This window comes from Pinus tabuliformis, chromosome J (genome assembly GCF_031772625.1).
Source record: "Pinus tabuliformis cultivar Carrire ecotype Pingquan chromosome J, CPIR1, whole genome shotgun sequence".
NCBI lineage: Eukaryota > Viridiplantae > Streptophyta > Pinopsida > Pinales > Pinaceae > Pinus > Pinus tabuliformis.
Genome location: NC_142295.1, coordinates 1,394,377,821 through 1,394,449,909, shown reverse-complemented (window position 1 = coordinate 1,394,449,909; position 72,089 = coordinate 1,394,377,821). Strand labels below are relative to the sequence as shown.

The 72,089-nt window shown below is 34.7% G+C and overlaps 1 protein-coding gene and 1 pseudogene across 2 annotated transcripts; one reads left to right on the top strand and one right to left on the bottom strand.

Moving 5' to 3' along the window:
- Window positions 1-33,258: 33,258 nt before the first annotated feature.
- LOC149232564 (thioredoxin-like protein CXXS1) lies at window positions 33,259-34,194 on the bottom strand. 2 transcript variants are annotated; one of them, XM_089379439.1, is made up of 2 exons: window positions 33,815-34,194; window positions 33,259-33,648 (listed from the first exon to the last, which is right to left on the bottom strand). In XM_089379439.1, the coding sequence occupies exons 1-2, from the start codon at window positions 33,914-33,916 to the stop codon at window positions 33,346-33,348; spliced, it is 405 nt and encodes a 134-aa protein (XP_089235565.1). In that variant the 5' UTR covers window positions 33,917-34,194; the 3' UTR covers window positions 33,259-33,345. The 2 variants fall into 2 exon arrangements, with proteins under 2 accessions (XP_089235565.1, XP_089235566.1); XM_089379440.1 differs by having other exon boundaries at window positions 33,259-33,630; window positions 33,815-34,187.
- A 10,746-nt stretch (window positions 34,195-44,940) lies between these two features.
- LOC149232563 (pyruvate kinase, cytosolic isozyme-like) lies at window positions 44,941-49,706 on the top strand (annotated as a pseudogene).
- The last annotated feature ends 22,383 nt before the right edge of the window (window positions 49,707-72,089 follow it).

Here is a 72,089-nt window from a genome sequence, read left to right as displayed (position 1 = left end):
GAGCTTTGGATTCTAGGGTTTTGTTGCTTCAAATAGGTCATCCTGGCATTTTCACTATAGCTTTTTTCTAGGAATATTTATAAGCTGAAATTACAACCACGTGGAGTCAAAACCGTGGTGAACTTTTTGTCCAAATTTCAGATATTTTCTCGCTATATTTTCAGAGATATGATCCAAGAAAGTTAGGGTTTTTGTCGGCTCCAGAATTCCATCTCAAACATGTGACCTATGTAAAATCATCATAACTTTCTCTTTGGGCATTAGATTTGAATTTTGTAAAAAGTGACAGAAAGAGGATGGATTGTAGTTTTCTGGATATCATTTTTAGGTCAGATGGTATAAACATTCACAAGTGGTACTTCGTACAATTGAGTCTCTACTGAACAAGTCTATAATTAGGTTACCGTGGGAGATTCGGAATAACTCTTTCTTTAAGAAACCAATCTTGGTCCGACTTGTTGGGATGGAAAGAATACTCATAGGGATATTACAAGATGTAATTTCAGTGCTTTAATATTTTCAATTATAGAGATACAGCAACTAAAATATATAGCTCCTAAAAAGAAAGAGAAAGGTGTGTATTTTTTTATTTTTGCATAACATTTGTTTGAAAAATCAATTCAAAGTTATTGAAAGGGAATATTGAAGCATAGATATCATTCTTTGATTTAAAAATTCCTCGAAAAAAGAATGAACACACCTAGTAAAAAACCAAAAATATCTTCTATGACACATGAAGAAGAGGAAGAGATGCAGCATGAAATATCAAAATTGTGAGATCAAGTGGAACAAATTTTGCTCTCACAACTTGTAACAAAAATTAAAATGCAAGCTCAGATGAATGGTTTGAAGAATATTTTGAAATCAAACATGGAAGGTTTGAAGGATGGCATGAAAGCTAATATGGATGGTATAGAAGAAAAAATGAAAGACAATATGGAAGTTTTGAAGAATGATTTAAAACCAGACATGGAAGGGTTGACAAAGTTGCTACAAGAAATGCTTCCTAATGGAGAAAAGGTATTAGATGAAACTCATGATGAGAAAAAAAGAAATGTTAATCATGATTTCATAGACTCTAAGTTGGATTGAAGAACCATCATATTCCAAAGATCCATATGAGGAAGTTTGATGGCAAGAATCTAATAACATGGATACTACGAATGGAGCTATATTTTTATCTCCATAATTTGCAACGCACACAAAAGGTATGCATTGAAAATTTATATTTAGAACCCAATCAATTTGTATGATATAGATGGATTTGTTCTCTTAAACCAATTATGACTTGGTCAATTTTTACAAAGGAAATGATAGCACATTATGAGGATACAAAGAGAAACACCTTCTTTAGCCAATTGATAAATCTATAACAAAACGGTTCAATGGCGGAGCACATTGAGGACTTCCAAAAATTGAATATAAGGGTAAATGATATTCCATAGGAGCATAAGATTGATGTATTCATAGGGAATTTAAAGGAAAATATCTACTATGAAGTTCACCATTGGGAACTTGATTCATTGGAGAAGGCTTTTAGGTTGGAAAGAAAAATTGAAAGAAAAATTATGGCAAAAAGTAAGCCTACCACTCACAACTATAAAGATGGAAGTGTTGTTGCTCCTAGCCTTCGACAACCTACAAGGTTGACACGACAATAATTGGAAGAAAAAAGAGAAGAATGACTTTGCTACAATTATGATAGAAAATACAGTAAAGGTCATAAGTGTGCTGAGAATAAATTATTTTACATAGATTGTGAAGAGGAGAAAGAAAAGGAACAAGAAACTTTAAAAGAAGAGGATATACGCCAGGAACCAACCCTAGAGAAAGAAGAAATGATTTTTACCATATCTTGTAATTCATTGGAAGGAATTACCACTCCCCAAACTCTCAAGATATAAGGACATATCAAGAATAAAAAGGTGATAATGTTGATTGATTTAGGTAGTACCCATAATTCTATTTAATGTAAGATAGGAAGGGAATTGAATTGCTTCCTATACCAAGCACCAGAGTGTTATGTGATGGTTGCAAATAGAGTAACTATAAGTTTGTCTAGAAATTGGCATAATATCAATCTAACCATGGTGGGATATGTATTGAATAGTCCAACGCTCTCTGTTCCAATGGGTGGTGTTGATGTTGTACTAGGACTCCGATGGTTACAATCTTTGGGTACAATAGCTTTTAATTTTCAAGACCTTTTCTTGAATTTTTTTGGGGAAGGAAAGGAAGTTGAATTAAGGGGTATTGCATGGAAACAAGGAATGAGAACTAGCTGTAATGGCATGACAAATATTCTAAAGAAAGAAAAACGGGGCGTAATTTCATAATTATGCTCACTAGAGGTTCAAACATCAAAATGATCTATTTCTCCAAATCTCCAAAAATGATTGGACAATCATTCCAATGTATTTGGGACTCCCGAAGGCCTCCCACCTACTCATGATCATGATCATGCTATTCGTTTGATTCCAAGAAATGTTCCTCCAAACATTAGGCCCTACATATATCCCTATGCCCAAAAGAGTGAAATTGAACGTCTGGTTGCAAAAATACTAGAGGCTGGTATAATTCAACCTAGTCAAAGTTGTTTTTCAGCTTGAGTAGTATTGGTGCACAAGAATACTGAATCATGGCACATGTGTCCGATTATAGGGAGCTCAACAAGCTCACTAGTAAAGATAAATTTCCCATTCCTGTCATGGATGAATTATTGGATGAATTACATGGAGCAACTTACTTCACCAAGTTGGATCGTTGTTTAGGATATCATCAAGTTAGAATGAAGCCTGACAAAATTCCAAAAACAAAATTTGGAACTCATGAACGTCATTATGAATTTCTTGTCATGCCTTTTGGCCTTACCAATGCACCTTCTACATTTCAAGGATTGATGAATTCCATTTTCAAACCCTTCCTTAGAAAATTTGTGTCATTATTTTTTGATATACTAATATACAAAATGTCTTGGAAGGATCATGTTCAACATGTTGACAAGGTTCTAAAACTATTGGAGGAGAAACAATTACATGCAAAGACCTCAAAATGTTTCTTTGGAGTACAGGAGGTGGAATATATGGGTCATATTGTATCTGATGAGGGTGTTCAGGTAGACCCTAACAAAATTAAATCCATTCAGGAATGGAAAATCCCCACAATCATAAAGCATATGCGAGAATTTCTCTAGTATTATCGCAGGTTTGTTAATAATTAAGGGAGAATAGCAACACCTCTAACAACATTACTAAAGAAAGATGCATTTTCTTGGACTCTAGAAGAAACTATGAACTTTAAACATCTTAAAGAGTAAATGTGTGAAACAATTGTCTTAGTTATGCCATACTTCACAAAAAAATTATTGTGGAATGTGATGCCTCAAGAAATGGAATTGGGGTTTTTATAATGTAAGAAGGAAGACCTGTTTCTTTCGAAAGTCGTCTAATCAAAGGAAGTTATTTACGAAAACCTATTTATGAGAAGGAAATGTTGGAAATACTACATGCACTAAAGAAAGAGAAAACTTACCTAATGGGCAGACACTTCAAGTTAAAAAAGATCATGATAGTCTTACATACTTTTTGGAGCAAAGATTATCTTTAGAAGAGCATAAAAAATGGGAATCAAAATTTTGTTCCAGATCCACTCTTAAGAAAGGATGAGGATATGGAAGCATTCCTTTTTCCCATTTCTATTATCCAACCAGATTGGGTAACCGAAGGAAGGGATGAATGGAAGAATGAAAAAGAAGTGTGGACAGTCATTAAAAAGGTGCAGCAAGATCCCAGTACATTTGATACATTCAACTGGAAAAATGATTTATTATGGTACAAAGATCACTTATATATTTGTAATAATTCCCAATTCAAACAAAAGATTATTTTTCAATTGCACACCTCTCCCTTAAGAGGGCACTTAGGATTTTTAAAAACTTACCACAGGGTTAAGAAGGAATTTTTTTTGGGATGGCCTTAAATTTGATATTCAAAAGTTTGTGGCGCAATGTTTGGTTTTCCAACAAAATATGGTTGAGACAATTAAGACCCCAGGTCTTTTACAACCTTTATCCATTCCAAGTCAACGTTGGGAGGATGTTTCAATGGATTTTATTACAGGTTTACCCAAGTCTGAAGGAAAGAGTGTCATCATGGTTTGAGTTCATAAACTTACCAAGTACGCACACTTTTGTGCATTATCTCATCCATTTAAAGCCACTACAATTTCTATTTCATTTATGGAAACAATTCAAAAGCTATAAGGAAACCCAAATACTATTTTAGGCGATAGAGATCCCATTTTCACTGGAAATTTTTGGATGAAATTATTTCTTGCTTGGGTACTTAATTAGCTTATAGCTCATCTTATCATCCCCCATCTGATGGGAAAACTGAGATAGTGAAGAAATATTTGGAAGGATATCATTTTTTCTTTGTATCTAATAAGAAAAACACAATGGGTCTAGTGGTTACCTTTGGCTGAAAGGTGGTATAACACTTCCTTCCGTACTGCAGCAAAAATGACCCCATTTATGGCACTTTATGGATATAATCCATTGTCCATCACATCAACTTTAAGAGAAAATTCTAAGGTTCAAGTAGTGGAATATTACATTGAGCATCAACAACAAGTTATCTAACCCTTAAAGGATAGCCTCACTTTGGCACAGAATCGAATGAAACAAAAGGCATATCAACATCATAACAAAAGAAGTTTTGATGTAGGTGACTAGGTATTTTTACATCTACAACAATAGAAAAAATGTCCCTCAAGAAATCTAAGAAGGATAATAAATTATCACCAACGTATTATGGTCCTTACAAGGTGTTGGAAAAGATTGATACTATGGCATACAGATTGGAGCTTCATTCATATTCCCTAGTGCACCCAGTTTTCCATGTTTCATGCTTAAATAAGGTTATAGGTGACAAGCTCCTAGTTCAAACAATATTTCTATAACTCGAAAAGGAATGAAAAATCATATTGGAACCTGAAGCAGTCACGAAAATAAGAACTTGACAACTACGAAAACAATGAATTTCAGAGTATCTCATCAAGTGGAAGAACTTACCCGCTCAAGATTCCACGTGGGAGGATGATAATTTGTTATGAAACCAGCTCAAGAATAGATAGAAAAGATAGATCAACGCCTTAGAATTCAGCCTCTTCGAGGGGGCAACCTCCTTTACATTACATAAATGAACAATTCTTGGATGATATAAATGACAAAACCTCCTTTCTATATATAGGAGTCTAAGGAGTCACAATATAATCCAGCCGACCTAACAATAATAATATAAAGCCACAAAAATAACAATAGAGGGATTCTATGGGGCACAAAAATAACAATATGGGGGTAATAGGGGCACAACAATATAAATAAGGGGTATAACTACAATAGTAATGGGGTAATCACTAGTATTATAGGGACCCAACATGCCCCTCTCCTTCAAAAAAGTGTTGTCCTCAACGCTTGAGTAGTTCTGGATACTTCTGCATAAAATTCTCATCCTCCCATGTGGAATCTTCAGCGGATAAGTTCTTCCACTTGATAAGATACTCTGAAATTGATCGATTTCGTAGCTGTCGAGTTCTTGTTTCTGTGACTGCTTCCGGTTCCAATATAATTTTTCCTTCCTCGTCAAGTTCTGGCAATATTGTTTGAATTGGGAGCTTGTCACCTATAACCTTCTTTAAACATGAAACATGGAAAACTGGGTGCAATCGAGAAGCTGCAGGAAGCTCCAATTTGTATGCCATAGTACCAATCTTTTGCAACACCTTGTACGGACCATAATACTTTGGTGATAATTTATTATCCTTCTTAGCTTGCTTTAGGGACATTTGCTTATATGGTTGTAGCCGTAGGAATACCCAATCACCTACATCAAAACTTCTTTCACTGCGATGTTGATCTGCCTGTTGTTTCATTCTATTTTGTGCCAACACGAGGTTATCCTTTAAGAGTTGGAGGACTTGTTGTTGATGTTCGATGTGATGTTCCACTGCCTGAACCTTAGAATTTTCTCTTAAATATGATGTGATGGATGGTGGTTGATACCCATAAAGTGCCATAAATGGGGTCATTTTTGTTGCTGTATGGAAGGAAGTGTTATACCACCATTCAGCCAGAGGCAACCATTTGACCCATTGTGTCTGTTTATCAGATACAAAGCAACGAAGATATCCTTCCAAACATTTGTTTACTATCTCAGTTTGCCCATCAGATTGAGGATGATAAGATGAGCTATGAGCTAACTGAGTACCAAGACAAGAAAATAATTCTGTCCAAAAATTTCCAGTGAAAATGGGATCTCTGTCACTTACAATAATCTTTGGGTTTCCATGTAGCTTTTGAACTGTTTCCATAAATGCAGTAGAAACTGTACTGGCTTTAAATGGATGTGATAATGCACAAAAGTGTGCATACTTGGTAAGTCTGTCAACTACCACCATGATGACACTCTTTCCCTCAGACTTGGGTAAACCTGTGATAAAATCCATTGAAACCTCCTCCCAACGTTGGCTTGGAATGGATAAAGGTTGTAATAGACCCGGTGTCTTAATTGTTTCAACTTTATTTTGCTGGCAAACCAAACATTCCGCCACAAACTTTTGAATATCTGATTTAAGGCCATCCCAAAAAAATTCCTTCTTAACCCTGTGGTAAGTTTTTAAAAATCCTGAGTGCCCTCCTAAGGGAGAAGTGTGCAATTCCATAAGAATCTTTTGTTTTAGCTGGGAATTCTTACAGAGGTATAAGCGATCTTTGTACCATAACGAATCATTTTGCCAGCTAAATGTATCAGAAGTACTGGAATCTTGTTGTAGCTTTCGAATAAGTGCCCACACTTCTTCGTCATTCTTCCATTCCTCCCTTGCTTCGTTTATCCAATCTGGTTGGATAATAGAAATGGCACACAACAATGCTTCCACATCCTCATCCTTTCTTGAGAGTGCATCTGCCACCACATTTTGCTTCCCTTTTTTGTAGATGATTTCAAAGTCATAACCCAACATCTTTGTGACCCACTTTTGTTGCTCTTCAGAGGATAATCTTTGTTCTAAAAAGTATTTAAGGCTATCATGATCCGTTTTTACCTTGAAGTGTCTTCCCATTAGGTAGGGTCGCCATTTCTTAAGTGCATGGAGTATTGCCAACATTTCCTTCTCATAAATAGCTTTGCTTAAAAACTTTCCCTTGATTGGACGACTTTCAAAAGCAATGGGTCTTTCATCTTGCATTAGAACAACACCAATTCCATTTCCTGAAGCATCACATTCCACAATAAAGGTTTTTGTGAAGTCCGGTGTAGCTAAGACCGGTGCTTGGCACATTGCCTCTTTAAGATGTTCAAAGGCCTTTGTTGCTTCCGGAGTCCATGAAAATGAATCTTTCTTCAATAATGTTGTTAGAGGTGCTGCTATTCTCCCATAATTCTTAACAAACTTGCGATAATACCCTGTCAACCCAAGAAATCCTCGCAGATGCTTTATGGATGTGGGGATTTTCCATTCCTTAATGGCTTTAATTTTGCTAGGGTCTACCTTAACTCCTTCATGAGATACAATATGACCCAAATATTCCACCTCCTGGACTCCAAAGAAACATTTGGATCTTTTTGCATATAATTGTTTCTCCTCCAATAGTTGTAGCACCCTGTCAACATGTTCAACATGATCCTTCCAAGACTTGCTGTAGATTAGTATATCATCAAAAAATACTAACACAAATTTTCTAAGGAATGGTTTGAAAATTGAATTCATCAAACCTTGAAATGTTGAAGGTGCATTGGTAAGGCCAAAAGGCATGACCAAAAATTCATAATGACCCTCATGAGTTCTAAATGCCGTTTTTGGAATGTCTTCAATCTTCATTCTGATTTGATGATATCCCGAACGAAGATCCAACTTGGTGAAGTAAATTGATCCATGCAATTCATCCAGTAATTCATCAATAACAGGAATGGGGAACTTATCTTTAATAGTGAGCTTGTTGAGCTCCCTATAATCTGGACACATGCGCCATGATCCATCCTTCTTGTGCACCAATACTACTGGAGCTGAGAAAGAACTTTGACTCGGTTGAATTATACCAGCCTCTAGCATTTCTGCAACCATACGTTCAATTTCACTTTTTTGGACATAGGGATATCTGTACGGCCTGATGTTTGGAGGAACACTTCCTGGAATCAGATGAATAGCATGATCATGATCACGCATAGGTGGGAGACCTTTGGGAGTCTCAAATACCTTGGAATGATTGTCCAAGACTTTTTGGAGATCTGGAGAAATAGATGATTCCAATGTGGAAACATCTAGCGAACATAATTGTGCAATTACACCTCTTTGCTCCTTTTTTAGAAGCTTTGTCATACCATTAGAGCTGATTATCTTTCCTGGTTTCCCTGCAATACCCCTTAATTCAACTTCCTTTCCTTCCAAGAAAATTTCATGAAAAGTTCTTGAAAATTAAAAGCTATTGTACCCAAGGATTGTAGCCATTGGACTCCTAGTACAACATCAGCACCTCCCATTGGAATGGAAAGCATTGGGCTAGTCAATACATATTCTCCCATGGATAGCTTGATATTATGGCACTTTCCAGAGCAATTTATTGTTCCTCCATTTGCAATCATCACTTGACACTCTGGTGCTGGATATAGGAAGCAATTCAATTCTTTTGCTACCCTACAATGAATAAAATTGTGGGTGCTTCCTGAATCAATCAACACTATTACCTTTTTCTTCTTGATTTGTCCTTCTATCTTGATGGTTTGAGGAGTGGTAATTCCCGCCAATGCATTACAAGATATGGTCGGATTTATTTGTTCTTCATCTAGGCTTTGTTCCTGGAGTATATCTTCTTCTTTTGACCTTTCTTGCTCCTTTTCTTCTTCCTCTTCACAATCTATGTAGAATAATTTCTTCTCAGCACACTTATGACCTTTAGTGTATTTGCTATCACAACTGTAACAAAGCCCTTTTGCTCTTTTTTCTTCCAATTGTTGTGGTGTCAACCTTATAGGTTGTGGAAGACTAGGGGCAACAACACTTCCGTCTTTATAGTTGTGAGTGGTATGCTTCCTAGTTGCCATAATTTTGCTTTCCATTTTTCTTGCTAACCTGAATGCCTTCTCTAATGAATCAGGTTCCCAAAGGCGAACATCATGTTGGATATTATCCTTTAAAGACCCTATGAACACATCAATCCTATGCTCCTCTGGAATATCTTTTACCCTTATGTTCAATTTTTGGAACTCCTCAATGTGCTCCATTATTGAACCCTTTTGTTTGAGACTTATCAATTGGCTAAAAAAAGTGTTGCTTTTTGTATCTTCATAATGTGCTATCAATTCTTCCGTAAAAATTGCCCAAGTGATAAATTGTTTACGAGAGCAAAGCCATTGATACCATACAAACTGATTTGGTTCCAAATATACAGTTGCCATACGTACCTTTTGTGTGTTTTGCACATTATTGAGATCGAAGAATTGCTCCATCTGTAATATCCATGTGGCGGGATCCTTGCCATCAAACTTCCTCATATCGATTTTTGGAATATGGTGATTCTTCGATCCAACATTAGCGTCTATGGAATCATGATTAACATTTCTTTTGTTCTCATCATGAGTTTCCTTTACTACCTTTTCACCATTAGTGACCCTTTCTTGTAGCAACTTCTTCAATTCTTCCATATCTGTCTTCAAATCTATCTTCAAATCTGCCATGTATCTCTTCAAATCTGTCTTCGAATCATCCATCTTAGCTTCCATGCCCTTTATCTTAGATTCCACGCCACTTATCTTAGCTTCTGTTAGCTTTTGTGAGCGTGACATTTGTTGCACTTGTTCTTGTAATTTTGATATATCATGTAGCATTTCTTCTTCTTCTTCATGAGTCATGCTAGAGCTTTCAGGTTCCTTACTAGGTGTTTGCATTTTCTTTCCTCGGGGCATCAGTTACCGATAATAATGCTTTACTATGCCCTTTGAATTCCGTTAAACCAAGCTTACACAAAAATTTAAAAAAAAAATACACACATTTTTTCACTTTATAGAAGCCTGATATTGAATCTGATGTATCTCTGTAATTTCGGATCATCCAGTTCTGAAATTGTTACCTGTAGTAGCCTTCTGCATCCTCTTTCCAATGCCACAAGTCTGAGCCAAATTGGATTCTCCAATGAAGAGTTATGTGAAATCTCCCACAGTGACTTGCTTTTAGACTGGTTCAGTAGAGCGAACTTGTACGACGTGCCACGAGTCACTGTTTCAACCTTTGAATCTGAAACACATGTACAAGAAACTAAAGTCCGTCCTCTTTCTGTACCTTTTTACGAAATTTCAATCCGATCCTCAGAGAGAGAGTTATGACGATTTTCCCCAGGTCACCTGTTTTGAATGTAATTCAGGAGTCTGCAAAAAGGCCAACTTCCTCAGATCATATCTCCGAAACTATCGCGCGAAAAGCTCTAAAATTAGGACCCAAGGTTCAGCACCAATTCTTCTCAAATAGGTTTTTTTTGCGACTTCTGAAACATCACAGAAAAAAAGTTATAGCGAAAATTCCACGATGACCTGTTTGGAGCAGCGAAACCCTAGAATCCAAAGCTCTGATACCAAATGTTATGAAACCAGCTCAAGAAAAGATAGAAAAGATAGATCAACGCCTTAGAATTTAGCCTCTTCGAGGGGGAAACCTCCTTTACATTACATAAATGAACAATTCTTGGATGATACAAATGACAAAACCTCCTTTCTATATATAGGAGTCTAAGGAGTCACAATATAATCCAGCCGACCTAACAATAATAATATAAAGCCACAAAAATAACAATAGAGGGATTCTATGGGGCATAGAAATAACAATATGTGGGTAATAGGGGCACAACAATATAAATAAGGGGTATAAATACAATAGTAATGGGGTAATCACTAGTATTATAGGGACCCAACATAATTTTATACAGAAGCATCGAGAACAACTCAACCACTAAGGGAAACACTTTTTTGAACTAGACAGGAATGTTAGGTCCCTATAATACTAGTGTAGCCCCTTATTGTTATTTTTAGTGCGCATACTTATTGCTATTGTTGTGCCCATGTAGTCCCCATATTGTTATTATTGTGCCCCATAGAAGGACACTATTGTTATTGTTGTGCCCTAACATTATTATTGTTATGTAGGCCCTGATTATATTGTGACCTCGTAGACTCCGATATAAAGAGAGGAAGTGGTTGGAGACTATGAGAAGAGGCTTGTAACATCAAGGCATTGATGATGTAAGTGTGTTCTCCACTTTATTTAATAAAAAGAAATAGTTCTTTCCTAATTATGTATTTTCTTATATCATTTGTGAGATTCCTTTATCACTCACATAGGTTGTGATTGGTTATTGACTCTGTTTATGATATATGTTGAGTTAAGTCCAGGAAATCATATATCCAACAATCCGTAAGCCAAATATACTAGGAATTATGACTTGGAAAAAGTTGAGCCTCCATAAGGGTGGGGGAGCCTTGTTCTTGAGCCTTATTACAAAAAAAAACGAACATTATTTCGATGAGATTAAAATTATGCAAATGTATAGTCAATAGAAATGAATTAATGAGGATGAAACAGTCACAAACCTAGAATTTTGAGAATGATTGACAATTGGGTCAAAATTTCATAGGACATACTATAGGTGGTAAATAGAAATTTTTTCTTAATGGGAACTAGAAGTGCAAAATATGCCTAGGGACCTTAGTGAAGAAGAAGTGGTCAGGGCTACGAATATAAACATGGGTAATGCTAAGATGGAATGTAAAGTACATGGAGTAGATAGGCCAGAAGAAAGGGATTTGGAAGAGATGATGAGAAGCCTCATAATGGAATTTCTTAGCTACAATGTTGATAATGAGAAGTTGGTAAAGGAGAAACAAAAATTTAACCACCAATTTTTGCAAAGTAAGAATAAAATTTAGAGGGAATTGGACCAACAAAGTGAGTCTAGCAAATCATAAGATATAATGTTGGTTTCAAAGAATTGGGTGCTACAAGTTCAAAGAATTCTAGTAGTGCTACTTAGCAGAATTATCATTCAGTGAGGAGGTCAAGCAATTGGGCACACACCACCTTAAAATTAGGTAGTATCCCAAGGGCATCACCTATTAGAAAAGAAGAAAGAAGAGACGGTATGGAAAATTTTCAATGGAAGCTTACAAAAATTTAACCTCTTGCATTCATTGGGGAGCATAATAAAGGAGAATAAGTTGAGGCTTGGCTATTAGAGATGAGGAAATACTTACAACTATACAATTACTCATCAAACATTGAAGCCAAAATTCCTATTTTCCACTTGAAGGGGAAGGCTAATTTATTATGGGCGTAGCTCAAGGAAATGGACCACCTAGATGAAAGGATAATTACAATGAACAAATTCATGGAATATTTCCAAATAAAAATTTGATCAAAACACTATTATGAGCGAAAAATGCAGGAATTCTTTGAGCGCTAGTTGGGAAACATGACCATGGAGAAGTATGGTCTAAAATTCACTAAGATATTAAGGTATGTTAGCTTCATTGAAGATGAAAACGTAAAAAGAAAGAGATATATTTGTGGGTTGCCATCCTCTTTTGGAGACATGAATAAATTTGATGAGCCTAAAACCCTAGAAGTAGCCATGAGGAAACTAGAGTAGTTTTATGAGAATAGTGAGAATGAATCAGTTCTTTAGAGGAATTTGGGAAACAAATAGAATTTTAAGGAAAAAAGGAAGAAAGGGTTTAAAAAGCCACCTTCTAGGAATACTTCCCAGGTAAACTAGTAGACAATATGATACCTTAATGGCTAGAAGTGGTTAATCTCTAAGACAAGAAACTTTAGTTTCCACCCATTAAATATGGAGTTGTAAAGGAGATAAAAAATACAGGATTGTCCTCATAGAGCCGGAAATATGAGGGTTGTGCATAATATACAGGTAGTGGATAGAATGAAATATATGGGCAAGGGAATGCTCAAAACTTATGAAATACTAGATAACAAGAAATTTGAGCATCAAGCACATATGATTGAAGACAAATGTAATCTTAACAACCAACTGATTATTATTCTAATTGAGCTAAGTGATCCAAGAACTTTTGCTTACAGATGCATCAAAATTACATATAGAAAAGCTAATTAACCATGGAACTTAAAAACACATAAATAATGCAGAAATAATCATAAGAACACAAAAACAATGAAAGAATGATTTGATTATAGAGTTCATCCAATTTGGACTACGTCTTCAGGCCCTCCTCAATAGTGGGGAGGCCTTCTTTCAATTAGTGGCATAAAAAGAGATAAAATTACAAGTGACATTCAATTACAACCCTTATACCTTCAATCTGGAAGATGGACAAAGAATGGAGTACCCAACTCCAAAAACATAAAGTACTCCTGAACTCCTGGCGAAAATAGTGCAAAAATGCCTATCCAAACTCCAAATTTGGATAATCGGGCCTTTTGGACCTTCTCGAAACCTCCCTACTACTCAAGGTGAGGTCCCAACCTACTGCCAGGGTTAGAGTTTGTTGTTTCAATAGGTTCTGAGTTATTCAACTACTCCTTTCTATCCTTTCCCGACACAAATAGTCATATATATAGCATGGAGGAAATCCCTCAAAACCTAAGCAGTTTTATCATAAGAAACCAAGTTAATAAGGTGTGATCAGGCTAGAATGATACATGGAAAAAAATTACAATAATGGTGAAACCCGGTTCAAACATGGAAAACCCATTCAAATATGAATAAGGCTCAGTGGCATGTCTAATGGTGTTTCAACTTATCAGTGGTCAATCCAGAGCCAAAACAACATGCCCTTTGCAATACACGGACCCGCCGGACTTATAGAACACAACATATAACATATCTCATCTGGGGGATGCCATCACAATCTCAATCGGTGAAAGGCCCATGCTCTATGATGATCATGGACCTGTCGGGCTAATTGAATGTAGTTTATAAAATATCACATCTGGGTCCTCCCCAAAAATCACAATCGGCGCTTGAACCATCAACACTTTGACCCGTGCACTATGGTAATAGCAGACCCGATGGGGATATAAAACGGAGCATACAAAAATATCGCGTCTAACAGTCCTATTGCAAATCGCAAACAAAAACCCTTTTCTGCTATTGTGATATGCGATAAATCGCATCAACTAGGCTTTTTTAGGGCCGATTATTTAATACTTTTCCACCTCTGTTATGTGATATGCGATATCGTAAATCACAAATTGGCACTGCTGGGGGCAGATTTTTAACCTGCAACCTCTGTTTTTTCGTGATATGTGATATGCGGGACCCAAAGGAAGTTTTCCACTTGGCGCTTTCCCATTCACTGGGACCATTGCCAGTTATCTCCTCCTACTACTTAGACAAGTCAAACTTGAACTTTGTCTTTCTCTAACTTCTTCATCTGAACACAAATTTGAGTGTCATTCGCACTGTTGGAATCAGGATGACGATCAATTTGATCCGATGCTAAGTTTATCCAGATTCTTCCACTTTGACTTTTGAGCCTTTTACCATGCCACTCGTACTTTTCTAAAGATCCACCTGGATCAATCCTCCGCACTAAGAGCTTTTGGACTGCCAAAATCCTTTTCAGTCAATTAGCAGGTGAGGAAATTTCTCCCTCACTTTTTCCTTCTCCATCCATCGAGCTTTTCATGGATGCATTCCTTTGAAGCCAACACAGATGTACTCCACATCTCCCCGTCATGAAGTTCTCATTTTCCGGTCGAGTATGATATCTTCGGGAAAATTATCTATATACTCCTGTGAAAAATAATCCATAGTTGGAATCTGTGCAACTTCCTTGGTATCCATAATCAATGGAGGCTCATAGAGCTTTAGGTTTTCAACATTTACTACTAAGTATATTTTCATATAAGTAGGCAAGTCAAGAAAAAAAGCATTGTCTCCTATATTTTACAATATGGTGAAGGGACCATTTCTGATAGGTATCAAATTCTTCCCTTCTCCCTTAATTTGATCCTTGCTGATCTGGAGTGATATCTTGTCCCTAACTTGAAACTGATGGTCAACTCTGTGCTTATCCTGTCGAACAGTATACCGAGCTTGACTCTTCTCCAACTACTCGTGTACTACCTAATGAATCACCTGTATCCACTGAATAAAATTATGTTCTTTGTGCCAATCATCTCATCCATTCCCATCCTCCTCCCAAAGACCATGTCCAAGGGATCTTTTGGTAGATAGCCAAAACATATCTCAAATGGTGAGCTCTATGTAGTTGAATATGTTTCTCGATTGTATGCATGCTGCACATAAGGGATTTGTTCATCCCACAACTTTGGATGATTTCAACAATAGCCTCGTAACAAGTGTACCATGGTGTGGTTGACAACCTCTGTCTTCCCACCAGTCTGTGTATGAAATGTCGTACTTCTTTTTAGCTTAGTGTCCATCATTCTCCACATGCTAGTCCAAAAACCACCAAGAAAGCGAGAGTCTTGATCTGACACAATAGATGTGGGCAACCAAAAATGGACCCAAACATGCTAAAAGAAGAGATAAGCAGTCTTCTTAGTAGTGATATACTTTTTACAAGGAATTAAAATACATAGTTTACTAAAAGGATCCACAACGAGATAGAAATAGTCATGACCTTTCCAAGACATAGGAAAACCTCCTAGAAAGTCCATGGACACACTTTCCCATGGTCGACTCAGAATAGGGAGTGGTGTGTAGAGCCCAAGTTTTCTATTAGAGGGCTTTGAAAGATAACACAACACACAACCCTATACAAAGTGAGTCATAATGTTTTTCATATGAGGCCAAAAACAAAACCTCTGTAAATGACATAAAGTTTTCTCAATTCCAAAATGACCAGACACCAGAGGGGTATGAGACTCTCGGATTACATGAACCCTTTCGTCAATGGGTATTCACAATTTTCCAAGGTGGTAAAATAGTTTTCCCTGCAAGTAATAATCATCCACCTGTGATCCACGAGTCAGTTTTACACAGATTTCTTTAAAATCACTATCATTAGCATACTATTCAGCATAACCTTGTAATGTTAAAGAAACATTTTTTAAAACTACAGATGTAGAAATAGGAGGGCCAGAAAGAATATCTGGTACTTTGTTGTTGGTACCCTTATTTTATCTTATTACCAAATGAAATTGTTGGAGGAATCCCATCCCTCTGAAGTGGCGAGCTTGCTAAAGCTTGGTCTGCGAATGAAGGTATTGCAAGGGATAATGATCTGTATGGATGATAGTCTCCTTGCCGATCAGGTAGTGTTTCCAATTCTTCACACTTTGAACCAAAGCGTAAAACTTTATGTCGTACGTGGGATAATTCACAACAATCTCAGGGAAAGTCTCTGAATTGTAATATACCAAATTTATGTGATGCACCAATACACTGCCCATGGCATATTTGCTGACATGTGTCTCAATTTCAAAAGGCTATTGAAGTTCTGGTAAGGCTAGCACTGGTGATGTGCTGATCTTCTATTTCAATGTGTCGAAGGATTTCTATTATTTTCCTCTCCACTGAAATGCTTGCTTCACACCAGTCAAGGCGTACAAGGGGGCTGCGATAATGGAGAATTTTGCAATGAACCTTCTCCAATAATGTACCACAATCAGAAAACTTCGAACCTCTGTAACATTTGTGGGCTCATGCCAATTCATAATCACCTCCACTTTAGAGGGATTTATCCTAAATTGTCCATTACTAACAATGTGGCCTATATAAATCAGAGATGTCTTCCCAAACTCACACTTTGACAATTTCAAATATGATTTTAATTTTTTAGAACATGAAACACTTTCTTCATATAACACGTATGTTCATCCCATGTCCTACTATACACAAGAATATTGTTTAGATATAGAAGAAAAAAATGATCAAGAAAATGCCTAAATAAATCATGCATTGCCCTCATAAATATGGCTAGAGCATTGCCCAGTCCGAATAGCATCACCATCCATTCAGACAACCCCTATTTGGTTTTGAATGCAGTCTTCGAAACATCCTATTCTGCAATTCTAACCTGGTGATATACACTACGCAAATCCAACTTTGTAAAATAAACAACATTTTTCAGCTGATCTAACTTTTCATCAATGTGATGGAGAGGTTATTGATTCTTAACGTAATCTTCTTTACCGCCCTGTAATCTACACACATTCTCCATGTGCCGTATTTCTCTAGCACCATCACAATTGATGAGCCACAAGGAGAAGAACTTGGTCTGATGACTCCCTGATATAACAGTTCCTACACCTGTTCCTTGATCTCCTCCATCTCCATAGAAGCCATACTGTACATGCCAACATTCGGTAAAGGATCATCATGTTGTTAATGGATCTCATGTTGGATTTCACGTTTTTGGGTCAATCCTCTCGGCTCCTGAAACAATCCATCATAGTTAGAAATGATTTTAAACAATTATTTCTTATATAAGGATTACAACCTTTGAAAGCATCAACCATCTTCGCCTCTTTCACTCTTGCTATCATGAGCATGCACCCTTTGCTAGAATTAACCAGTAGTTTAATTTGTCTTGTGCTTACAAGGCTAGCACTAACTTTCGTATGATGAGCTCTGACTATATATTCTACCCCATCCTTCGTGAGGTGGTATTTATTTTCAGGTTGAAAGAAAAATTCCTTTCTGTCGTATAGATATGGGCTTCCTAAGATAATTCCACAGATTTCCAAAGGCACTACATCTAACTCTACCTCATCAACTGATTTAGAAGCAATAACAAATTTGGCCCTACACTGCTTGGTGACTTGCAATTTAGCCTTATCGCTTACCCAACCAAGCAATTATGAACTAGGATGAGACTTAGTTTCGAGGTCTAACTTTTTCACTAAGGACTCTGAAATTAAGTTTTCTTGGGAACCTGAATTAAATAGACTTTCCAACTTTGTGTGTTTTATGACAAATCTAATGTGTAATAACTCAATTCTCTTTCAGTCATTGCTTACAGGTTCATTCAAATAACTAGTACTTGCAATCGAATTAAAACTTTCATTAATAGAAAGAGTACCTCTTGTGCCAACGACTGCGATCAATGTCTCATCACCGGAATATGATCAAAGGTCTTGCATTGTTTCCACTATCTTCTACTTCTCTTTTCTACTGAATCTCTTCGGTCTCAGCTCCGGATGCAACTTCCAATAGTGGTCCTCGGCGTGACCATATTTCTTGCAATGATTGCAAGACAGTGTTCCTCCATCCCCTTTCTTATTTGTGATAGTCTTCTTATCCTTCCCTTTGCCTTTCTTTTGGAATTTTCCATGCTAAGGTTTGAATGGTGTCTTCTTGACTTGATGACCTCTGTCATTCTTACCTCATCTTTCGAGATGAATATCCTTTACGCTATCTGCATCAATTGTAGTAGGCTCAAACATTAATAATGAGTATCTAATGTAACTATATAGCAAATATACATACTTAGTTAAATTCTCGGTCGAATCTAATGAGATTCCCAGATTCAGTGCTTGTTTCCGAAATTCTTCAGTGAAGCTTTGCACATTCTAGCCCATACCTTGCTTTAGATATTGCCATTCCATAAGTGCCTTTTGTTTATAACCTAGAAGGTAGAATTGGTCTTTCAATGCATAAATAAAACTAGACCAAGAGGACAAAAGGTTACCTAACTTCATGTTGCCCTTATGTAACTTTCTCTCCCACCAAATGAGAGAAGTGCCATTCAGCCAAAGAAATGCTAACTAAAATTTCACCTCATCTTCTTCAATCTGTTGTATCTGATAGTAAACCTCTATCTGTCTGATCCAATTATTGAGTTTTTCTGCACCACACTCTTCATTGTACATGGGTAGGTCAAAATTTACATTAGGGGAATTTCGAGGTCTAAAATGGGCCTCTTAATGAAATTATAAAATAACAGTGGAAATAATAAAATAATATTAGATTAGATCATCAAATTTTGAGGGAAAAAAGAGAAAACTATTTTTTCAACTCGTATTTTCAACTTATCTACCTATGGGTTTCCTCAAATTTTGAGTAGAAACACTCATTGGATGCATAATTTCGTTCCTCATCAAAGGAGTACCCATGTTGCATATTTTTTATGGACCCTGCTACATGACAAAACATGATTGCAATAAAGTTTTTCATTTATTTCTCATTTTTTGAGTTGTAGGGTCCATCGAAAGTATGAAACATGGGCTCTCCTTGGATGAGGAATTAAATTTTGCATCCAACGAGTACTCCCACTTGAAATTTGAGTAAAAGCTTAGCGACATAAATTTAAAATACGAGTTGAAAAAGTAGTTTTATTATTTTATTATTTTTTAATCTTTTTACTTTTTTACTCCAAAAATAGTGAATTGTCCACCATGGTTGACATCATCATATTGAATCATATTGGTACTGATAAAGTTTATTTTGGATGTACATTTTTTCTTAGGAGACCCATTTTAGACCTCAAAATTCCCTTAATGCATCGAACTTGAAGAACGGTTTCTTAGAGGTATGCTTGGAATTTCTATGATAGAGATGAGAAATATCAATGGAAGAAGGAGAGAGAGGAGGCTCTTCTCCATGACCATCCTGATTTGTTGATTCATGAACATCAACATCCTTCTTCTCATGCGTAAGTGCCTTCTCATACTCTATAAACAACTTGTCCACTTTTCCTTCCATATTGTAGAATACCTTACGGAAATTTTGTTCCTCTTCCCGACGAGCTTTTTCATTGGCCATGTTTCTTATTTGTTGTGCACGTCCCATTTTAGGATCAAAGGAATTAAGTGTTCCTTCTTCTTTTCATAGCTTGTTCTGGGTTAGCATATACTCATGCAGTTCACATCTATAATGACCTATTCTGATAACAAACTTGATCCAAGATCTTTTTCTTACATATGCATCGGAATTACATATAACATAGATAATCAACCATGGAACTCAAAATAACATAAACAATGTGGAAATAATTAAAAGAACACGAAAACATGACGTAATTATTTCATTACTAATTTCGTCCAATTTGGACGACGTCTCTAGGCCATACTCAATAGTGGGGAGACCTTCTTTCAATTAGTGGAATAAAAAGAGATAAAAGTAGAAGCGACATTCACTTACAACACTTATAAATCCAAGATGGAATATGGACAAAGAATGGAGAGCCCAAATCCAAAAATAGATAGTACCACTGAACTCCTAGCGAAAAATAGTGCAAAAACACCTATCAAAACTCCCAATTTGGGTAATCGGGCCTTCTGTGCCTTCTCGGAACCTCCCTGTTGCTCAAGGTGAGGCCCCAGCCTACTACCAGGGTCAGGGTCTACCGTGTGCAATAGATTCTAAGTTATTCGGCCAGTCATCTATGCACTTTCCTGACACAAATAGTAATATATATAGCATGGTATAAATGCCTCAAAACCTGGGAAATTTCAACATAAGAAACCGAGTTAAGTAGGTGGGATTGGGCCGAAATGATACATGACAAGAACCTTACAATAATGGTGAAACCCCATTCAAACATGGAAAACCCATTCAACTATGCATAAGTCTTGTCGGCATGAGAGATCGACATTTCCAACTATCGACGGTCAGCCCAAAGCCAAAACAATAGGCCCTCTATGATACATGGACCCGTCAAACTTATACAATACAACATATAATATATCGCATCCGACAGACACCATTGCAATCACAATTGGCAGAAGACCCATGCTCTGGGATGATTGCTGACTCGTCAGGCTAATAGAATGCAGTTTATAAAATATCGCATCTGGATCCTCCCCACAAATCGCAATTTGCACATGAACCATCGGCTCATCGACCCATACACTACAGTAATAACGGACCCAATGGGGATATATAATGCAACATATAAAAATATCGCATCTGATAGTCCTATTGAAAATCACATTTGGCGATTACTGGTGAATTGCTTTGCAAACACCAACCCTTTTCTATAATTGGGATATGTGATAAATCGATTTGCAACCGGGCTTTGCCGAGGTCGATTCTTTACTCGTCCACCTCCGATATGCCATATGTGATATCCCAAATCGCAAATTGGCACTGCTGGGGGTCGATTCTTAACTGACGACCTCTGTTTTTCCCCGATATGCGATATGTAGGACCGAATGGTAGCCTACCACTTGGCGCTTCCTCATTCATTGGGACCTTTTCCATGCCATCTCCTCCTACCACTTGGACAAGGTGAACTTTAACTTTTACTTGCTCTAACTTCTTCATCTGAACTCAGATTTGAATGTCGTTCACACTTTTGGAATCAGGATGATGAGCACTTTGATCAGATGATAAGTTTAGCCAGATTGCGCCACATTGAGTTTTGAGCCTGCTACCATGCCATTAGTACTTTTCTGAAGATCCACCTAGATCACTAAGAGCTAGGCCTAGTTAAATTCACCTGAAATTGGTTATGAAATTTAATTTAAAGAAAACTAAGCATCACAAAGGGTGGTTAGTATTACTAGCCACAAGTGAAAAAAACAAAACTACAGAGCTAGTCAAAGAATGTCTAATTGGTTTTAATGGACTCAGAACAAGGGATGAGTTGAATGTAATTTTTTTTAGATATTATGATTTTTTTACTGACATAGGTAGGTTGGAGAAGCACAATGTGATTTTGAACATTTATAAAAAGTTTTTTACTTGTATTGATTATGAGGGACATCAAAGGTAGGTCGAAGGAGTCCCTAGGCCAATATCCATCATGGAGATATTTTCTATGTAATATCGAGAATCTTAGAAAAGGATGACAGATAGCTCTTCTAGAGGAACCGAATAGGAATCAACAAACTGAATTAGAGGATTACCTAGTCTTAAAGGAGTATGTTGATGTATTTGTTGAAATTCCTAGATTACCTCCAAGGAGGGATATTGATTTCTCTGTTCATATAGTACTAAGGTCTATTCTAGTATCTAAAGCACCTTATAGAAAGATTACTCCAAAACATAGAGAATTGCATATCCAACAAAAGGATTTGTTAAAGAAGGGATATATATGCCCTAGTGTATCACCGTCGGATGATCTCATTCTTTTTGTTAAAAAGAAATATGGTAAAATGCAGTCATGTATTGACTCCTAAAAATTACATAAAGTTACCATTAAAAATAAATACATGTTGTTGAGGATAGATGATTTGTTTCATCAACTCTGTGGAAATAAAATGTTTTGTAAACCTCACTGAAGATTAAGTTATCAACAGTGGTGAACTAAAGAGGAGGATATCAACAAAACAACATTTTGAACTCATTATGGACACTATGAGTTCATAGTGGTGCCTTTTGAATTATCCAATGCACTGGGAGTTTTTATGTGGTTGATGAACAGTGTCTTGGGAGAATATACGAATAAGTTTGTTATTGTTTTCCTGGATGATATATTTGTGTATTCTAAATTAGAAGAGGAGAATGACTAGCATCCAAGGTGGGTTTGTTGGTGCTCAATGAACACCAACTATATTTTAAGAATAGTAAATGCTCTTTTTATTATAAGAAGATTCATTATTGAGCCATATTATCTAAGACGATGGGATAGTTGTCGACCTGAAGAAAAAAAAAAAAAAAAGCCATTAGGGAATGGAAAAAAAAAAATAATGTTAGATAATTAAGGTCTTTTGTGGGCATAACTAGTTATTTTAGGATATTCATTGAAGGGTTTTCCACGATAACACATCCTATTACTTCATTGCAGAAAAATGGGGTAAAATTTGAATGGTCACCCAAGTGTGAAGAAGCCTTTCAACATTTAATGCCTTTGTTTACTAGAGCTCCAATATTAAAAATTTAATATTAGAATGAGGATTTTTTGGTATGCATAGATGCATGTAAAGAAGGACTGGGAGGAGTGCTCAAGCAAAATGGGCAAGAAATATGCTGTAAGTCCAAAACGTTAAAAGAGCCATAGAGGAATTGTGTTGCCCATGATTTGGAGCCATCAACTATAAATCATGTACTCAAAATGTGTATACATTATCTCATGGGCTAGATATTTGAAATTTAAATTCAACTTTATGTGTTACAACATTTATTTGAATAACCAAATTTAAATGCCTCACAAATTAAATGGTTGGAGTTGTTGGTTGAGTATGACTTTGAGATCAAGCATGTTAAGGGAAAAGAAAATATGGTATTTGATGCACTTAATATAATAGTGTGCACCATTCATGCTACAACAATAAGTATATGCATGGAACACCTGAGCATAATTGTAGAATCTAGGAATCCAGACCAATGATATGTGGAAATAAAATGTAATCTACAACATGAGAATATATAGTTGAGTTATCAAGCAAATGAGATAGGATAAGATGTGATTCTTCTCTATAAAGGTCATAATTATGTGCCAGATGTACCAGTAGTGAAAGAATTAACTTTAAAAGAAATTCATAGGGGATTGTATGCTAGTCACCCAGGTTAATAAAAAACTCTTACAACAATTAAGAAGCAACAATTTTTTCTAGGTCTTATGAACAAAGTGGCTAATTACATAGTTATATGCTTAGATTGTTATCGGGTGAAGGGTGAAAACAAACACCTAGCTAGTTTCCTAATGCCAATTTTCGTTCTTGAGTGGAAATGGGATGTAGTATCAGTTGAATTTATTACCATTTTTCCCAAAAAAAGGGGCATGACTCTATAATGGTGCTGGTGGATAAACTCACCAATGATACCTACGAAAGGTAGAAAAGTTGTGTATAAGCATAGAATTAATAGATAATTCAAGGTTAGGGATGTTCATGTATTCTTAAAAGTGAAAGCAAAGAAGAGTCGAGTGAGATTAGGAAATTGTGTCAAATTGGAAACAAGATACTCAGGGTTATTTAAGATCCTAAAGAGGATTAACGCAATTCCATATAGGCTTTCATTTCCTGCATCTATCCATATTCAAGATGTGTTTCATGTTTCATTGCCTAAAACTTATGTTGCGTGTACTATTCATGTAATTAATTAGCATATGATTCAGGTGCAACCTGTGGGAGACTTCCAAGTTTAGCCAATAAGGATTTTGGACAGGAATGTCAAAAGTTCTGTAGAATTGAGTCGTTGGTATGATAAAGGTGTAGTGGAAAATGCTTAGCCTTGAGGAAGTGACCTAGCATAAGGAAGATGTAATGATGGAGGAATACCCTTATTTTGTGGGCCTATGGGCCTATGTTCTTATGTTTATAAATTTTAGGGCTATCATGCCTAGATATGTGTGTGTGTGTGTGTGTGTGTGTGCTAGTTTTGGCTATCTTGTTGGAGTGATAATATCGTAAACATAACGTAACATGTGTACATATATTGTAATATTAACAAAAATTTTCTAGCTATGGAGCCGACTTCATGGTAAAGAGTATGGGAGATGCAACTCCATGGACAAGGGCAACATTTCTAATGTGTTTTGTTGAAAAAAACACCAAGGGAATATGTGGATTTGGAGGGTGCCACAGGGTGATATAATGGCATGTATATAAAAAAAGTGTAGTTTTTTCTTGAGATCAATTATCGTTACTAACTAGTTAGTGAGTCTTGGGGTTAGAGTCTGGAACTAAATGAGGTGTAGTTATTCAGTTAATCACACTGAAAAGGATGCATCCTAGTTGGTGATAATTGGTGGCTCCATGAACTTGATGGATCTCCTTATGGATTAGTGTCCATGGAGTTTTGGTGGGCACAGTTTGGAGATACTCAATGTATCCTTGGATTGAATTTTGCACTAAGTGTAGATATTTGGTTTGGTTGGTAGGCCACTTGGACTCTCATATAGTAGCAGATATCTTAGAGTTACAACCAAACATCATTTTGTTTGGCTGTAAGGTAGCCAAGAAGATTTTCATTGTTGAGTGACTCGGGCTATGCCACTTTGGTGTAGGTTAGGGGAATGTGAGCTTGTGGCTAGATACTGAGGTTGTTGGGGTTGGTGCCTTGACCAGTATATGTGATCAATGTTTGGTTTGTGGATTGCTTCTTGAGGAGTTTCAATCCCAACTCTGGGTGACTCGCATTTGAGATTTATGAATCACACAGTCTATGGTTGGGTGGAACATGGAGAACCCACAACTAGTTAGATTTATTTTATGATATAAGTGTTCATTCTTCATGTGTATTGGTATATAATGATGTGATGTGTTGTATGTTGAATTTATGGTGAAACCTTAGTTTTAGTGTTTGCATTCATTTAGTTAATTTGTATTCCAATTGTGCACATATGTGTGTATTTTTAACTGAAATATGTTAATTACTTCATTGATGGAAATTATCATTGCATTCATGCTAACCATAACAGACATGCATAGGAATAATTATGGTAGGGTTAGAATAATTATCACTTCCACATTAAATTCATATAGATTTAAGAAATGTTAGTGTGGTAGCATTTCCTAGATAGGGGTCAGGATGTTACAACCCAAACCTACATGGATGCACATGTACATTCTTGCCATTTTCTACTATGAGATTAATAGTTTTTATTGCATTAGTCTAGGGAATTTATTTGGATGCATCACCCACTTCCTCGTTTATCTTGAGGTGAGATTGGTGGAGCAACATCTCCTTAGCCTTTAAGACATTTTCAAGATAACAATGTTTCCTTCATACTATCAACTCCATATCGAATATTGAAATGTGTCAACTCGATATTGAACAATGTAGAAATTAAAAATTTCTCTCATACTAAAAGGTAGAAAGAACCTATAAACGAAATTATATTTTTCTTATTTTAAATTACGTTACCTCTCAATATCAATATTATTTTTATATCCAAACATGTCAAGTCCATGTCGAATAATTAAAGAATAATACATCTCCCTCATAGTAAAATTAGGAACCAATTATAAATTAATTTAGAAATATATTACTTTTTGTTACTTTATTTATCTATGTATATAAAGTTGATTTATAAATATTAATGCCAAAATCTCAGTATTTTGTTATGAACAACACCGATTTTTTTATTACTATTTATTAATTTCTTAATATAACTATTAATTTATTATTTTGAAAGGTGATAACATCTCTCCTATACTTAGTTGTAGGGTGCCTCTCGGTGGAATGACTACATCTACCTGGGGAGGGGTTGAGGATGGAAGCTACTTTTGGGGCAATTAAACTATCCCAAGGGGTGTCCAAGCTTGGCTGAGCTTTGCATAATCCCGATGATAGCAACCTGCTAATGGGTGGATTGTTGTTACATCCAATAGAGATATCAGCCCTGACCTAGGCTCCACCTAGTTACAAAACAAAAATATGACTAAACCTATAAGTAATCGATTCTATTTTTCAAAAAAATAACTAAACAAAATTATTTACTTATAAAACCTCCAAGAGAGGATTGAATTTTTATCCAAAAAGGAAAGGAACACTTAAATATTTCGAAAAATAATTACCTCAAAGAAAATTATGAATTTTAAATTAGAAATTAAAACCATCATAAATTTTGAATATATTTATACCATCCATCACTAAGAAGTCAAATAAATATATATTACATGTTGTTTTTGTCGTTACAACTAGAATAGAACCATCTTAAGTACAAATCTAACATGAGTCGAGATGGACCAAATTTTGTCATGTGCAAACTAGCATATGTAATTGTCATTGTTTAAATTGTATTTTTGAATGTAGTATATATAGGACAAAATAATTGTTTTAACCATAAAAAAGATTCATGATAAATACATAATTTTCTGAAAATGACATATAGTATACAAGTTGTCTTTAGTGCGACTCTTTGGAAGCTCTTTCGATGGATTTTTTAGGTCTAATTTCTATAAAATCTGACAAAAATCATTGAAATCACAAGCTTCATGGGTAACCTCTCCACAATAGTAGTTCCCTGGGGGTTTTTCAAGGCGTTGAATCCATATATACATTTAAAAAACTAGTTTAAATAACACAAATCAAGATTTCACCTTAAAATTTTCCGTCGAATTCCATAAACTCCAAAAAGTCACACTGAAGACAACTCCTATAATACATACATAGTTAGCATTAAAATCTTTTACGTAACGTGTATATCGAGAGACTAAAGCAAATTAAAATGGTTCTTTTATTATAGTATATTTTAATTATATGTCAATATTAATTCATATTAAAATATTTTATTAATAACCCACATTGAATATTTTGTTATATACAACATTAAAATATTTTATTTTAACTATATATATATATATAAAGTTGTCAACTCCATGGATGGACATACAGACTTACACATCCCCCATGTAGAATGAGCACCTCTGCTGACTAACCAACATAGATCCATCTTAAATACAAATCTAACATGAGGCGAGAGGGATCCTATTTCTTCACTTGAAAATGTTTTCATGAGTAGACATTATTTAAATGTATTGTATTTTATTTATTTATTTATTTTCACCGACATGAGCAAAATTTCAACTTTAATGAGGCACAGATAGGGTTACACATCATACTGGGTTGTAGAATTAGCCTCTCGGATCAAATATATATATATATATATATATATATATATATATATAGATATATATCTATATCTATATCTATATCTATATCTATATCTATATCTATATCTATATATATATATATATATATATATATATATATATATATATATATATATATATATATATATATATGATTATGTCGATATTCATGTCTATTTTAGAATATCTTTTTAGAATATTAATTTAATTATCAATAATTATTAGGTGGATGGTACAGATTTAACCTCCGTGGAATATGTCTGAATAATCATAGTAGTATATGAAGATCAAGGGGTTAATGCTTATCTCCAAATATTCATCTATATATATATATATATATATATATATATATATATATGAATGATTATGTTGATATTCATGTGTATTTTAGAATATTTTTTCAGAATATTAATTTAATTATCAATAATAATTAGGTGGATGGTACATATTTAACCTCCATGGAATATGTCTGAATACTCATAGTGGTATGAATATCAAGGGGTTAATGCTTATTTCCAAATTAGTTATGATCTTTTAATTAATTTATCTCAAATTAGTTAATTAAAAAAATGTCATATAAACATGTGTCATATTGGGTATGTGGAATTGATAACCCATGGGATTTTTTATCTTATAACAATTCCTTTAATAATATATATACATACACACACACATATATATATATATATATATATATATATATATATATATATATATATTTATATATACATCCACAATGTAAGATGTATGATAGGGTAAATATTTTGATGCTTATCACTGATTTATGCCTATTGAATTTACCAACCATTTAATTTATATGGATATCTTAATATATATAATGTTTTAAAATAAATGCACGTGATTATGAGCTTCAAAAAAAAAAGCAATTAAAAAAACTTTTTACATTGTTGGTTTTTGTTTTTAATCATCTTTTATTTTTTCAATAATTTATTTTCTTATGTTCTCTTATTTTCAATTTAAGAGTTATGGCTTTGCAATAAATTTTAATTCTCTTTACCAATGAAATGATAAAAGGTTAAGATTTTACTCTATTACAAAGAAAATAAATTGTCCAAAATTTTATATTAAGAAATAAGTAAATATTTATAATGAAAACATAATGAATACAAAACAATCAAAAAATTTACTATAGTTCTAACTTTATAAAAAATTAATAATAATAAATAATTATTATTATTAATTAAAATTAGGATACACCCATTCTAACTATGGAGATACCAAAAGCTAAGAGAGTCAAATATCTCATGATGCAATACTCATTTTTAATACAAAACCTGAGAAAATGCTTGTTCCTCTAGACAATTAGTAGGTCCATAAGTAAGATGGATCTCTATTGGTTCTTAATAATATCATTTGTATTTATATAAATTTAACATCTTAATTTTAATTTTTATATCCTTAATACATATAATTACATAGATATGTGCTTGGCATTTTTCTTTAACATATTTTATAATTTTTATAATTTTTTTTATAGTTTTATATGTTTACTCATTAAACTTATCAAGTTTTTTTATATGTTTATTATTTATGTGTTTTGAAATTTTTGGATTACATGTCAAGGGATGGTATGTAGGCGACATCACCTAGTGTAATTAATCCAGGTGGATATTGGTGGCCACCCGCCTATTCTACTTGGACCCTCACCATTGTTATTTCATTTTTTTTTTAGTTTCCTTAATTGTAGCATAGTTTACTATTTTTTGTAGTTTTCCGGGCTCTGAAATTCGAGAGTTGTTCTGAGGCTCTAAACGATGTTTTTTTTTGGCAAAATTACCTCAACGATTTCGAAAGAAATGACATTAATAGTAAGAGTCATCAGAGAGATATTTCCAATGAGGTATCTTATGCATCAAACAAATATAATATGACCATGTTAAGACCCCGGGAAGTTGGCCGCCCAACTAACCCCAACGGGGACAATAAACTCTTGGTTTTACATCTCCTCGGGTTACGGTTTTGGTTGTTTAGAGTTTTCTCTTATTCCTCAATAATAAAAAGGCCCTTGAGCCTCATTGTAACACAGTTCATAGGCATGTAGCCACCACATCTCTTCTTAGAGATAAGCTACCATCGCCCGAGCTAGTCTTATTTCCATTCTGCTTGTAAGCATACTTTAGTATTTGATATTAATGAAATGAAGTGTTATTTCTACTGTATCTCTTTATTTATGGTTATATATGTAATTTGTTGCATTGTTGTTTAAATCTAGATCAACAATAACTACATGTGATGTGTCCCCATTGGTGTTAACTCATGCAAAATGGTGGTGCATTTATAGATGTAATGCAACATGGGACGTGGCTATCTGAATGTCAACAGGTCAGAATCTGGTTTACACTGTTTGTATGCACCTATGCATAGGATGTGATGGCCTTAATGCCAAATCCATCTTTCCTAAAAATCCCCTAAAATGTTGTGATTTTCCATCTTCTAATTCATGGTAGGCTATGATTATTTCTACTTGATAACTTAACATTTCATTACCTCTTCCTATCTACTTATGAACATACTTTCTTGGCATCTCATGTTTCTATGGGAGGGCAAGGTTCTTTTGCGAACATGATGGTTATTTCTCTTTTGTCTTGGTAGTATGCCCCTATCCCTCCATCCACAATGCCCCATTTCATTCGTGATAATATCCTTTTGGTGTTAGTGAGTTTGTTTTCATAGCCGGCAAATGTGTTTGTGTTGGGAGAGGTGACAATAGTGGTTGAGGGATAGAAATTTTCAGGGCCTAACTTCCTGCAAAAGCCTTAGTGTGGGCTTTAGCTGAGAAGAACATTGACATGGTGCATGAAGAGATCAAGGGAGCTCGAGGTCATGGAAAATTTTAGGGGCTAATATTTGAAAGTGGGCTAATTTTCGATGATTTTTCCAAACAAAGATTCACCAATTTCCATTTTTTATAAAAATGATTCACCCAAATTGTACATTATAAAATAATTTTAACACAAACATTATATAGAGAGTATATCTATATTCATTATAAATTTGAATAATTTTACAGATACATCAACAAACATTTTATAGTTTGCATATTAGGGACTAGTGAGATTTGCCAATATTTTAAACATGAAGATAATTTTCCATGGATACCTCAAAATTGACTGGCACTATACTTCAAAATAAAGTCTCAGAAAATATCATGGATTGGGTTCCTCGCACATGCCATATCAGAGGAAGATAGAACCTTCTCACCATAGATCTCTGCTAGACAATAACACTGCTATTTGGCAAATTCATTATGAATAGGCATTAAGAAAAGGAAAAAATATCTTCAAATGTTGGAGAAAGTGGTCTTGAACCAAAAGGAAATGAGGCTCTGTCCCAAGCACATTGAAGAGTAGCTTCCTTCATTCCCTCATTTTAGTAGAGGAAACAAAGAGCAGCCAAATCCCATATAGGCGGATGCATTATGTTCTCCATAATTTTCATGCTTTTAGCTTTTCAATCTCATAAGCTTTTGTGTTTACCTAGGCTTACTGCTTTCAAGGTGTTTATCCTATTCACTAGGTATGTCAATGCATGGCTAACAACCTTTCACTTGAAACTTGGTTTGGTGTTGATTTCTTACTGTTTTCTTAGTGGTCAGTTTCTCAAGGGACAAGCCAACAAACAAGGCTTGAACTTTATATTTTTTCTAAGTTTCAGATAAAACAATATTGTATACTTAGAAATATCTTGTTATAGATATGAATTATTATTATTTAAATTTATTTTAATGTAATATATATCATTTTTGCTCAAAAAATATTGTTAGTAATTTTATTAATGAAAAAAGGATTATAATGTAACAAATTGATTGAACTGATTTATTATTTTTATTACTTGTTATTATTTATTACTTTTTTTAATTAAACTATCATCATTATTATTATTAATATTTAATTTAATGCTTCATCTCACACACTATTATAAGGAGGTGATCGACCTCAACTGAGAACCATAAAGATTCTAAATTGACAAGTGGTAAAAAGAAAATGAACATTACCATTAGCAAGATAATCACTAATTCTCATGAGCCTCAATGTGAAATACGTTGTTGGTCAAATTACCAAGATAATAACTTATTCTCATGAGCTTCAAAATGTGAATATTATGTTGGTGAAATTACCAAGATAATAACTAATTCTCATGAGCTTCAAAGTGAAATATGGAGTTGGTCAATTACTAAAACACTTGAGACACTAAGATGGTTGAAGATGAAAAACAATTTCTCTTTGATTGCCAAGATCTTGTTCACATGCATTCTAATTTTCAAAATATTTGATAGGTTGCCAACTTTCTTGACTTGTTAAGTCAACTGAACTATAGCTATCCAAACATGCTTATCTGATTTCTTTTCAATCATAGAAATAAAATGTTAGTGAATATCAATGAATATCATTATTATTATCTAATTTGAAGGTCGCAACGAAGCACAAAATTGGTGTATGAGGCCCGGACCTCATATTAATGAATATCATTATTATTATCTAATTTTAAGGTCATAGCCAAACACCAAATTGGTGTATGAGACCGAGACCTTCTTGTTTGTGGGACAAGGGACCCACCAAATTGGTGTATGAGACCCAAACCTCCTTGTTTGTGCAGCGATTTGATTGCTAAGTCTACGAAGGCAAATATATTGTTCCCTACTATGGTTTTTCATTGTGACCTCTTAAGAGGAAACAGAAACTCTTAACCATTAAACTCCACTCAAATTGTATTAATTGTCAATCATCGTCATAATAATAACACATAAAATACCTCCTAACTCAATTAATAAACCAAATTATAATAGAATTTACCTTTTTAATAATAATAATAACAAATTTAATTTAAATTAAATTATAATAAATTGTGCATGTTAGTTGATTATATTTGATCATATATAACGTTCATATCCGAGAACTTTAAGGTGCATGGCGACGCTCTGCACCTGGTCAACTTCTCCGATGGCATGCTGTGGTAAAGTGAATTCACGAAATGAGTCATTATCTGCGAGAATTCATGGAAGAATCACTATTGCGGACCCAGGGAGGAAATATAGGTTTAAATGACCTAAAATTTTTAGAATGCCATTGTTAGAAGCCTTGAGTAATAAAAATAAATAAAAAATTATTATTTATTTTTTATTATAAATATTTTTTTCTAGTGAAATCAGTTGGTATATTTTAATTGCTAATTAGATTTATATTTAGTTTTGATTTTAAGATCTGGTTTTTCCTTGAGTAATAAAAATAAATAAATAATAATTATTTATTTTTTATTATAAATAATTTTTTCTAGTGAAATCAGTTGTTATATTTTAATTGCTAATTAGTATTTCTTTAGATTTATATTTATTTTTTGATTTTAAGATCTGGTTTTTCAGAACAAATCATCTTGTTCTGAAAATGAATAAACTACACTGTTTAGTTAAAAACAAATTAAAAACTCCTTAAAAACCAATTAAAAACTGGTTAATAACTCGCTAACGATATTTTCTCCCCTATAATTATGACTAAAAAAATTTCTTTTCATACACATTAATAATGACAGAAACCCGAATTCATGCAATCATTGAGTATGTATTCTACAGCCCCATTAATTAAGTGATCGATGCGTTACATGTGTGGAATATGGCTTTTTACAAAGTAGACTGGATTCATTTATTAAATGAATGATATGCGCAATCTGTGAATAAATTCTATGAATATGATTATACTTTACAATATGACTCTTAAAAGCTAGACCTAAGAGCAAAAAAAACCATAACAATTTTTTTCCAGTGAACTCTGCTTGGGACACACAGCACCAGAAAATTCCAAAAAGATGGAGACGTGATATTACTGCGCGTATTACTTTCCAAAATTAGGAGGCTTAGCCCTAGCTTTGGTATCGCGCGGATCGGCGGACCACCTGTGCAAAAGCGGCCACCCTTTTCTGCAGCTCATCAGCGTTGGCTCCCACTATTTTGTCAACCTGCACATTGCCTTTCATTAACATGAAGGTAGGCATGGCCTTCACATCCATTTTTTCTTTAACTCTTTTAATTTCATCGACATCCACTAACAGAAACAGGATCTCTGGATACTTCAACGCCAGATTCTCAAAGATCCCCTCCATGTATTTCGAGGGCACGCACCAGTCTGCACTAAAATGCACTACAACCTGCAATGCCCCGAAAACCTTTAAATAAAAAAAAAAAATCAAACTCGAAATATGTAACAGAAAAAAAAAACGAGGGTCTGAAGCAAGGTATCCATAACGAAAATATAGAGCAGAGATATAAAGAAATATGCAACACATAAAATTACGAAATCATAAGTTGGGTTAAACAGATATGATGACTAACCGGGCAGTCTTGGACTTGGGCCATACCCAAGATAATATCCCATGATTTGTCAGAATCGACTACCAGAACTCTCGAACCCGTGACCTGCTGCTTGGCATCCATGACTGACAAAATACTTACTTGAAGATTTTCTTTGAGTTTTGCTATAGAGAATTTGTAGCAGAACTCAGGGTCCTCGGCAGAGAAGAGAAGAGGGTGTTGTGTGGACAAGAGGATGTGGGCTTTTTGGACTTTTCTAGGTAAATATTCAAGCGAGTCGGTTATTGAAATCAGACTGTAAGTCGGAATTAATAGTAGTAGGATTCACTGGATAATATCCGTGAATTCTCTCACCGTTCTGCCATGCCTGATAGCATTGTCCTCCGTTCGCTCTGCACTTGACAGTTGTCGTTTTCAATGTAGGGATAATATTTCAAGAATCGTCATCCATTCATGGATAGGGTTCCTCGTCACTGTTGTCCAATGCCACTGAGCGTTGTTATCTGTTTGCTCTTTGCTTGACAATTGTCATTTTATTGTGGTGATAATATTTCGATAATCGTCATCCGTTGATGGATAGGGATCTCGAGTCACTATTGTCCAATGGTTGAGGGTGTTGTTCTATGTTTGTTTGACACTTGCCTATTTAAGTATGGATAATATTTCAAAAATCGTCCTTACATCATGGATAGGGATTCTTCCTGCATCGTCAGATTTGGATAAATATAAAATAACCATTACATGATTCACTGTTTATATTTAGACTTTTGGATAAATTAGATTTCTTGGCTGTCCCGTCTGTGGGCCCCGACATAAAGTGTTTGATCTTCTGATTTTATAGGCCTTTTTAGTTGTCTTCCAAAAAGGAAATTTATCATAATTTAGTTGATAATAACTAAGAGTTAAAAAGGTTTGTTATTTAAAATAGTTGATAATAACTATTAGTTAAAAAGTATGTTATTTAAAATATTTATTGATATATATTTTTAAGGAAAAAATTTAATTAAATAGAAAAATTATTTATTTTTATGGGTAGGAATTAGTGAAATCATATTTGTATAATACGGGGTTGGTTCTAACTATTGTTATTATACATTTAGCTGAATTTATGTATATTTTAATATACAACTTACATGGTTAGTCATGAGGACTTCAACCTTGAGTCATATATTTTACAAAGATTTCATATCATAACAATCATTAATGAAATTTCTCTCTAAAAACACTTAAATAAATAAATTGAAATCATAATCCAAAATCAATTTTACAACTTATCACAGAAAATTAAATTGTTTAATATTTTTAAATGTAACATAATAAATGATCCAAAATGTGAAACGGTGGACAACTTATGTATATATATTTTTTCTTGTAAATATATATGATTTTTTCCTTTAAAAAAAAATATTGTGATAAATACTAATCATTAATAATTTTAACAATAAATAATCAAAACAACAAGTGCTCTCACGGTTGGCTGAGTTACGCTAGACGGTCTTCAAGCTTTGGTTTCCTAATTGTCTAGACCATGGTTCTTCTCCTTGACGTTTTAAACCAACAATCTTTTTTTTGGACCTTATGCTCCTCCACCCTAAGTGTCTTTCTGGGTCTGGCTAGTTCTGGGATATGGAATAAGTCCGGTGAAGTGCTTGTTGTTGGTCTCTGGCTTGCATGTCTGGAGGTTTGATTTTATTTTCAAGGATTTTCAACCACCTGCTTTGGGTGTTGGGGGTTATCTCTTGGTGACATGGCTAGTAAACTGGTTTTTAGTTATCCTACATTACGTTGTATGTCTTTGAGTTTCTATAAGTGACTCTAGTGTTTAGTTGTTTGTTGGTTTTAGGTGTTTGGGTGGAAGTAGTCTACCTCTCTTATTTTACTTTGTTGTTTATATCTTAGAGGTTGACCTTTGATTGGAACTAAGGAATTTGGGGGATTTGGTGTTTCTAGCTTTGTATTGCCTTAGTGTTCAGGGGTGACTTCATGTCACGTTAACAGATGTGGGGTAACCATGGGATTGGTGGATGTGGCCAACAACGTCATTTACAAGCCCCGTCATAGGCCGAGGGGGTTGTGACTACATATTATTCAAATACTTCTCTGAGTACTTAAGGGGAATATTCATTGGCTTGAGAATCATGTTTCTTAAGAGCGACAAGATTAATCATATTTTGAGTTATTGGAGGAGGTCTCTCGCTAGCTTCATGACCCTGACCATACCAGGGGAAGAAGAAACTAGTACATGCATTTTGTAACACTCCATTGGTAGCTCAAGACCTGTTTGGGAATGGTCTTAAGGGAAAAAAATTGAGGACGACAACTACATAATTTTTTTTCTGAATGATATTCAACAGAATCAGGAAATTTCAAGCTTTCCTTGAAAAAATGGAAGCTCACTTTTCTCACATGGAAATTCATTTCCGATGTGAGTTTAAACCCATAGTGCCACCTCGTTTTAGTGAAAATGATCTAGCATTTTTGTTGTCATCAAACACATGAATTGACTACAATTTTGTGGTTATATCTTAGTGGTATTCTTTTGGTTTTATGTTACCAATGTTGCTCTTTGTTTCCAATAGATACTCTGAGTTTTCATAGACTAACCAATAACTCTAGTTTCTTATGTGGCACAATGAGGCAAATCCATTTTGGTAAGTAGTAATGTGTTATGTTTTGTGAGGTAATATAACTAACTTACAATAATAATAAGAATATACAAATATTATATACTTTCCATTAAAAACAAATATTAATTTCATTCACAATTATGAAAATCCAAAATTTAATGTGTTTTTGTCTATTATAATTGTTTTTGAAAGATGAATTTAATTTTATATTTTAAAATATCAACAATAACTTATTAAAATATATATGAAAATATATATATATAAAAACATAAATGAAAACCAACACAACAAAAATATGAAAAATATATTTATTTATTTTGAATTCATATTTTTGAATAAAAAAATATGTTTCAATTTATTATTAATTCTTAAAAAAAAAATAAAGAGTAGTCTAATGAGGCCACAATTTTGTCTAGAAAAATAAAATTCCTGCAAGGTTTTGAAGAGAATCCGACAAATGTTTTGGCAAATCTAGGTTACAATTATCAAGCTTCGGGATTTTGAGTGCGATGTGAGTTTTTGATGGTGTTGAATCCATTTCCACCATCAAAAAAATGATTTGAACACTCCTATGGTTGGATTTTTTTGCAAAATGATTGATCAAATTCCAGCGAAAAATTATTTTCATGGCAAAATTGTAGACTTGGTAGACAACATCAAAAAGTAATATATTGATCAATCTTTAGATATTAGGTCCCTATGATTTGCGGCTCTTTGAAGTCATGAAAGATATATCAGTATGACATATTGTATAATTTGAAATATCTTAAGCAAAAACTCCAATTTGTTATAGCCTAAATCTACCTCAGGCTGAAGGAAGGCAGGTCTAGGGTAACAACAAACCACACTTAACCTGGTAGCTAGCCCTACCAGGTCAGGAGAGGGCTCTCTCCTTATCAATCTCAACAAAAATATGGCAACTAAGGCTTGAGATGACTGAAAGTAATGCTAATTTTAGGCTAGGTATATTAGGTTAGAGGATTTTATTTGATTTTGATGGTTGGTTGCTAGATCATATGAGGAAGGTAGTTTTGGGTCAGGGAAATCAACTCTGACTTGCAGAGGTTTCTATGGGGCGAGGTAGGCAAGTGTTTTAGCACTTTGAAATGAATGTGATGGTGAGTCTAAAGACTAGTGAGGAGTTGGAGAGAGCATGCAAGTTTCATGAGTCCTCTTCAAACAATAGAAAACATTTAAAACTAAATAAACCCCAAGGTAGAGCACTAAAAGACCAATGGATTCCACCCTTTAAGCTTGATTCATTTAGTTATGTAGAAAAAGATAGATGATGGCACATATACACATAAGATAAACTAAATTACAGAGTAGAAAACAATGCTAATTCACATTACCACAAGAATCCCACAAAATGCTGCAAAGCCCTGGTTCATTTCCTTACCAAACTGCAGAAGTGATGTACAAAGTAGCTCAATGCATCCACAAGAGTCCAACCTTGACAAATGACTGAAAAAACATATGATATGGAAATCCAAACCACCTCTACTATCCATCGGGGACCGAATCCATGAGAAAAGGGATGGTTTCAACCATATCTAAACTACGAACACAAAAATAGGCAGTGGAACAACTTGCCTCTAAAACTTAGGAAACCAATTCATTATAGCTCAAAACCACCTACAACTGATGTATCTACCTCCTTAAGTCAATTTTCATCATTTTTACATCATAGTACATCTATTTATATCATATTACATCATGAATTTAACCATGAGAGAGAAAAAGTCAAACTGGTAGAAAACTAGGCAAAATTCTGAGCAAACAGGCAAAATTGGCAAATTTTCCTCCTATGCGTAGAGCCATTTTTCTGCGTGTAGAACTTTTTCCAAGCCATTTTTGGAAGGTTTTTCGGAGTCCAAATTAGTTGTAGTATAGTTCATTGGAAATCTTGGTGAGTCTACTTTTTGGGTCAACTTGAATTTTTTGATTTGGAGTCCATTTTCCCCTCCAAAAACGTAATCTCCCAAGACTGCGTGTTGTGTGGCCAAAAAGTGGCAAAGAGGGCACTATTTGGGTGTTTTTGGCCCTTTCGAAGTTCCAGAACTTGTCAAACTTTCTTAGCCATTTTTGAGCAAGCATCTTTTTTCAAGTTGATTCCAAATATGTAAACCATTTTGCAAATGGAGGTCCTCATCAAAAGCGTAGCACCAATGGTGCTACGCACCTGCTAAAAAAACCTGTTTTTTGCATTAAAAATTTCAAAAATGACCAAAATTGCTCCAAATTTCTTGAAATTTGGCATGAGTGATCATTGTTGAGTTTTTTAATGAGCCAATGATGCTTTAGCCAAGATCTTTGAGTTTATCATGCTCTTTTTGCTTTCTTAAGGCCTTCCATGGAACTGTCACTAAGGATTTCTTCCTCCATTTCATACTCACTGTCCATCTTCATTGTTTTCCCTTGGTTTTGAAAAATGTGATTATATATGGTTTGTGGATAATAGTATGGAATAGGATGGAATAATGGAATGTGCAGAGTGTATGGGGGAGGGAGTGTGGAAATGTGTGAACACGGTTTAGGGATGAGTAGGGTTTTAGGGAGAGTGAGTAGAGTTTGATGATGTGAGTAGGGATTGTAACGAAGTGGGGGTAGTGAAACTAGAGAATGTGGGAATTAGGGTTTGGGAATACGGTATGGGGTTAGGGTTTGGTAATAGGGAGTGAGTGCCAATGATTTTGGGAGAGGGAAAGAGAAAGGAGTTTAGGGAAATTTAGTTAAAGGGCATTGGGTGTAGGGAAATAACTCTAGGGAATAGAAACAATAGAACACAATACCCATTGCAAATTTTAGAAGGAAATTTAGAGACAGCGAGGGTTTAATGTTTTTGACATACAAATCACCACCACAGATGAAAAATTCCTTGCTAGACAGGATGAGAAGCTTCACTTACTTGTTGAGAGGCCAATTGTGAAATTTGAGGCAGAGGAAGGTGATAAAATTCATTTTGAAGCTAAACAAATAGGTGTGTAGTGCTGCCTCCTAGATGCGTAGCACCCGAACAAAACTCAGTGCAAAACCTGCCCCAGGTGTGTAGTGCCAACTGACAGGTCCGTAGCGCTTTTTGCAGGACACTTTTGGAGGCCTTCCTGGTGTCCAAATAGGGTGCACGATAACTCCTTGGAAAGCTTATTGAGTCTACTTTCCAACACAACTTGAATTTTTCAATTTGCAGTTCATTTTTCCTGTCAAAAGTCAAATCTCCCAAAATTGGTCAAAATGTGCAAAATGAGGCTGCCTAAAGCTAGGGTGTTGTTGCAGTCAAAGTTTGAAGGTCTTCCTCAACTCCAAATTAAGCTCAAGATAGCTCATTCAAAATTGATTTGTGTTTAATTATCATTTGACTCATCAGGAAACTCATTTGGCCAACCAAGCTATGAGAAATCTTGATTTTTCGAAGGTCACTTTAGAGGTGCAGAAACCCTCCTGAGGCAATTTGTATTTTTGACATTTCTCTAAAACCATGATACCTGTATAAAAGGTGAAGTAATTTTTTCTTCCTTGGCCTGTTATGGACAAAAACCTCTCTCACGTTTTCCAAATTCAATTTTTATTTCTTAGAAACATTATTTGAGTGAAACCTATCTCGATGTGTGGAACAGGGGATTTGTCGAAATGACGTGAAATGAAAGGGAAAAGGGGCTTCTAAATTCTTGAGAACATTTTGGGAAGTAGGGAGGGATGTTAGGAAGCAGGGGAAAGTGGAATTTCAAAGATTGAGTGAGGAGAAGGGGTCCAAAAGGGCAAAACATAGGCCTAGCCTAGAAAATTGTCAAATTGTAGCAAGAAGCTAGGGTTTGTGCGAAAATGAGGAATTTGAGGGATATCAACGATGGAAAATATTTAGTAAGGTACATTAAGGACAGGGCAAGGTGTATGAACATCAGGATACAATTTTTGTTTATGGTTTGACCATACAATAGAAACTACCTTCAAAACCCTAGGAGAGGGAAATGAGTCTTGCCCAAGCACAAGTAAAACATGAACAAGGTGTAAAATGATCCCTTGGAACATGAAATGATGATGAAACTCTCTGAATGATGGTACACTCATCTGAATGGTGACATGGACCAACATTTGGACAACTTTGAAATAAGTGAAAACAAATCCTAGACCTAATACCTAGTGACCAAATTTTATTTGAAGACTCACTGAAATGAAAAAATTTGACCTTGACACCTTAAAATCACTTTGTAAGAGCATGTTTGATCACTGGAGGAAGGTTTCAAAGACTAAAACTAACATTGTCTCCAGTGGGAATGGTAGCTCCTTGGAGGTGCCAAGAACCGCAAATCTTTAGGAGAGCAGGCCAGTGCCTTAGCCATTGGGCAATTGAGTCAAAAACTCAAACTGAAATGCACGACTGAAAAATGATGACTTGACGACACAAACTGAATTGAAATTGACTCAATACTAAAACACAACTGAAAAACTGGAAAATATGCTCAAAATGGAGCTTATTCAACAAAGCCTAATCTAACTGTTCCATTCATCACCTGATCAAGTGAAATGAAACAACCAATGCAACCAGGTAAGTATTCTGGATGCTATTTGCATTCTCCACAAGTGCTTGCTTATGAACAACAAGAGAGAACTACTCAAAGGCAAATTCCATGAAAACTTGTAAACAGTTCCTTGAATAATATGGATTCTCTATCCACCTCCAAAAATACTGCATAAGGATCTTGAAATTCATGCATGTTGGGACTTATCTCATCCAATGGATTACTTTACTTCTTCTCATACCGTGAATGCAAACTTTCAACTGAGCTTTGTGACGAGACTCATGTTGAAAATGACAAAGGAACCGGCCGCTAGATCAAGTTTGTATCAATACTTTTGTCAAGCTCACAGTTAGTCAATGGAGAAGGACTTCGACTGCAGACATCATCCAACACATCAGCTATTGGATCATGAAAAACTTGAAAAGACTACTGCAACCCATTTTCTATTGGTTCAAATGAGATTACATGATTTTCTACAAGCTGCTCATCCTTTACTGAAGATGTACTATCCAAATTTTCCTTCAAAAACTAAAATGATTCAAAACAAAATGGTATAAAATCATCTCGCATCATTTGAGCATATGGTCCAACTTCTAAATCTTCATCTGCGACTTGAAAATCAATGGCATTCGGGGATTGCAACTTTGGATATTAAAAGTATTGAATAGGGATTTCACTACCCTCAAGATGGTGCAGATCAAAACTTATCGACGATTGACTTTGGATTGTATGAAAGTTGTCTCTGATGAACTGAAACGAAGCAAAACAAAAAGGAAAAAATACTTCACTTACTTCAAAATTTGATGCACTTTCCTCCTCACTTCCATAGCTGATATGCAATGGCTGATCACTATACTCGAACTATGGAAAGTGAACTTCCTCCTCCCACAAACTAGCTGCTAATTTGTCTGCAAGAGTAGCTTCTGTTTGGAGAACATAATCATCATCATACTGATCAAACTAAGGCAAATCATCAGTATAAAACACATCATCAAGCATACATGTCATATCAACAGATTTCTCTTCTCCAAGATGATCTATAAAACAATTATTATCAAATCTATGACAACTGGGATAAGAAATAATCTGTTTTGGATCAACAACTTGTTCTTCTTCAATCAGCAAGCCATGGGCTTGAACATCATACTCATTCCTTGAGGTTATCTTCTGTATCATCTTTTCCACTGCACTTACCAAAATGTCGAGCTTTACCTCTAAAGATGTTGATTCCTCTAGATCTATGTTCTTCATCTCTTCTTCCTTCAACTTTTCCCTTCTGATCAAAAAATTAGCCTCTACATCTACTGCACTATTCTGCATTTCTTCAAGTGTTGCAAGATTTCTTTCTCACAGCTGAAACTCCATTTCCGGATCAAAGGCTTCTGGGTAGTGCAAGAGAGCGTATCCAGTAGGAGGTCTTATATTAACCAACATCAAAAAATAGACTTGGTTAAATCTGGCAGGAAACTGTTGTACTATCTCTCCTGGCAATCTTTTCAGCTGTTTATACTCTTCTATAATCAAGAATGGGTTTTGTCTGACCACCCACCTATCGAGGAAAACATTAACAAACTGTTGGAAATCTAAGATGCTCACATTAGGCAGGGTTTTGAACCAACTCTTGAAATTGCTTGCAAAGAAAGAGCAAAAAGCCTAATACTGACATCCTCTTCATCAACTTCAAAAAGGTTGAGAAAAGACTCAAAATTCAATACATGTCTCTCAGCAGTGATGTTGTCACGTTCACCATCAAATATTGGTAGATATAGGTCATGATTTTTAGGGAAAGCATGGGACATAGGAGGTAAAATCATAGGCTTGTATCGATCTGGAATTTTACAAGGTAGTGGGGTATGTACAGAAGCTGTAAATCAGTCTTGGTCTCTTAAGGTTCATCATTTTGAAGACGGTCATCACAAAATTCAGAAGAAAGGTCTTGATCAAGCTCAAAGGCATGCAAATCTTTGGTATTCACAATCTTCAAAGGGAAGGAATCAAATGTAGGCCAATGATCTTTTCTCAAATACAATATACTTTGCAAAGCCTTCTTGACATTCTCGGGAAAAGAGAAGAAATAATTTAGAACAAAGAACAAAATGTATTGGATGAAATTCCAACTTGAATACCTGATATCTCCATACTATCCTTTCATGTTTCTGCTGGTTAGGTTCATCCTCTAGTGGAGTCCTTGGATCTAATCTTGAAACTAATTTGGAGTCGCCAGGTGAATGATTTCAGCCTTCTAATGTCTGATCATTGTCCACCATCAACAATCAGAGCTGAACTTGATTACGTTTTGCTGAGGAACATAAAAATTCGATCCCCAATATGGTCGCCACTATGTTATAGCCTAAATCTACCTCAGGCTGAAGGAAGGCAGGTCTAGGGTAACATCAAACCACGCTTAACCTGGTAGCTAGCCCTACCAGGTCGGGAGAGGGTTCTCTCCTTCTCAATCTTAACAAAAAGATGGCAACTAAGGCTAGAGATGACTGAAAGTAATGCTGATTTTAGGTTAGGTATATTAGGTCAAAGGATTTGGTTTGATTTTGATGGTTGGTTGTTGGATCAGATGAGAACGACAATTTTAGGTCCAGGAAATCAAGTTAGATTTGCACAGGTTCCTATGGGGCGAGGTAGGCAAGTGTTTTAGCACTTTGAAATGAATGTGATGGTAAGTCTAAAGACTAGTGAGGAGTTGGAGAGGGCATGCAAGTTTCATGAGTCCTCTTCAAACATCAGAAAACATTTAAAACGAAATAAACCCCAAGGTAGAGCAGTGAAAGACCAATGGATTCCACTCTTTAATCTTGATTCATTTAGTTATGCAGAAAAAGATAGATGATGACACATATACACATAACATAAACTAAATTACAGAGGAGAAAGAAATGCTAATTTACATTACCACAAGAATCCCACAAAATGCTGCAAAACCTTGGTTCATTTCCTTGCCAAACTGCAGAAGTGATGTACAAAGTAGCTCAATGCATCCACAAGAGTCCAACCTTGACAAATGACCGAAAAGGCTCATGATATAGAAATCCAAACCACCTATGCTATCCATCAGGGGTTGAATCCATGATAAAAGGGGTTGTTTCAACCATATCTAAACTAGGAATACAAAAATAGGCAGTGGAACAACTTGCCTCTAAAACTTAGGAAAACAATTCATTACAACTCAAAACCAACTACAACTAATGTATCTACTTCCTTAAGTCAATTTTCATCATTTTTACATCATAGTACATCTATTTACATCATATTACATCATGAATTTGACCATGAGAGAGAAAAAGTCAAACTGGTAGAAAACTAGGCGAAATTCTAAGCAAACAAGCAAAATTGGCAAATTTTCCTCCTATGCCTAGCGCCATTTTTTTGTTCATAGCGCTTTTTCCAAGACAATTTTGGAAGGCTTCACGAAGCCCAAATCAGGTACAAGGTAACTTATTGGAAAGCTTGGTGAGTCTACTTTCTGGCACAACTTGAATCTTTTGATTTGGAGTCCATTTGCCCCTCCAAAGACACAATCTCCCAAGACTACTTCCTATGTGGCCAAAAAGTGGCAGAGAGGGCACTTTTTGGGTGTTGAACTTGTCAAAATTTCTTAGCCATTTCTAAGAAAGAATATTTTTTCATGTTGATTCCAAATATGTAAGTCATTTCACAAATGGACGTCCCCATCAAAAGCATAGCGTCGGTGGTGCTACGCACCTGCCAAAAAACTTGTTTTTTGCATTAAAAATTTCAAAAATGACAAACATTGCTGCAAATTTCATGAAATTTGGCATGAGTGATCCTTGTTGAGTGCTTTGATGAGCCAATTATGCTTTAGCTAAGATCTCTGAGTTTATCATGCTATTTTTGATTTCTTAAGGCCTTCCATGGAACTGTCACTAAGGATTTCTTCCTCCATTTCATACTCACTGTCCATCTTCATTGTTTTCCCTTGGTTTTGAAAAATGTGATTATATATGAATGGTTTGTGGATAATAGTATGGAATACGATGGAGGATTAGAATGGGCAGAGTGTATGGGGGAGGGAGTGTGGAAATGTATGTGTGAAGAGGGTTTAGGGATGAGTAGGGTTTTAGGGAGAGTGAGTAGAGTTTGATGATGTGAGTAGGGCTTGTAATGTAGTGGGGGTAGTGAAAATGTAGAATGTGGGAATTAGGGTTTGGGAATAGGGTATGGGGTTAGGGTTTGGTAATAGGGAGTGAGTGCCAATGATTTTGGGAGAGGGAAAGAGAAAGGAGTTTAGGGAAATTTAGTTAAAGGGAATTGGGTGTAGGGAAATAACTCCAGGGAATAGAAACAATAGAACACAATACCCTTTGCAAATTTTAGAAGGAAATTTAGAGACAACGAGGGTTTAATGTTTTTGACATACAAATCACCAACACTGATGAAAAATTCCTTGCTAGACATGATGAGAAGCTTCACTTACTTGTTGTGAGGCCAATTGTGAAATTTAAGGCAGAGGAAGGTGATAAAATTCATTTTGAAGATCAACAAATAGGTGCGTAGCTCTACCTCCCAAGTGCGTAGTGCACTTTATATGCGTAGTGCCCAAACAAAACTTAGTGCAAAACCCGCCCCAGGTGCGTAGCACCAATTCTATGCATAGCGCCAACTGACAGGTGCATAGGACTGTTTGCAGGAAACGTTTGGATGCCTTCCCTGTGTCCAAATTGGGTGCACGATAGCTCGTTGGAAATATTATTGAGTCAAATTTCCAGCACAGCTTGAATTTTTCAATTTGGAGTTCATTTGCCCTATCAAAAGTCAAATCTCCCAAGACTGGTCAAAATGGGCAAAATGAGGCTGCCTAAAGGCAGAGTGCTGTTCTAGTTAACTTTTGAAGGTCTTTCTCAACTCCAAATTGAGCTCATGATAGCTCATTGGAAGTATCTTTGTGTATAGTTAGCATTTGACTCATCAAGCAAGCCATTTGGCCAACCAAGATAGGAGAAATCTTTATTTTACCAAGGTCACTTCAGAGGTGCAGCAACCCTCCTGAGGCAATTTGTATTTTTGACATTTCTGTAAAACCATGACACCTGTGTAAAAAGTGAAGGAGATTTTTCTTCCTTGGCCTGTTATGGACCAAAACCTCTCTCATGTTTTCTAAATTAATTTTTTCTTGCTCAGACACATCATTTGAGTAAAACCTATCTCGATGTGTGTAACAGGGGATTTGTCGAAATGACGTGAAATGAAAGGGAAAAGGGGCTTCTTAATTCTTGAGAAAATTTTGGGAAGTAGGTAGGGATGTTAGGAAGTAGGGGAAAGTGGAATTTCAAAGATTGAATGAGGGGAAGGCATCCGAAAGGACAAAACACAGGTCTAACTTAGAAAATTGTCAAATTGTAGCAAGAAACTAGGGTTGGTGCGAAAATGAGGAATTTGAGGGACATCAGTGATGGGAAGTGTTTAATAAGGTACATTAAGGATATGGGAAGGTGTACGAACATCATGATACAACTTTTGTTGATGATTTGACCATACAAGAGAAACTATGTTCAAAACCCTAGGAGAGGGAAATGAGTCTTGCCCAAGCACAACTGAAACACGAACAAGGTGTAAAATGACTCCTTAGAAACTGAAATGATGATGACAACTCTCTGAATGATGGTACACTCAACTGAATGTTGACATGGACCGACATTTGGACAACTTTGAAATAAGTGAAAACAAATCCTAGACATAATACCTACTGACCAAATTTTATTTGAAGACTCATTGAAATAACAAAATTTGACCTTGACACCTTAAAATCACTTTGTAAGAGCATATTTGATCACTAGAGGAAGGCTTCAAAGACTGACACTAACACAACACACTTGATATTTTTAGAGTTTGTTTGAGATATATTACTTATCTATTTAATTATGGTGAATTTATAACTTGTTGAAGTAATCTAGTCTAGGCCCAAAATCAAACCTAGCCTTTGTCACTATAACACCAAGGTTATATCCCATATCCCATAAGCCATATATACCAAGTGGGGGAGCATACTTCTTGACCTGTACACAACAAGTCAAACATGTCACCCCATGAGATTTGAAACTTGGTGGAGGGAATAATCCCATTGTATTAGCCAATTGGTCATCCCATGAGGAGAACATTTTATATATATTATAAAAATTAGGGTTATGATTTGTAAAGGACGATCAATTCAACAGGCCATGGACGCATACATAATGAAAGCAAATTAAAATATAATAATAATATATTTATTTAAAGTTGATTAAAAATGAAAAAAATTGTAGGTTTCAACCAATGTAGATTTATCTTAAATCGAGATTTACCAAATATCGAGAGAAATATGATTTCTTAAAATGTAAAACTTTAGTCAAGTATTACACCTAAAAAAGGTCTACATTTTAAGAAATTGAATTCTTCTCTACACTTGGTAGCTCTGACGTTAAGATGGATATATGTTGTTTTTTAATAATATAATTTATAATTATATAAATTCCATAATTTGTTTTAATGGTAATTGGAAAATCCATATCTTTGCAGGACTGATCTAGGAAATACCTAGGATTGAATAATGATGGATGCCACTATTCACTTCAATATCAAGATATTCAAAATTTCCTACCCCTTCAGGCTTATAAGAATTACTTGCTAAGATTTCCAACATGTTCAATTTTTTTTCCACACAATATAATATGTCTCCAGAGAATAGATATCGAGTGGAAATTTAATTAAACCAATTAGCTACAGCTAGACATAATTTCATATCTTTATATATTTGAATATTTTTATTTTTAATTTTATTAAAAATTTGATAATAAATCTAACTACATATAAATGAACTTGTGACATGTTTTATACTTATTTTATTATGATATAAATAATATTGATTGATTATATATATATATATGATTTTTAGTAGACTTTATACTTATTTTATTATGATATAAATAATATTGATTGATTATATATATATATATGATTTTTAGTAGACTTTAGAGGCATGATGTTAAAATTTTATTTTATTTTCAGGTGCTTGAGATTTGAATTGGTTTTTTTAAGGATGCAAAAAAAATCTAGCTTAAGGAAGGTCAGGAAATAAAAATAAATACAAATTACACTATTAAGGGTGATGCTAACAAGTTCTCCGTGAGCTATAAAAAATTGGTAGAATCACACTATTAAGGGTGATGCTAACAAGTTCTCCGTGATGCTAACAAATACAATCGTGTGTGTCAATGGCACAATCACACTTATTGTATCGTCAACAGATAAAAAAATAGCCACATTAATATGCCTTTGTGAAAATATTGTTGTCCTCAACGAGAGAAAACAAATTTCTTGGAGTTCTGCTTCATCTACCGAATCTTAATGACAAACATAAGGAAGATATTTTGGTGGCGGGTGTTCCTAACAAAATAGATTTGAATACTCTTTCTTTTCTTAAGGGCTTAAATCTTGTAAATGTTAGGAAGGTATTGGGAAAAGATGCAAATAATATTATGTAGAAGTCAAAGGTATTTTTTTCTGCTACTTTCATTCCTAATAGCTTTAGGTATATTGTTTTTAAAATCACTACATTCAAAGTTTGAATTTTCGAAAAAAATTCGCCATGCTTAAGTCTATTATGGCAATTAATCTTATTACACGAATGATACTATGGTTTCCCATGCTTAAGGTTTATGTAGAGTTGTCTCAAGATGTGTATATAGCATTTTGGATATGACTGTGTTATTATTAAGATATACCAATGTTTCACCACTCATCGTTAGGGGAATAAAAAAGGACTAAAAAAAGGTTAGAGAACAAGATTGCATGGGAGGAAAGTGCAAAATCCTATATACATGGCATAATGTGTAAACCTAAATTCATGGATGTTGTTTAAACATAACATATTGTGTAAATTTTCATAGTTTGTAGACATGTTATGGTCATTTTTAGAAATGTGTCTTTCTAATGCATCAAGTTAATTTCATGAATTTACTTTCATAGACATTTTATGAAGTTTGTTGATTTATTTGTACATTATTTTAATGTTTTGGTAGATAATAGTATATGAGTTTCCTAGATGGGGACATTTTTTGCTTGACCTACTTGTCTAATTTCCATTTTGTATTTTGTCACTAAAAATATTTTTGGATTAGATTTTACAATGTTATGGAGCACTAAAGTAGTAGAGAAATATGTTTTTTTGATTTTTGGTGTATGTTTTAAGAGATTGTACCTACTTATAAGGAACTATAATGGCTTATTTCTTATTGTTGTTGCTTCTAGGTTAAGAATCAGGAGGGTTTGGTCAACTTTGATGAAATTTTTGTGAGTCTGATGCATTTATGGTTTCTCGTGGATATATCAGTATGGATATTGCAATTGAAAATATATTCTTGGCTCAAAAATTGATGATATCCAAGTGAAATTTCCATGGAAATCTTATTGTCACTAGTACTCAAATATTAGAATCCATGATTAAGTCTCCTCTCCCTACCAGGGATGAAGCTACAAATGTTGCTAATGTTGTTCTGCATGGGAATGATTATGTTATGCTTAGTTTTGAAAGTGTGGTAGGGCATACTCTGATTTTGGAGTGAAGATCACGGCTCACATATATATAGAAGTTGAATCTTCCCTAGACTATTCAGCTATATTTAAAGCTTTAATAAGATCAAATCCTGTACCTATGAGCCACTACAGAGCCTTGCATATTTCTATTTTCAAACTACAAATAAAGGAAAGAAAAGACTCATTAAAGTTCTACCACATGGTCGCACCACTACTAAATGACAACAAAGTATAAACTAGTTGTGTTTATTCTCTCTGTTGTGGTTCTTGTCATGACAATACATTAAATTTATTAGTATCTATAGGCTCATATGATATTCAATGTAAAGTGTGCCAAGTATGAAATTTTGGATTAGGTTTTCATTGATCTCAATATTTTATCAAGACTAGCCCTTATTCGAGATGGTGCAAAACCCTATCCCTAAGTGTAAACCCTATCTACTTGTTGAATATGATGAAGTCCTTGTTGATACTATCCCTTGATGCCCAAAGTGATTTTTCGATGCCCTAATTTATTGAATTGTTGAAGCAAATATCTAATGGTTGCAGCTCTTATCTTGAAACCCTAACATAATCCCTAGTAGACCAATGGATGAAGAAGCTCTATTATTGTTCAATTGAAAAGCCTTGAAGGGTTATTAGTGGGAAAGCCCTTGAAGACACCCTAGATATCTAATGCCAACCCTTGTTGGAGCATAACCTAATCCTAATGAGAATAATCTCTAACATAAAAAAAAAATCCTAAAGGATTCCATGAATTCAAACTTACTTGGATGAAGTCTGATGTTTATGAAGAAGAACTCATTGCAATAGAACCCAAACCTTAGTTCTAGGAACCTGATCTTGATGATGCCCTAGATTTAATAAAATTAATCCTTATACCCTATGTCGCTATGATGAAGAATCCATATCGTAGATAAGCATACCACAAATTCTTAAGTGTTATCATGAAACTCTAAGGACCGTTATTAAATAAATATATATGTGTGACATTAGAAATAAAATCTTGATATGTTTCTTGCACCAGCTAATAGAGGGCTTCAAGACCTTTCTAACAATTACCTACTTGCCCAATAATTCCTTGGCATTGTGAAGATATAAATTTTGGAAGTGAGAAATACACATTTTGTTATCCTACTCAAGTGGGCTCAATAATTTCAGGTCGAGTCTCCTAAAGGGAGATGTAATTTCACACTAAAAAATAAGAATAAATATAAAACTTATACATTTTGGTTAGGGCAAGAAAATTTGTCAAGTACACAACCGAGTATTCTGACATTTGAGGTAATATATCACTAAAGGATGTGAGTTTTCCTGAAGTAGTACATCTATTGGTTGTGTAGTTTTCTAATACCTATAATAAGACACTCCTTTACAGACCTATTTTTGGCCCTGTAATAGATAAAAATTGTAGACCTTAGGCTTGTAATATTCCAAATTCAACCCTGTTGTAGGCTTGGTAGATAACAAAAAAATATACATATTTGGGACCTTTTGTTGAACATAGGCCTTGGAATTCAAATTGGAGTATAAATTCAACATCTCAAGGAACATATTTTGATCCTTAAAGCCTGCAATTTCATCCCTAAAAAAAGCCTGAACTTTCAGCTTAAAAAACCTCCAACTTTGGTCTTTTCTGGAGCTTAGACCGATGAATTTATTCTATGAAATTTTGGATTTTAATTGGACTGCAATTTCAAAGTTGGGAAAACTATATTTTCTAACATGTGGAGGGAATCATCTTTGACCAGTAGAGAGTATAGTTCAAGTTTGTGGAGACTATACCTCAAAACTATGGAGACTAACTATTGTAGACCCTTCCTGAAGGCACTATATTGGGATAATTCTATAGTAAAATCTTTTATTGGAAGCACAGTGTTGGGACCATTAATAGACCTTAATTAGAAGGGTGAAAACTTATTATTGGATTATTACATACCTTTGTTGGATATACAAAATTAATGTTGTTTTACAATGAAGTCTTCTTGCAAACCTTGATTGGAAGATTGGAAGCACAGTATTAACATTGTATTATATATATTTGAAGCATCATTAGAGAAATTTTCTAGAAGACCCGTGATTTGGAAGAATAGTAGCTCAGATTTGCATTTGGAACAATGTGGATATAAAGGTTAACTTGTAGTAGACTTTGACTATAATTTTAGCATGTTCTGAAGTAGTCTTGAGGAGACTTTTGAACTTATTTTGTGGGCATTGGGAATTTTGAAGCATAATTGAGTGACCTTTTTTGAGTAATCTTAAAGGATTCATCGGAGTGGTCTTTGGCAACCATTATTTGTGGAAGAATTGAGATGATATTGGACTAGACATTGAAGTAGCTATCGAAGCCATTATTGAAGTAGCTTTATTGTGCAGATCTATTGAAAACACATGTAGAAGCAGATATTAGAGCTAACCTAGATAAACTCTTATCAAAGACTTGTTGAAACCTTTATTGATGTACTGGTGGAAAATTGTTTTTGGACCCCTTGTAGCTAGTCTATTTGGACACCTTATAGAAACATTGTTGAAGACCTAGAGTTGTGGCATTGTTTAGAATCTTGGAGCCATTATTGAAAGCTTTTATTTGTGTAGTTGTTAGAGGAGACCTAAAAAACCCTAACTGCAGCAACATTGTTGAACTACTCATGGAGTAACACTTAAGAAAATTCATTTTACAGATGAAGAGCTTTGATGTCTATTGAAGTAGAATTTTGGAGCATATATAGAGAAGATCCCTTCTAGTAGCCATCAAATAATTTGTTGAATAATCATTAAAGACTTTCTCGTTCCCTTGGTTGAAGATATTATTCAGGATATGTCAAGATGATGTTCAAGACTTATTGAAGATATTTTTGAAGTCTTGAGAGATCACTAAATTATCTTGAAGTTGTGGGTTGGAGCCCTAAAAGTTTAATCCTTGGAAAGATTAGGTTGGTGCCTGTATTGTAGAGAGGACTGGAGTCCTCGGGAAGACCAAGTTGGAGCTTGGTAGAGCACAAGGTTGGAACCTTAGTGAAATACAAGTTGGAGCCTAGTTTGACTGAAGATTGGAGCCTTCATCTAGATTTGGATCCATGGAGGATTCATTGGTTTGATTATACAAATTGGAAATTGTTGTAATAGAGGATTAGAATCTTCATCGTTTTTTGTTAATAAAAGTATTTATTTTTGGGTTAATTTTGGGTTATGTTTTTAAGTGGTCTTAACTAGTAAAAATAAAATTTGTGAAAAGAAATACTAATTCACCCCCCTTTTAGTATTTGCAATAATTGATATTAGAGTTAATACCTTCACTCACAACTTAAAATCTAAAAGCTAAATCCTTATAACACAAATGAAAAATTCAATAAATAAGGCTCACAAATCCTCTGAAGCTGTCGCATCCTTAGTGGATTATTAGATGTGCAAATCTTCCTTGTACAATGGAGAAAACTATGAGGCATGGAGATGTAGAATGGAATTTTTTTTTATGGATGAATTTCTTGAAGTATGGGAATCAGTGGTGACTAAAAGAAAAATGGAAGAGGAGTCCAAGGATAAAATGAAAAATGTATAAAGGCAGTCTTGAGTAGTTTACCAAATCCTATAAATATCAAAGTGGAGAAATGTTCATCAACAAAAGAGCTTGGGGAGAATCTTTGAGATCTTCACTCAAAAGGATTATTAGTCATGACCTTTGATCAAGAAGATGATAGACAAGAACACAAATATGAACTAGATAAGACAATTAAAATGAAAGATGAAGGCACAAATTTCTTAAAGAAAGATGATGATGAAAAGATATTTGAAGTTGAAATTGAGATATATCTCAAGGAACATTTTGTACTTGCCATAAAATAAATAAGTAGTTTTAAAAGGGATGTTGAAAAATGGCAACAAGAATATTCCAACTTAATTTGTTCTTGAATTAAATTGTGAATTAAAATGGAATTTAGTCTTAATAAATACTTGAAAATAATTAATTAATTTATTTTAAATTAATTAGTTGGAGAAATTAAAGTTAGAAGTCTTTCTGAAGTCATATAAGAGTTATCCCTTAAATTAAGGAGATAAGATTAAGTTATATTTGAATTGTAATTAGTTAAATTAGTTTACTGAGTTATGTCTAGTTAAATTAGTTCCAAACTATTTGAGGAACTAATAGTGAGTTAACAGTGAGTTGATGCATTAATGCACTCAACTAGTGCTACTGCAGTTAATTGAAGATTCCCTCATTAGAAACTAATGCATGTCTATTTTGAGAAATACCCAGTTGAGATAAATGTTCAAGGAAAACGTACTATCAGTTGCATGTGTTTTCTTATGGAGAAAACTCATGCATGTAGTCAAGGATTCATCCATGAGGATTACGCAGTTTTGGAGGATTGGTTTTCCACTTGGTAATAGGCTAATCATCCAGAAGGAACAACGCAAGGAAATAGGAGCTTGGAGGGCAGAGAGGAAGGTTGGAGAGAAGCCAAGATTTCCTGTGAGCATCTATGAGGATTGTATTGAGAGCTAGCTAGCTGTGAGAGCTAAGGCTTTGTATAATTCCTATGTATTTCCACCATGTATGATAATACAATAGTGTGGGGTTTTTAGCTGACACTTTCCCCAAAGTATTTTCATGTGTATTGTGCAAATTATTATTTTTCTTCTGGTTATACTTTTCAGCTCGATCTTTAAGCTTCCACAAATTGATAGTAGAAGTAGGTTATAGTATTCTGCTTTGATTTATATTGCATTATCTGGTTAATCTACAAAGATTTTGTACATGGTATCGGAGCTGTGAACAGTATACTGAGAAGAGAATTCAAATTTTCAAGTTCAAGGTTGCAGGTGAAAATCAAATTCATATCATACTTCAAGGTTGGCCAATGACATTCTATGGCTCGAGACTCGAGTATGCCTTGGAAGGTAGCTCGAATTGCATAGCATGGAAAGATAGAATGGAGGTTGTATTAGAAGACAATGGCTTGAAGGAATTCATTGATCAATAAATCCCAAATCTAGCTTCAACTAATGCACAAGAGTTGGCTGAGTGGAAGAAGTGTGTGGCGAAGGCTAGATGGATCATCCTTAAGGGAGTTCGAGATCATATTGTCTCCAGTCTCCATGGGAAGGATACTCCATTTTCATTGTGGAAGACATTGAAGGACCTCTACCATAACGGTAGCGATCAGAGGAAATTAGCACTCAAGGATAAGCTTTGAAGAATCAAGATGGATAAGGGTGATACTATTTCCACATATCGGAACAAGCTCACCACCTGCAGCGATGAGCTTGGCAGTGTGAGAATAACTATTTTTTATGATGATATGGTGAGTCTTGCTCTCCTTGGCCTTCCAAAGAGTTGGAATAGCTACCAGGACTCTGTGAATGGAAGGGAGAAACTGTTGGATAGGGAACGACTATGGTTGGATCTTATGCAAGAGGAGATCAAGAGGAGCACATGAGATGGTTCTTGATCCAAGAATGATGATGAATAAAATTTGGCCTTAGCAAGTAAGGAAAGGAAAGGGAAGGGGAAGGCTTCCCATTTCAAATATAATTCAGCTCATGAAGGGAAGAAGGGTGACATGTCTAAAGTAAGATGCTTTAATTTTCACAATATGGGATATTATGTGACTAATTGCCCATCAAAGAAGTCTGAGAAGGGATCCTCGGAAGGACCAAAAGAAGAGGCATTTGCCTCTTAGTTCGAAATGGACTTTACCTTCATCGGATGCATGGTGTCATCGATGATGGGTTGTGTTTGGCATCTTGATAGTGGAGCCTCATTCCACACGACCGGTGATAGAAATTTATTCAGTGCCTTGGAGGAGAAATACCTCAAGATGTGCATAGACATGGGTGACAACGAAAGGTATAGTGTTTCAGGAATGGGAACGATTTCTTTTCAGAGGGAGCATGGAGCTCCTCTCACCTTGACAGATGTGATGTATGTGCCTGGATAGAAGAAGAACTTGGTATCGGTAGCAATGTTGGAGGACAAAGGCTAAGATGTTGTCTTCAATAAAGGAAAGGCGTTCCTAAGACACATAGCCACAAGTCATACCAAGAGGATAGGGATTCGAGTGAACAATATCTATAAACTAGAGGTAGATGATTGTGTAGCATTGAGTACGAAAGAAAAATTGGTGCAAATCCAAGACATTGGTGAGTTGTGGCATGGGCGGTTGGGCCATTTGCACCATGGGGCTTTGAAGATAATGCAGCAGATATCTACAAGACTTCCCAAATGTAAACTTGAGCAAGTTGACACATGTAAAGGTTGTACCTTGGGAAAGTGTACCAAGTCTTCCTTTCATGATCAAGACAGTTGAGCAGAGGCTATCTTAGAGCATGAAGCAAAGGTATTAAGTGATTTTCATTGATTACTATTCTCATTAATGTTGGATTTATTTCATGTAGAAGAAGGACAAAACTTGCACAAAGTTTTGTGAGTTCAAAGCTTTGGTCGAGAAACAGTCAGGGAAAAAGATCAAGGCCTTGAGAAGTGACAATGGTGGAGAATATGTCTCTCAAGATTTTAAGGTCTTCTGTATAGTGGAGGGAATTAAACAACAACTGACACCACCTCAGTACCTACCACTTCACTTGCGGGCTGAGGCATGCAACACAACGGTCTATTTGCATAATAGAATCCCGCATCACATACTTGGGATGAAGATGCCAGAGGAATATTTCTCCATAAGAGACTGGATGTGGGTGACTTCGGGATCTTTGGCTCATCGGTATATTGCCATGTGACAAAGGATGCACAAAAGAAGCTTGAGCTGACATCAGAGTTGGAGATATTTGTGGGGTACATTGATACACCTCACAACTATCAAGTGTACTTGCCTACCGGTCAGAGGACAGTGGTTCATAGAGATCTCATGTTTGATGAGCAGAAGGTCATGCAAGTTTCGCTTGAGAGGGAGCTCCAACTACACGCTATGGAGGAATTGTTAGTTCCTAAGGAGGAGGAGCCTTAGATAGATGTGGAGCAGCCGTAAGCAGAGGTTCCAGGAGTGGAGACATTGACTCAAGCAAAGTTTTACAGAGATGGATAGAAGCACACAAAAGAAGCTGACAGATTGTTGGAGGATGCGAGAGAGAATGTGGGAGCACCATCTTCTCGGTGCAGATAGAGGAGGTCACCTGAGAGGTACACTAGATACATGGCCCTTGCTGGGGAATGTGTTGAGACCGAGCAATCTTCCTTTGAGGAAGCAGTGCAACAACCAAATTGGGTTGATGCAATGGTGGAGGAGTATGACTCCATAGTTCGTAACAATGTTTGGGACGTGGTTCTGAGACCAGAGAACAAGTCAGTTGTGAGTTCCCATTGGCTTTACAAGCTAAAGAAAGCTGTTGATGGTAGTGTGGAGAAGAATAAGGAAATATTTGTTCCCTGTGGCTTTTCACAAGTAGTGAGGAGGATCATGTTGCTGTAGTATATTTTGCTAACATTTTGACAAAGGCATTGTCAAAGTGTAAATTTGATTTCTATAGAGACAAGATCATGGTGCGAGATAATCCCTTTCTTGTTGAGAGGGAGTGTTGAAATATGGCACCAAGAATATTCCAATTTAATTTTTCATTGAATTAAATTGTCTATTAAAATCGAATTTAGTCTTAACAACTACTTGAAAATAATTAATTAATTAATTTTAAATTAATTAGTTGGAGAAATTCAAGTTAGAAGACTTTCTGAAGTCATGCAAGAGTTATCCCTTAAATTAAGGAGATAAGATTGAGTTATATTTGAGTTGTAATTATTTAACTCAATTTATTGAGTTAAGTCCAGTTAAGTTAATTCCAAACTGTTTGAGGAACTAATAGTGAGTTAACATTGAGTTGATGCATTAATGCACTCAACTAGAGCTACTCCAAGTAACTAAAGATTCCCTCATCAGAAACTCATGCATATCTATTCTGAGAAAGACCTAGTCAATATAAATGTTCAAGGAATGTGTACTATCAGTTGCATGTGTTTTCTCATGGAGAAAAATCATGCATGCAGTCAAGGATTCATCCTTGAGGATTTCACATTTTTGGAGGATCGGTTTTCCACTTGGTAATAGGCTAAGCATACAGAAGGAACAACGAAAGGTAATAGGAGCTTGGAGGTTAGAGAGGAAGGCTGGAGAGAAGCCAAGATTTCTTGTGAGCATCTGTGAGGATTGTACTGAGAGCTGGTTAGCTATGAGAACTAAGGCTTTGTATAATTCCTATGTATTTCCACAATGTATGATAATACAATAGTGTGGGGTTTTTAGCTAAGGCATTCCCTAAAGTATTTTCATGTTTATTGTGCCATTGATTCTTCTTCTTCTAGTTATATTTTTCAGCTTGATCTTTAAGCTTCCGCAAATTGATAGTAGAAGTATGTTATAGTATTCTGCTTTGATTTATATTGCATTATCGTGTTAACCTACACATATTTTCTATAAGTGAAAATAAGGAACTTAAAAAACAAGTACAAGATTTTGATCATTGTCTTGACAAGACAAATCAAGAATTTAACCTTTTCAATCTTCAAGTACAAGAAAGAGATAAGGAGCTCAACAATCTTAAGGAGGAATTGCATCAGTACATGGGGAGACATCATGATGAATTCATTCCGTGATAGCCCAATTAGGAAAAGTGAAAATAAGGGGAGACATTTTGGAAAGTTGTCTCAGGTAGAGAACTGAGGAATTGAGTAAATATGTAGTAGAAATTGGTCAATGTAGAGAATAAGACACCTCCCTAAAAGCTCAACTAGAAGTAGAAAAGAAACATATGAAAGGATTTGAAGTTAAGAATTTAAGGTAAGAATTGGTCTTCCTAGAAAGACAAGTTGATGAAGTAGAAAAGGAAAGAAAAGTCACGACATGCTAGCTAAAAGAAAAGGATTAAGAGACTAATATATTTGAAATAAATGTTATCTCTTTTAAATTCAAATCATGTGAAGCAACAAGGATTAAGGAAGAAATGGGGAGTCAATTGGCAAAGAAAGGTTAATATTGTGAGAAGATGAAAAAAGATATTGTTTTTATAAAGAAAGAAGTTGGTCAACTAAATAAGAACTTGAATAATTCACAAGACTTGGATGACATCCTCAGTCATCAAATATCTTCTCTTGAAAAAACTTGTCTTGGATATGGACGTGCATCTTCTAGAAAAAGTGATGCAAACCCTAATGCATCAAAAGAAAAGAATGTGAAGGAGCTTGGAAGTTGTTCTAATATCCCCAAATCTAGAAAAAGCAAGGAAAAGAGTCAAAATAACATTGGAATTATCTATGCTCCAAGAAGAAATGTTGATGTTGTAGGTAGCAATAAATATCATCAAGGAATCCCAAGGAAGAATAACTTCAGAAGTGCACCAAGACGATTCTCAAATTCCAGATATCAAACTATATTCTTTGGTTATTGTTACTCTTGTATGAATTTTGCGCATATGGAAAAGGATTGCAGGGCATATAAAATATAGGACTCTAATTAGTTTCTGTGAAATAAAGTTTTAAGGGGATACTCCAACTTTCTAACCATTAGAAATTATGCTCCATCATTCATGTACAAAACTAAATGCTGCAAATTCCATAATGTTGGACATATTTCTTAATATTGCAAATTAAAGTTGGTCCCTAGAAAATATGAATACTTGTCAACCATGCATGGCGAAACATTCACAAATAATTGGAGGAGGTAGCAGGTTACATCAAAAGAATATCATGTTTAATATTTATTGAATTCTCAAGGCATCAATCTGTGTTGTTGATCAAATTAGGGCATCACAAGAAGAAACTATGGTCCACCAAGTTTCTGCCTCTTAAGAATATGATGTATACTATGAGGGGGAGCTATCCTAGATGAAGATAGGCAGAGAAACCTAATGGAAAAAAGATAAAGCATGATGACAAGAAGAGAAACACAATAATAGGGGGACTGCCATATGAAGAAGTTTACATTGATGTCAAAGGGGGAGATTGTTTGATTAGGTTTTCATTCATGTCAATATTATTTAAGGACTATCCCTTATTAGAGATGATGTTGAACCCTAACCCTAACTGTAAACCCTATCTACTTTTCGAAGATGATGAATTCCTTGTCGATACAAGCCCTTGATGCCTAAAGTGCTTTATCCTTGTCCTAATTTGTTGAAGAAAATACCTTATTATTGCATATTTTATCTTGAAAATCTAGAATAATCCCTATCATACCAATGAATGAATAACCTCAATTTTTTTTTAATTCATACACCTTGGAATATTGTCAGTTGGAAATCCCTAGATGATTCCCTAGATATCTGATTCTAACCCTTGTTGGAGAATAACCTAATCCTAATGAAAATAATATCTAGCATAAAAAAACCTTAAAGGCTTCCATGAATGAACATACTTGGATAAAGTCCTATGTCTATGAATAAGAACTCCTTACAATAGAACCCTAACCATAGTTCTATGAACCCTTTCTCTTGACGATGCCCTAGCACTAATAAAACTAATCCTTATACCCTATATCCCTCTGATGAAGAAGAAAAATCGTAGATAATAATACCACAAACTCCTAAGTGTTGTCACAAAACTCTAAGGAATGTTGTAAGAGAAAAATATATCTGTGACGTTAGAAACAAAATTTTAATATGCCTCTTGCACCAGATGATAGATGGCCTCAAGACCTTTCTAACAAGTACCCACTTTCCCTCTAATTCCTTGGTGTTGTGAAGATATTAATTTTGGAATTGTAAAATACACGTTGTCTTAGCCTACTCAAGTTGTCTCAATAAGTAAAGGTCATCTCTCTTGAAGGGAAGTACCCTTTCACACTCACAAACAACTATAAATACAAACCTGGAATAGTTCAATTATGGCAAGAAAATTCCTCAAATATAGAACAAAGTATTTGAACATCTGAGGCAATATATAACTAAAGGATGTGAGTTTTCCTCAAGTAGTACATATATTGGTGGTGAAATTTTCTAATACCTACAAGCTTATAATCCTTTGTATACTTATTTTTTTCCCTATCATAGATAAAAAACACAAACCAGAGGCTTGTGTTATTCCAATTCAGCCCTGATGTAGGCTTGGCACAGACGACATAAATATACATATTTTGGACCTATTGTTGAACATATATCTCGGCCTTCAAAGTGGAGTAGAAATTTGACATATCAAGGGACAGATTTTGGTCCTTAAAGTCTACAATTTTGGCCCTAAGCAAAGTCTAAAATTTTGGCCCTAAGAATCCCGCAACTTCACTCTTTTATGGAGCTTGTACATGTGATATTATTATCTGAATTTTTTAACTCTAATTACACTGTAATTTTAGACCTGAGAAGTCTTTATTTTTGGACCTGTGGAGGGAATATTCTTAGACATGTGGAGAGTATACTTTATATTTGTGAACACTATACTTTAGAAGTATGGAGACTAGCTTTTGCAGACCCTTGTTGAAGGCACTATATTGGGATCATTCTATAGTAAAATATTTTGCTGAAAACAAAGTGTTGGGACTTTTAGCAGAACTTAATTGAAAGGGTGAAAATGTATTATTGGATCATTATAGAACATTTTTGGATATAAAACATCAATAGTGTTTTATAGTGACTGCTCCTTGCAAACCTTGATTGGAAGCACAATATTGACATTGTATTATAGATCTTGGAAGCATCATTGGAGAAATTTGTAGAATAGCCGTGATTCGGGAGAATAGTAGCTCATATTTTTGCTTGGACCAATGTGGATGTAAAGGTTAACTTGTAGTAGAATTTTACTAGAATTTTAACATGTTCTGAAGAAGTCTAGAGCAGACTTGTGAACTTATTTTGTGGGAATTTTCGAGAAAACATGAGTGCCATTTTCGGAGGAATAATAAAGGATTCATTCGAGTTTGTTTTGGAATCCGTTATTTATGCAAGAATTGGAATGAATTGAGTTCATATTGGACCAAAAATTTAAGCATCCTTTGGAAGAAGTTGTTGATGTCCTTATTGAAGTAGCTTTGTTGTGCACATCTATTGAAAACATGTGTAGAAGTAGATATTGGAGTTACACTAGACACATTGTTGTAGAAGACTCTTTGAAACCCTTATTGATGTATTGTTCAAAAAATAATTTGGGAACTCTTGCACCTACTCTCTTTGGAGATCCTATAGAAACATTGTTGAATACCTAGACCTATGGCATTGTTGAGAACCTCGTAGCCATCATTGAAGACTTGTCTTTGTGTAGTTGTTGGAGTATACATAAGACAGCCTAATTGTAGCAGCAATATTGAAGTACTCCTAGAGTAACCCTGACAAAGATTCCTCATACAGATGAATATATTTAGAGATACCTTTAATGCTTGTTGAAGTTGAATTTTGGAGCACATGTAGAGAAGATCCCTTATAGTAGCCATTGAAAACTATTTTGAAGAATCGTTGAATACTTTCTCATTATCTTGGTTGAAGATATTGTTGGAGATATGTGAATATAATGTTCGTGAATTATTGAATATATTTCAGAAGTCTTTAGGAATCACTAAATTATCTTGAAGTTTTGGGTTAGGACCCTAATGGTTGGAGCCTTGGAAAGATCTAGTTGGTGTCTGTATTGTAGATAGGATTGGACTCCTCAAGAAGACCAAGTTGGAGCTTGGTGGAGAAAAATGTTGAAGCCTTGGTGAAGTACAGGTTGGAACCTGGTTTGACCTAATATTGGAGTCTTCATCTAGGGTTGGAGCTGTGAAAGAATCATTGGTGTGATTATACAAATTGGAAATTGTTGTAATAGAGGATTGGAGTCCTCACCATTTTTTGTTAATAAACGTATTTATTTTGTTTTTCATTTTGTGTTTTGTTTTTAAGTGATCTTAATTGATAAAAATAACAATTGTTAAAAGAAATATTGATTCACCCCCCATCTCAGTATTTACAAAATGGAAATATTGTTAAAGGATATATATTATTATTAGTCAAACAACGCCATCCTCTATTTGTCTTATGATCCAAGGAAACCATCCTTCCATCAATTGTAACGATAGGAATGACGATGATTGGTGTAAATACTCCACTGAGCGCTTATGTACGAAAACATATTATGTCTTAAATGAAACATGTCCATAACTATTGTTGGAATTTTGATGATTGTAAAATGTTGACAGTATGACTAAACATTAAATGAAGTTTAGTGATAACTTCTTTTGTCATTATAGTGATGAAACTTCATGAAAAAAATCAGAGGACCATAAAAAATTGGCTCATTTTTCAGTAGTGGGTCTATCTCTAAATTTGATTAGGCCAATCTTCATTTTGTGCCGAAATTGATTCTTTTATGTAAAAACATATCAAACAGTTCAATTTGTCCTATTACATCCCCTCAAAAATTTGTTATATAGTTGTGCCTATGATAATATTTGGTGTTTGTATTATTAAGAAATATATTTTTATTTCATAAAATTTTAATTCTGTATATAATGTTAAAGACAAATCGGAGAGTGCACATTATGTCCAAATAAATAAAGAAAATAGCTCCATATATACTATTACACATCAAAATTTTATATTGAAATAACCTTCTTGTTGATGTTTTGTAAACTAGTTATGGCTATGCTCCTCGCTTTCCCTCTTACTCTACTTATTCCTTAGGTTTTTCTTCCCCATCTGTTGGTGGTGCTAAATTTGTTTATCACCTTAATTCTTATGTTTTATCTTTATATTTGAGAGGTGCACTTGTTAAGAAATCTAGGACATCATGTGGATTAGATTCTTTAGGTAGATTTCTCTTAGACTTTGACATTTTCTTGTGATTCCTTTTTTCTTCTTATTAGTTCTTATTTTAATTAATTATGTTCCTTTCATTAAGACAAATTTCAAAAAATTAAGATCACAACAAGGGACATAAGATGTAGGCACTTAGCAAGGCAAAAACCCTTATTTATGGGAAAACCCAATCCAACTCTTCAACTAATATATTGAAATCAGGATGAGACAATCCACGACCCTTTAGACCTAGACAAAGACCTCCTAAAATAACCAAGGCTTCTATTAAACAAGGATTTCCCTAATTTTGCATCAACCAGCTTCAAGTTGCAACTTAGATCTCTTGCATCATATGTGAATTCATGTAATCGTGAATTTCTGCAATTGTACTTGATTTCCTATAATTGTGAATTACTGCAATCATACTTGAATCCTTGTAATCATGAATTCCTTCAATTGTACCTACATTATTGTAATCACAAATTCCTGCAATCATACCCAAATTCCTATAATCTCAAATTAATGCAATCGTACCTAAATTTATGTAATTGTGAATTCCTACAATTGTACATGAATTCTCGTGATCACAAATTCCTACAAATGTACCCGATTTCCTATAATCATGAATTCCTTCTTGAGATCAAACTTGAGAGTGTGTGTGCTTCAAAGTGAGTCAAGCTCCCACTATTTATATTGCTTCCATGAGGTTGAATAGCCTCCAGTAGGGCCAACTTCTCTAAGATGGGGTCGACATGGTGAGGAGGGAAAAAATGACTACTTTGACTCAAAAATAAATTTCTTTACATGATACAAAAACACAAGGGTCTAATAAATTTGAAAATAACACTTTTGAGTCTTGACATAACCTACAAGCCTTCAATGGAGGTTATCACCTAGAAAATAAATGAAAGAGCATGAAACCCATGCTTCAATCATATTTTTCTTCTACAATATCTTTTTCTCTTGACAAATACAAATATGAAGACTAACACTAGTTACATTCTTAAAGAATCACTCTTAACTAGGGAGGTATTCATAATTTCATATATATATAGGGGTACATGGAATATCTAAAATCGATATACTCTATGAAGAGTCACAACACATGCAGTGCTACATATTAGATACCTAACCAGGGTATTCTAATCAGGTGGGACTAAGGTGTGTTCCAAGCTTTATCCTCTATAGGTAACAACAAGATTTTAGCTCTAATACTAACCCAGGGATCCAGGTATGTATCCAAGGTTAGAGCTCCAAGACTGATACCACCTTCCCTACTTCAAGACCTAAACATCATTACAGGCTAGCCAAATGTCCTCCATAACATCTTGTTTCCCCGATATTCTTCATCTCTCCTTATAAACTAAACCAGATATATCCATCAATCCAAGCATGCCTCAGACATTCAACCTTCTTATTGAGAGAGTTGCACAAATACAACCCAAATCAATCATAAACTTGCACTATACATATTTAACACAAAACTTTGGGGTTCTTAATAATTTTGATGTTGCTTAGAACATCATCATATAAAACACATCTACTCATAAGCTTTACTTCTTTAACTTCTCAGCAACACAAAACATACAATTTTTTTTCACAACATTATCAATTACAAATAACCATCAATATTTCTTCAAGGAAACTATGTCATAATAAATTAGGTTTTAGATATTCAAGACCTAAACTTAGTTAGGTTTGATAATCAATCAAGAGTTTCATCCATTAGAATTCTTACAAATGTATATACTAGGGTTTTGTAATAAAACCTATATTTAATCATTAAAACATAATATATAAATATTCAAAAACATTATACTTCTAGGGTTTCATTAGCATGCCCTAGAATATCAATATCTACTAGGTTTTGTTACAAACCCTAGATTTCAAAAAATAAATCATGAATATCAATGATCACATTAGCATACCATCATTTCATATCTAGGGTTTCATTGTTATATCCTAGAGGCATATATCACTCTCATACTAGGATTTTATTGTCAACCCTAGATACAAACACAAAACTCCAAAATTTGATATAAAATAATTTTGACCACACTAGGGTTTCAATTATGTGGAAGCATATATACCAGAGATCCATTTCTAGGATTTTATATTTACTATTACAAGGGCTTACTCATAACCCCTAAGGTACCAAACCCTACAAAAAAATAGGCTTTCTAAACATCAACAACAAACCTTAAATGGCTAGTGTTTTACCATAACGTTCCTAAACAGTAAGATATTAGGATTTAAACAAGATACCTAAACTTTATCAGTAAACCCTAAGAAGATTAGGGTTTCATCATTAGCATACCCTAAGCATTGAAAGGCTAGGGTTTTATAGTGAACCCTAAGTTTAGGGTTTTATCAAAAATAATGAAAAGAGATAGACTTATAAGATTAGATTCAATCTAAATATTAATAACCCAAACAAGAATCCTTAAGATTCAAAATCCTAGACATGAAAGAGTTAGTAATATAGAAGAAATTTGAAAATGATTGCTCCTTCTAATATGAAGACGATTTACCATAATTTTTTATACATACCTTGAGTTACTCCTTTTACAATCCTGGTAATTTTTCCTTAATGGTGTAATATTCATAGTTCATATCCTTACTTGTCAACTTATAATTTAAGGATTTTGATTTACCAAGTAACCATTCTTAATATATACCTGCAATATTTCTTGATATGCATAATCAAAATATAAAAGTACACTAACATGGTGATTAGGATTTCCAATATCTTTTAGAGAATGAATTCCTTAAACGTTATTTAGTTTCATTGTTTTCAATGATTAATATATATCTTATACTATTTAGAAGTCTTAAACATGTGTTAGATTGAGACCAATTGAATGAGAGTGAGTTATATCTTATACATTAACAATCTTTACCAATCATATAATCAACTAACATTAAAATATCAGATTTAAAAAATGAGAAGGTTATACATACCTTAAGACATACATACCCTTGTTTGATACTCCATTGAGTTTATTTCTCCTTTTCAAAATTGTAGACATGATGTTAGATATATGAGACAAAAGAATAAAATCATTTCTTAATTGATATGGACTAAATCTTCAATTGTTTTTCCATGAGCTAGTGCATGACACCTTTAGCGTTGAATATGTCTTACTTCCTTTAGTGAAGAATGCTTTATTTTTGTGCATAAGTTTGATTCTTCCTTCAATACTGAGAATTTTTTCATGTTTAAAAGAGGAGGCTCAACTTACTATCTCCTTGTTTAGGATCAGACTATGTATCTATATACTCAAAACAAAGGATCTTTTGTTAGAAATAATACTAGGAATAGGGGGGTGAATCAGTATTAGTCAAGTCAATAATATTTTTCTTTTCTTATCAATTTCATATACGCTACTTCAATGAAGGAAACTTGCGTGTGTACGCACTATTTTTAAGGTAGCAAGATTATATCCAGCAAACTAATGATTATGTTAATTCATCATATGTTGATCTTTAATATAAGCATCGGTACTTTATTAAACATTAAGCAGTAACCATGTGTAGTTAATAACATAAAGAACCATCACACATAAGCATCACACATGAACACCAAGATGTAACGTGGAATCCAAATGTGGGTAAAAACCACCTGCTGATGTTGTCTCCGTCTTCTTTTAATAATAAGAAAATCTGTTTACAACAATGTACTAGTGCAGACTCTTACCAGTATGGAGGCTTCTACCTGCAGAAGGATACAACCTTCTTTCGTTCTCCAGCTTCTACTGGAAAGGGAGCTACAACCCCCTAGCTCTTGTACTAGCTGATATATTTACTAGTATGTAGGTGACGACCTACAGAAGGCTACAACTTTCTTTCTTCCTCCAGGTACCATGTTTCATAAATTTTCAGACTGGATACTCTTGGAATATAACACCATAATCTGAAGGCCACGTTTCATCCAATTTTCATATTGGACCCATCAATAACATTGAAGCTCAAAATCAGTCACCACTGTAATACAATTATTGCGTTACCCATTCATTGAATACTCAATCATTACTCTCTGAATCACCCAACAAATTAATCACTGAAACCCTGTCATCAAAACACAGTCACCAGAACACAGGGTAGAACCCAAAACTCTGCAACAATATTCAGAGCCAACTGTATCATCAAAAACCATGCATCAAAGTGCATATGCTACTTGGAAGTGCTGAACTACAATGTATACACAACTTCACCAAAGTGAACCAACGTATATGTCATCAAATACTTACTTATAACTTCGTTGCACTTCCCGACTTCAGACATACCCAAATCATTACATACAAAAAGATAATACGTGTGTTAGCAATCAGATCTAGTCCATTAGATCACATAAACATATTATGATCCTGATCCATTATTATATCTCATTCATTAACACTGAAGCTAATCACAATCAACCAATTTGAATATGCAAAATACTGTGACTAGTAAACAGTCACCAGAACTTATAACTTTGCATCAACAACCAGAACCACCTGTAACTTCAAACATCATAGTTCATATGGTATTCACTACTTAGATCTGTCTAACCTACGTGTATACACATTTTTATCAAATTAAACCAGTGTATACATCTCTAAATATTCATTCATAATTTTGCAGCTATTCCAGACTTCAGTTATACCCAAATCATAATATTTACAAAACATCACAAGTGTCAGTATACAGATCTAGAAAAATCATGATCAAACCATATAGAGATGATTCATTCCAAGCCATAAGATCCCGATCCATCATTAGATCTTGTCCTCCATCAACCGCTCAGATTCCTCCTTGGCTTAGATAAAGCAAAGCATCATAAACACATAACTTGCATACTGGATCTCACACTTCATCAGATATTCGAGACTTTCTCACTTGTACTTTGGCCTAATGATTTTCTTCTCCTTATATAGGTTTAGGTGTCTCTCAATAAAATGGTCTAGAACCACGTAGGACCGATACCTTGGACCCAATACCTGGGGTTAATACCTCGGACCAAATACCATGGACCAATACGAAAATACCATGGTCCAAATACCATGGACCAAAACATAGTTTTCCAACATGTATGCACCATTCCTTATGTGAAAGTGCATGTGTACATTATACGTGCCTTTGTATATAGTGCACCTACGTGTATACACGACTTGGTATATAGTGAACCTGCATATATACGTGACTTGGTATATAGTGAACTTGCGTATACCTTTCTTTCTCCATTATTGTTGTTTACCTACTATACTGTCATATTTCATCTTAGAGAGTTGTCTTTTGAACTGATTCCTTGAAGCTGCCCTACATTTCATCACATCTTTAAATACTACTATCATGCATTCTGTCACATCTGATATCTCTTCTGTAGATTCATCTAGTTACCATGTATAAGAGAGTTGTTTTGCTATAAGTGGGTTGCCATCAAGTAGAACACATTCATCACAATGCCAACAATCTCCCCCTTTGGACTTGATGGCAACAACAACACCAGGTCACTCTCCCCCTTTGACATCAAGGGCAAAGGGCGGACCAAGATCTTCTCCCCCTAAGAGCAGAAGACTTTCATATCTGAATAGCTGAATATTAATCATGCCCCCCCTAGGCACATGTTGAATTATTTGATTGAAATCCCCCTTTGTTCATGCTGAGATGTACTGTATCATCCATACTCCCCCTGAGCACATGCAGAGTTTGCAAATATTTTCAAGAAAATAACATGACTCTATAACTTAACTATGTGAGTTTGACCTTCCTATCACCAATGACTCATACATATATTCATTCTCCCAACCAAGTGGGGATAAACTTGACTCATCCACCCAACCAAGTGGGGATATACCATATACCAATTGTTTATACATGACTGAAATATTACATCATCCTTCCCATGCATAGTGGGGGTACAAATTACATCATACGACCAAAAGGGATTCATCAAACAACTACAATAGACAGAGATAAACTATTACATCACGGTTCTTGTTATGACCTTTACATTGAATGATATACATGACATTTATAACAGAGACCAAATATCTAAACAATACCATGATAGTCATCAGAAACTATCATACACAATGTATGATCTGCTCCATAAGCATCTGTCAATAGCATCCAGACTAGCAACCTGTATATGTCCATTAGTGTAGATATCATCAACCTATGACAAGGTATGTCTGCATATAGATATCAACTCATCCTATTGATCTTGAACATTATCATAACCTTTCATGAATGAATTCTGCTTATGTCATACAAAATCATTCACATTATATCATATGTGGAAAAAACCATAGTCATCACATCATCATCATGATCTGCATGATCTTTTATACCATCCATGTATCATCATTCGAGAACATCCCACATCTGATAATCATCAATCAACATATGTGAGTATTAACCTATCATCATATAGGTACGAACTCATCATCATCATGTCTTCAAATAGTTATGTCCTTATGTGACTTGTAATAACTCCATCATCTTGGCCAACCAACAATGCAACTTTGAGTAATCACCCATGTATCTAGCATACTGTATATAGCACTATGTATCTAGCAAATCTTGAGCTCAAGATCTTTTGTCAAGACTTCTTGATATCATCAACAGAAACAATCCTCAAACATGTGAGAGCCAAGAAATATAGGAATCCTACACCATAATTGTATTATATGATCTTTATTCATATGACGACAGCGGCATATGAGTGACTCATCATCAAGTAATGAAGTTTTGTATTCAAGCTTTGTACTTCTCCTTATCCTTATGAAGATCACCATGTAAGCAAAATATATGCATCATTAGAGAATCATCCACAAATCTGATCTAAAAACGAACTATGTAACCCCAAGAATCATCTGATATTTTGTTATGGGCAACTCATAACGATATCATAGCAAGATGTATCATTTAGCCATATAAGAATCATCATCATTGATTATGTACTAAAAACTTCTAAACATAATGCCAACAATGCTTTATTAGAAGCATAGCATGTTCTTCCCCTGTACCTGTTCCATTCGTTCACTGTCAGCTCTGTTCACACATATATCAATAAGAAGTATCAAGGCATCATCATCAATCAGATATACATCAAGTTAACTTGTGAGGATCAAAAGCAACATCTTATGAGTATCAATACATTTCCACACATTATCAGTAGATTGTATTTTTTTTTTTGACAATAACGGCTAGTTTTTATTTAACTCGCATATATATGCGACTTCTCTTTATGAATCTTGTGTATGAGATTTAGAACACTAAAGTTTCACACTTTCAGCTCCCTCTGAGTCTATCATGTCTGTACATTGTGCTCTGCCACATCTTTCTGACTATACTTCCTTCTTCTTCCATGTCTTCAAGTGTGATGATGTTTTCTCCTTTTGGTATGGTGCCTGTGTAATGTCCCTTAATAATAAATAATAATATAATATAATATAATATTAAAATACAAGAAAGTAAATAATAAACAATAAATAAAAAAATAGTAATAGTAATTAATAATAAAATAATAAATAACAATAATAAAGCTCTAAATAAATATAAAAAGAAATAAAACAAGAAAGCAATAAAGTTGCATGTAGACACATGGAGGGTGTGCATGTGGTTCCCCTTCCAATGTTTGCTCTATTTAATAGATGGTGAGGAAGATGAGAGGAATTCCATCATTCCATGATTCCACCATCCATTATCTTGGGATAATAGTGTTGTGAGACAAAGCATTCCTTGGCAGTATTACATTGATTAAGGACTCGAGGGTGGCCAGTTGTAGCAAGATTTTGTGCAACTGAGCCTACGGTTGGGTGGAGAGTCATCCCCAAGACTTTGTTGCAAGTAGAAAAATTCAACTAGAATTCCACAAGTAAGTTCTCTCTTTTCACTCATATTTTTGTAATTTAAGGTTAACTAGTTGATAAAATGCTTGTTGATTATAAATCACTTTATTAATCTAATTAATTATGTGTTATTATTTCGGGGATGTTACAGCCTGTACTTTGTTCCTGCATTCCTTTGCTATATGTCCAAGCTTGTTACATGCATAACATCTCATATCTTTCATATCCCTTCTATAGCATTCAATGGCTTTGTGACCAAACACATTGCAAGCAAAACAATATCCCTTAAAGTACCTAGAACATGATGATCTTTCTGTGTGATGGTCTTGAACCATTCTTCTTCTGCATCTAGCTGCAACATGTCCAAAATTATGACATACATAACATTCAACATTATTCATTTGAGGAAATGACCAGCTATCACTTCCATAGTTAGGAGTAAAAGATTTTCTTTGAATAAATTCTTTCCTTGGTTGTTGATGGGATTGACCTCTCATCTCCTTGTTGAACATTTCAGATTTTGCATTAGCGTCCCTTGTCTTACTTTGTGAACTAGATTCACCTTCAACATATTCATGAAAACCAAGACCATTTTTTATAGAAGGAGACCTTTGACTACTAAGAATATCATCCAAGATCTTAGTACTATATTCAAATCATAAGAGCTTATCCTTTTCTTCTAATTTATCTTTTAGAATATTTACCTCAACCTGATGTTTCTCTTCCTTTTCAAGATACTGCTTCTTCATGATTCCTTCAACTTTTCTTCCTTCTTCCAACTGATGTCTTAATTCAAGAACTTTGTTTTCTTGTTTTTCAAGAGCTTGGAGTAGTTATTTATTCCTCTTATTTGATTCTTCAAGATATTCTTTTAGCGAGAGGATATTAGTTTCAAGACTTTCATAGTAACTGGATCTATCTTTGAGTTTCTTGATTGTTGTGCTCCTTTCATTTACTTCATTTCTTAATGATGTCACTTCATCCTGTAGCTTTTGACATTGATCTTCCTTTTTCTTGAATTGCTTCCTTACCTTCTTTCCTTCCTCTAGTTGAGCTTTTAGTTTGGTAT

Bases quoted from the DNA above. Each gene is read 5' to 3' on its own strand.
- LOC149232564 (XM_089379439.1), bottom strand. From the start codon at position 33,916: ATGGATGCCAAGCAGCAGGTCACGGGTTCGAGAGTTCTGGTAGTCGAT. The intron at 33,649-33,814 runs GTTAGTCATCAT...TTTTATTTAAAG, and splicing joins CCCAAGTCCAAGACTGCCCG to GTTTTCGGGGCATTGCAGGT.